We start from the raw sequence: 72,089 nt of genomic DNA on the forward strand, positions 1-72,089 counted from the left end.
TGTGTGTGTGTGTGTGTGTGTGTGTGTGTGTATGTGTGTGTGTGTGTGTGTGTGTGTGTGTGGGGTGGGGGGATAAAAACAACTTTATTAGGAAAGAAAACTAAGAAAAGAAAAAAAAAAGAAAAATAATAAAGAAACACCAAGGGCAGGGTCAGTTTAGAAAGGCTAATGTGAAGAGGTGAGTTTTTAGGGTGGTTTTGAAGGTAGGGAGGGAAGGGGCATCTCTGATGTGCCTGGGGAGAGCGTTCCAGAGAGAGGGGGCAGCCACGGAGAAGGCCCTGTCGCCCCAGGTTTGGCGCCTGGTCTTGGGGACCTCCAGGAGGCCGGCATTACTAGACCTGAGGGAACGGGACGGGACGTGTGGCTGGAGGAGGTCAGAGAGGTAGGGTGGAGCCAGGTTATTGAGTGCCTTGTAGGTGGTGAGGAGTATTTTAAAGGTGATTCTGTATTTGTCAGGCAGCCAGTGGAGGTCATGAAGGACAGGTGTAAAGTGCTCTCTGGAGTGGGTTCCGGTGAGCAGGCGGGCAGCAGAGTTCTGGACATATTGCAGTTTGTTGAGGGTTTTGGAGGTGATGCCGTAGAGGATGCTGTTGCAGTAGTCTAGCCGGGATGAGATGAAGGCGTGGATGAGGGTTTCGGCAGCAGAGGATGTGAGGGAGGGCCGGAGACGGGCAATGTTTCTGAGGTGGAAGAATGCCGTTTTGGTGATGTGGTTTACGTGGGGGAGGAGTGAGAGGGTAGGGTCGAAAATTACACCTAGATTGCGGATGTGGGTGGAGGTAGTGACAAGGGAGCCGTCGATGTTTAATGAAAAGTCCTGAGTGGAGCGAGTGAGGGAGTCGGGGCCAATGATAATTATTTCAGATTTGTTGCAGCTGAGTTTTAGAACGTTTTTTTGCATCCAGGTTTTTATGTCTGTGAGGCAGGTGGTGAGGGTGTAGTGGGTGGCTGTGGTGATGGTCGTGGTGGAAATGTATAGTTGTGTGTCGTCGGCATAGCAGTGAAATTGAAGGCCGTGGTGTCGGAGGATCTGACCGAGGGGTAGGAGGTAGATGGTGAAGAGTAGGGGGCCAAGTACTGAGCCCTGGGGGACGCCGTGGGTGACTGGGGCAGTGGAGGAGGTGCAGTTGTTGGTTGAGATTAATTGCTGACGGTCAGAGAGGTAGGATTTCATCCAGGAGAGGGCAGTGCCTGATAAACCAAGGGAGGAGTGATAGGAGGATGGAGTGGTTGATGGTGTCGAAGGCAGCACTAAGGTCGAGGAGGATGAGGATGGAGAGGGAACCAGAGTCGGCGGAGAGGAGGATGTCGTTGGTGACCTTGAGGAGGGCAGTTTCTGTGCTGTGGAGTGAGCGGAAGCCGGATTGGAACGTTTCGTATAGGTTATTGTGGTGAAGGTGGGATTTGATTTGGGAGGCAACTGCACGTTCGAGAATTTTAGAGAGGAAGGGGAGGTTGGAGATGGGCCTGTAGTTGTTGGGGGAGTTGGGGTTGAGACCGGGTTTCTTGAGAATGGGGGTGATGGCAGCCAGCTTGAGGGCAGGAGGGACAGAGCCAGTGGATAGGGAGGAGTTAATTATAGTGGTGATGAGAGGTGAGAGTGAGGGGATGGGATTGGGTCGAGGATGCAGGTGGAGGCTTTCATACTAGAAGTTATGGAGGATAGGTCAGTTGTGGTGATTTCGGAGAAGAAGTTGAGTGGGTGGTTGGAGAGTAAAGGGGGGCATGAGAGAGGTGAGAGAGGAGGCGGCCAGTTCAGAGTGGATGGTGTTGATTTTTGATTGAAAAAATGATAAACATTCTTCACATTTGCTGGTGGTGAATGAGGTGGTGGTGGTGTCCATGGGTTTGAGGAGTTGGGTTACGGTAGAGAAGAGTATCTTGGGATTGTTGCTGCCGGATTGTATGACGGAGGAGTAGTGGGAAGTGCGTGCATTGTTGAGGGCATCTCTGTATTCCTGTTGGTGTAGTGTGTAGATGTCCAGGTGAACAGTGAGACCGGTTTTCTTTGAGAGCCGTTCAAGCTGCCGGCCCTTAGCTTTAGGGTGACAGAGGTGGTCAGTGTGCCAGGGGGCGGTGTGGGTGTAGGAGACAGTTTTGGTTTTTATGGGGGCGAGTTGATTGAGACAGGAGGAGAGTGCGCTGTTGTAGCTGTTAACCAGTTCAGTGGGGGAGGCGTTCAAAGTGAGGGTGTGATCGGAGGTGGTGTCAGTCAGTAGGGCGGAAGAGAGGGTGGGTGGATTGATTTCATGTTCCGGTATGATATGAAGCGTCGCTGCTTGATAAGGGGGGTGGGGATGTCTATGTCCAGGGTGAGGGCCAGGTGGTCTGAGAGGATGTCTGAGCATGACAGAGGAGAGGAGAGAGGAGTTGGTGGAGGGACAGCGATCCGTGATTTGCGGGAGGTACCCGCGCCGGCTGCGTGTTGTTGCTGCTAGGGCAGGGTGGCTGGAGGCTGGCTAGCTGTTAGCCACCAGCTGCGGAGCGGTGGCTAGTTAGCCGCCAGCTAACCAGGGAGCTGCGCTGATGATGCTGGTTGTCGGCTAGCCCTGAAGCCACCAGCTAACCAGGGAGCTGCGCTGATGTTGCTGGTTGTCGGCTAGCTCTGAAGCCGCCAGCTAACCAGGGAGCTGCGCTGATGTGGCCGGTTGCCGGCTAGCTCTGAAGCCGCCAGCTAACCAGACAGTCGGCGGGTAGCCAGGAGGGCTATCCGCGGTGCAATCTGCATTCCGGGAAACAGCTCGTAGTGGCAGGTTGTTGCTGGGCGATGGTAGCCAGGAGAATCAGTGGAATCAGCAGGTGAGTGAGACATCTGTCATCTGTCACAAAATAATCCAAGCTGATGCCAGGCTTAGATTTAGAAAATCTTTATTGTCCCCGAGGGGCAATTTGGTTTGCAGCAGTAGTCATTAAAAAAACAAGGTTCAACAGTAAAACGAGGTACAACAGTAAAAAACAAGGTGCAACAGTAGAAATGAAGTACAACAGTAAAAACAAGGTACAACAATAAAACAAGGTACAAATACATAAAATACATAAAACATGCAAACCATCATGAAAGCATTGAGCTAAAAACTAAAAACATTTGTAAAACAATAAAAACTAATCATCACACGTCGCTTCCCACTAAAGTGACTGCATAGCAGCTAAGCTTGTTTAAGAAGCTCGTTTATAAAGGCAACAGCTGAGGGAACAAAGGATCTTATGTATCTGTTGTTTTTGGCCTTTCTATTAGTAAGGGCGTACCTGCATCCTGAGGGTAAGAGTCTAAACTCTGAGAAGAGAGGGTGCTGAGGGTTGACCAGAATTGCCTTTGCCTTCTGGATGACTGGCCTGATAGATCTGGTTCAGGAGGTTCAAGGTAGTGCCTATGGTCTTTTGGCACACCTTGATTATACCACCCAATCTATTTTTATTGGCCACACTGAGGTTACCAAACCAGGAAGTGATGGAATAAGTTAAAATAGATTCAATACAAGTTGAATAGAACATCCTCATCAGTGTCCTATCAACCTGAAAGCCCCTCAGTCTCCTCAAGAAAAACAGCCTCTGATTGGCCTTCTTACAAATACGGTCAGTGTTGGCATCTAAGGTCAATTTATTGTCTAAAATTGTGCCTAGATACTTGTAATCATGGACTATCTCAACAGCAGAGCCATTAATGAGAATGGGTGCTTTGGCAGGGGGATCACGGCGAAAGTCAATGTCATCTCCTTCGTTTTATCGCCATTAAGCTCCAGGTACGAATCATCGCACCATTTTACGAAGTTCTCCAGAACAGGACCGTGGTCTAACTCTTTGTCCTGCAGGAGGCTGACTATGACCGAGTCGTCGGCAGGTGACGAAGTGGGTAAAAGTTGACAAGTAGAAAGCTACACACTTAATACACACTTAGTATAAAACAAAACAAAACAAAAAAGATACTAAGTCGCATAAAAACTAAAACTAAGGCTAAGGAAGGAGAAGCGGCGAACAAGCGAGACGCCAGCGTCCTCTCAGTCCTGTCCGTACCTCAATATGTTGTCTTTAAACTTTGTACTCAATTGTCTTTATTTCGGTGTGTGGAAATTTAACAATTAAGACAGGCATGTGGAAGGCCCTTTAAAGTAAGCATAATTTTTACTGGGTAAAAGGTATCTTTAAAAAACATTGTGACCACAGCAAGGTTAATGTCCCAGACCAGCCAGTCCTCAAGCAATGTCAAAATATTTCATGTGATGAAATAAATCAATTTGTTTACGCATTTCTTTGACAGCGTTATTTTTAAAGTGACATAATATGTCGCCACAAGCTTACAATATCTCAAAGAAACGCATAATTGAAAATCAGTGTATTTGTCATTCGATGAAAATATGTACGTTCATGTTTAAAGGGGCTTGATTCATTGAACCCAACCAGGATTGCTCTTGTCTTGACAGTGTTGTATTTCTTTGTCCATTTGTCATGTTGCAAAAAAGCTGGCACAAGTGGCAAAAAAGACTGAGGAAGTTGAGAAATGCTCATCAAACACTTATTTGGAACATCCCACAGGTGAACAGGCTAATCGGGAACAGGTGGGTGCCATGATTGGGTATAAAAGCAGCTTCCATGAAATGCTCTGTCATTCACAAACAAGGATGGGGCAAGGGTCACCACTTTGTAAACAAATGCGTGAGCAAATCGTCGAACAGTTTGAGAACATCATTTCTCGACGAGCTACTGCAAGGAATTTAGAGATTTCACCATCTACGATCCGCAATATCATCAAAAGGTTCAGAGAATCTGGAGAAATCACTGCAAGGCCGAAAACCAACATTGAATGTATGTGACCTTCGATCCCTCAGGTGGTACTGCATCAAAAACCGACATCAGTGTGTAAAGGATATCACCACATGGGCTCAGGAACAATTCAGAAAACCACTGTCAGTAACTGCACTTCGTCGCTACATCTGTAAGTGCAAGTTATGCAAAGCGAAAGCCATTCATCAGCAACACCCAGAAATGCCGCCGGCTTCGCTGGGCCCGAGCTCATCTAAGATGGACTGATGCAAAGTGGAAAAGTGTTTTGCGGTCTGACGAGTCCACATTTCACATTGGTTTTGGAAACTGTGGACGTCGTGTCCTCCGGATCAAAGAGAAAAAGACCCATATGAACTGTTATAGGCATTAAGTTCAAAAGCCAGCATCTGTGATGGTATGGCGGTGTATTAGTGCCCAAGGCATGGGTAACTTACACATCCGTGAAGGCACTTATTTCAGCAAGACAATGCCAAGCCACATTCTGCATGTGTTACAACAGCGTGGCTTCGTAGTAAAAGAGTACGGTTACTGGACTGGCCTGCCTGTAGTCCAGACCTGTCTCCCTTTGAAAATGTGTGGCGCATTATGAAGCGTATAATACGACAACGGAGACCCCGGACTTTTGAACAACTTAAGCTGTACATCAAGCCAGAATGGGAAATAATTCCACCTGAAAAGCTTCAAAAATTGGTTTCCTCAGTTCCCAAACGTTTATTAAGTGTTGTTAAAAGGAAAGGCCATGTAACACAGTGGTAAAAATGCCCCTGCATGTGCCAACTTTTTTGCAATGTGTTGCTGCCATAAAATTCTAAGTTAATGATTATTTGCAATGTAAAATTCAATTTCTCAGTTCGAACATTAAATATCTTCTCTTTGCAGTCTATTCAATTGAATATAAGTTGAAAAGGATTTGCAAATCATTGTATTCTGTTTTTATTTATGATTTACAGAATGTGCCCACTTCACTGGTTTTGGGTTTTGTACTTATAGCTGCCAATAGATACCTGTTGATGTATTAAACCTATTTTAGTTTAGCTAGGGTAATAATTCAGACACACAATATATGGGTTGTATCAGTATTATAAGTTGTTCGAGGACTTTGTGACCACATTAGAAAACAGCCGTGACCTTAGACCTTCTGTCCATGAGAGGGTCTAAGTCGGAAGAGGGACTGCAGCGGAAATGGTCCGGTGTCAAGGAGATTGAGGTTGAGCTACAATGGCTGATGACAGCTCATTCATCACAGCCAAGGTATCCATTCTACCGAAGAGAGCACATTCTACTCCAACTGTGCATCTGGCTCACTTAATTAAAAATGGGAACAGAGTAAACAATCTCAAGGATTTCTCCCCCTCACAGTGTTTTGATGTTAAGCTCTTCATTCCAAAAACATGTTTTGATTATTCATTCTGTTCTGCCGCCTTGTTGTCAGCACTATGTAAAATGTAAAGTGTGATTGTGTATGAATGAGATAATGCCTTTAAGCAGGGGACCTTAACCTTTTTTACTATTCGAAGTGGCCCATTCATATCTTACAGGATTGAAGCTCCTGGTTTAATGGCCAAGACGTTACATTGTAAATCAATTACTGTTTTCTTTATTTGGTTAAGTAGCAGCGTTAATTTTGTTGACTAAAAATTTTTGTCGTAGTTATCGTCATCCATTTTCTAGCGCATTATCCCTTTCGGGTTCGCGGTGGGTGCTGGAGCCTATGTCAGCTACAATCAGGCGGAAGGCAGGATACACCCTGGACAAGTCCCCACCTCATCGCAGGGCAAACAGAGATAGACAGACAACATTCACACTCACATTCACACTCTAGGACCAATTTAGTGTTGCTAATCAACCTATCCCCAGGTGCATGTCTTTGGAGGTGGGAGGAAGCCGGAGTACCCGGAGGGAACCCATGCAGTCACGGGGAGAACATGCAAACTCCACACAGAAAGATCCCGAGCACAGGTTCGAACTCAGGACCTTGGTATTGTGAGGCAGACGCACTATCCCCTCTACCACCGTGCTGCCCACTACAACCTAATTTTCCTTAACTGAAATAGAATGATAGAATAGAACAAATACATGCTGACTAAAACAAGGACAAAGTTTATTGATAATTTAGTCAACAAATAAAAACAAGCCAAAAATGTTGGCAGAGACAAATTCCAACCATATTTAATTTTGTCTTTAGGCAGATGGGAAAGGTTAGGAATCTTTCCATTCACAGTAGCATGTGGGAGAGGGGTGGGTGGTAAATCCCAAAGGGGATCCAATCAGAACTAATGTCTTTGCAAGGCATGGTGTTGGGATTTTTTGCTGGGAAACAAGACTGTATTTGGGGTTTACCAATAATCTGTAGATATGATGACCGCAATAAAACTCCCACCGGTTAGTATTACCCTTTTTAACTCAAATGATCGAAAAACAAAAGATTGATAACTGCACTTTGATAAACTCAAGGACTTGCTAGCATGAAAACATTAACATCTTTTCCCATTAAGAAACAATATAACCCAATCTAAACTCATATAAACACATTACTGTCTGAACAACTAAGATATTGAATTATGCACATTAACCCTACAAGCTGTGCTCTCTTAACACGGAATTATAATGATCGATCTTTTCTCAAAGGAAAAGAGATGAGGTGTTTTATGGTGCAATCAAGGGCCACTGAAGAGGATGGCACAACGCCCTCCATAAGTAATCTATAATTATAATAGATTTTAATTTTTATGCACTTTAATACATTTTCAAGTGCTGCAGTTCAAACCAATATTTAAAACAATAAAAGTTTAGCCATCAAAACAGATACAACTCTAACACTAAAACACTATCAGTGACGCATAAGAAACACAAGACATGTAAAATAGTGTTCTTTTTAACATTGTATCTATTTATTTCAGTTCTGTTTCAAAAAATATCCTGGTCCAAATATTTCAGTGTGTGTATAAATATTTTTGAGCACATTAAACAATACTACAATAATAATAACTGTAATCATTGTGGTCACAATAACCGTGATATGAAATTCTCGTATTGTTACTGCAATTTGTCTTCCAAACTTGGAAAATAGAGAAGCCATATGGACGCACTTCACCTTGGCCGCAATAGACAACAAGACACGTTGTAAACCCTATGGCTCGATTTTCTCCAGTTTAGAATACAACCAACTTGAAACACCGTCTGTAGACTAACCTTCCGGACATCTATGCAACAGTAAGTAGGCCGAAGTCAATAATTCGAAATTCCTCATATTGATTGAATTACGGCCGCTTACTCTACCATTACTTCTGTAGTACACCATAAGCGAGCTTGTCCGCCAATTAAATATGCCAAGATACCTATACAGTGCACTTTATTTGATGTCCTCGGCACACTGTTCAGCTAATGTTTGCACAACTTGACAACCCAAAAGACCAAATTTTTCAAGCTAACACACAGACAAAGACAGATATGTGGGATATACTGTTTACATGTTCTAAATCTATAACACTGGTTGATGTATTTAAACTGGACAGTGGACATGATGCAGTGTAGTTATACACAATATAGAATAAAACTAGTTTGTTTCTTTATATGACCATTTTTGTCATACATTTTCCAACATTTGAAAAAAAAATGCATAATTTCAGCTAAAATAACAACACACAGTAAGGTTAGTGTAAAACTTGTGGACTTATTAACACCTTCATAGAGTGCAGGTTTTGTTGTGAATTTAGTTTTTGTGATGCTCTTCAGGCCAGCGCGGTGATACAGGTGTTCGTGCTTGTGCCTCACAAGCCCGGGGTTCAATCCCCGTGCTCGGGTTCTTTCTGTGTGGAGTTTGCATGCTCTCCCCATAACTGCCTGGGTTCCCTTCTCCCACCTCCAAAGACATGCACCTGTGGATAGGATAATTGGCAACACTAAATTGGCCCTAGAGTGTGAAAATTGGCCCTGTGATGAGGTGGGGGACTTGTCCATCTTCCGCCTGAGTGCAACTGGGATAAGCTCCAGCACCCCCTGCGACCCTAAGAGAGTCAAGCGGTATTAAATGGATGGAAGGCGATGCTCTGCAATAAATAATAAAAATTGTACTCACTCGACTCATTAAATATGGTGGGCCATCGAGCATCTGTTGTCATAGCGTTCTGGGCGACATTTTGTTACGAGGGTTTCATAAAGCACGGCGAGTCTAAATAAAAGAAAGCAAATCTGAGCAAAACGTAAGAGTTAAGCTTTGACCAAAGGCTTCAATCATAAATGAAGCTTTCAGCACATACACTAAAACACACTGTAGCATTAATACATGTAGCATCAGATCAGCCTAGAGCAGGGGCCGGCAACCTTTACCAGTCAAAGAGCCATTTTGACCAGTTTCACAAATTATAGAAAACAATGGGAGCCGCAAAAATTTTTGAAATATTAAATGAAATAACACTGCATACAAAGGTTTTTATTTGCTTTGTACTATGTATAAACCAGGGATCTCAGACACGCTGCCCACATCTTTTAATGGAATTTTTAAGCTGGTGCGGCACGCGGGTTTTAAAGGAATAGCGCTTGTCAGCGTCATGCGTGCCGTGATGATACAGCATATAGCGCCCACTACAACCAGTGTGCCTGATCAGCCACATGTTGAGTGTGCCTTTCGCTTGATCACGTAGGTGACAGCAAGGCATACTTGCTCAACAACCACACAGGTTACACTGACGGTGGCGGTATAAAAAAAACTTTAACACTCTTACTAATAATGCGCCACACTGTGAACCTACACCAAACAAGAATGACAAACACATTTCGGGAGAACATCTGCACCGTAACACAACATAAACACAACAGGACAAATACCCAGAATCCCATGCAGCCTAACTCTTCCGGGATACATTATACACCCCCGCTACCAAACCCCGCCCACCGAAATGTGTTTGTCATTCTTGTTTGGTTTTGGTTCAAAGTGTGGCGCATTATTAGTAAGAGTGTTAAAGTTGTTTTATATGGTCACCATCAGTGTAACCTGTGTGGCTGTTGAACAAGTATGCCTTGCTGTCACGGACGTGTGCAAGCAGAAGATGTATATTATATATCAAATGTTGGGCTGGCACGCTGTTAATACAGATTGCAGAGGGCGCCAAATGTTGTACCATCATGGCACGCCCTTATTATAGCTGTAAGGGTGAAAATCGGTGAATATTAATCCCGGGAGTTTTCTGCGAGAGGCACTGAAATCCGGAAGTCTCACGGGAAAATTGGGGGGTTCAGCAAGTAAGCTGCTGAGCCGCATCAGAGTGATCAAAGAGCCGCATGCGGCTCCGGAGCCGCGGGTTGCCGACCCCTGGCCTAGAGCCTCTGCTAAACTCTCAAATAGGGGAAGAAAAAGTTTTAGGGTCTTTGTCACTGAACTTAGGAACCAGCCGCTAATCACAACCTTTTGTCCTTGCATTCCCAATGTGCGCAAGTCACCCATTGAACCATCCCCAACATTGCCTTGTCTCATTAACTCAAGTTTCTGCCGCTCAAACTCAAGTTTAGCAATTTCAACTCCTGTTTCCTTTTCTCACTTTCCTGCTTCACCTGTACTCACAATTGCTTAGCCTGTACTCAATCAATCAACCAATCAATCAAAGATTACGTATGTAGCTCTTAATCACAGGTGCCTCGAAGGGCTGCACAAACCACATTGACGTCCATGGTCTGAACCCATATGCGGGTATAGAAAAAAACGCAAAATCCAAAATGGGAAAACACAGAAACCCTGGGAAGGGGTCGCAGATGTGGGGACCTCCTTCCTGGGTGACCGGCTATAATGGATGCCAAGTGGGTACAGATATGACACATTATTTGTGATAATGCGAGAGTTCAGTCCAGTGTGGGCAAGCAGGGGGTTACAGGAGGTCTCCATCCAGGTCATAGAGGAGTACTGTTTTTTTTTTAGTTTTATTGCGGGAGTAAACTGGAGCATATTTTATTAATTAATATAATGAGGGAACGCGTCACTTCGCCTGCTGCTTTATGCTTGTCTCAACACCACAAAGCTATAGAAAAAGCCTGAGGTGAAGGTTGCATTTCTCCTTATACTAAAATAACTGAGGGAGACTGAGGGAAGTTCTTTGAAAAGCAAACGAGTTGATACTAATCATCATGATTCAAATATGTGGGGATTCACCGCTTTTTCTCTCTCCAATCCCTTTGCAATTACTTGAATGGAAACCCAGAAAAATAGTATGCCTTTTCTCTCTTCTTAACACGTCACATCTGTAAAGTCTCGTTAGATTGTGTGCATTCATAAATATATATGAAGAGATAATCCCCAAGCGCAGAGAAAAAAGTGCTGACTGGACACTGACACCATTTTGCTGATTGCATACGGTAGTATTGCCTTGCGGTTATGTCAAACAGGCGGGAAGAGGCAGTCAAGGACATGATTTGATTTGGGTCAGTGGAGGTATATCAGCTGGTCGACACATTTTTCTTCACTATAAGCCTGTATTATCACTCGTGCGCATTGAACCGAACACACCCGCTGTGGAAATGAGAGTATACATCCCAGCCGTTATCACCTTGTTATGCATGTGCTTGCATCTACATGTGTAAAGTACTATATACTGTATAATGTTGGGGAAAATGATAATGTGTTTTTGTGACTTCTATCTAACCGTGGATCTGACATTGAGATGCTTATCACAAATATAACAATTTAGTTATTCTGCAGAAGATTCTGTTTATAAAGAGACTCACACTATTTTCATATCAACTATCAATGTCATGTTTTTTTTATAAATTTTTACCACTGCAAATAATTGTTGGTTTTCTGAAAAGCAAAAACTATTTGAACTATTTATATAGTTTTCTGAAGGCGCTAGCCAAGAAATAATAATTTAACCGTTTGTTGGTGAAGTCATTCATCATCTTCTCTGAAACAAGAAGTAGCTTACTAACAAAAACAATATGGTGAAGTATGATATGGTGTGTTGTATTTGTTTCAGACAATCTTAATATGTTACAATAAGGAACACATGGGCTTTCAAAAATAACAAATTAATGTGATGTGCAAGTCATAAACGAAGCGTTTAAAACTCGCAAGTTTTTTACTTAATCGGCACTCATGGGTTGTCGTCGCCATTATCTCGGTCAGTGAGTCGTCCTGCCACGCTAGCCAATTAAGAGAATAAACCATGTAATATGTCATTAATTATGCCCCTGTTAGTCTAACTGTGTTTGTATAAATGTGTTAGCCCCATAGAAACAGCAACAAATATGTTTCTTGCCTCAAATCAACTCTCCTTTTCACTTCCTGTCTGAGCTGAATCACTCGCTGTGTCACAGCTCAGGTGTTTGATGACGACTTACCGAATCACAGATACTGAGTGAACAAACTACGAAATGAACGATGGGTCCCACTGAATCATGATGATTAAACAATGATTCAGTAACACACACTCACTGGTCATTGGGGGCGGGACCATTGACGTCGGCGAGTAAGGAAGGAACCATTGAAAACTGATATCGTGTCTTTGTGAGCCTGTTGTACTCTGTTATAGTTAGTTATTGTATTTAATATTGAAGTATTAAATCTGTAATTGTAACTATTGTTAATTTGTTTTTTAATATTTAGTTTTTATTTTGTAAATAGAATTCACATAGGTGAGCATTTCCTGCGGTGTATGCCACCTTTTCACCTGCAACAGGCACTGTTGGAACACTTCTGCCGTAACATATAGATAGACTTTAAATTATACCACAATGGACCCCCGTGACCCCGAGAGGCACAAGCAGTACAAAATAGATGGCTGGATGGATGGCAATATAGCAATCTCATTCGATTTGCATTAATATTATTAGTAGTGCGCCTTGTGACGGTTGACAGATGACAGTGAGACTTCTGCAGTCACCAATCATGTGCTACATTTTAACCATGTGCTCTGTGCTGAGTCAATCAAGTGAGTCGTGTGTGAGGTACTTCACATACATTTTGTGACGAGTGAATCAAGTGAACTAAGTATATCGGTTCACTTTCGTAAGTGACTCTCAGGTACCCGAGTCAGTAAAAATAATCATTTACCATCACTACCACTCAAGTGGGTCTGACGCCACGAGCCTCTCAAATGGGTCCTCCTCCGACGACGCTTCCTGCCGCGCCTCCACCACTGCAGTCAGCTCCAGCCTCGCCTCAAGCTCTGCAGTCAGCTACTTACAGCTACTTCTTCGACACCTCTTCCTTTCTCGCCACCAGCTTCATCTCCAGTGGGTCTTCCGACGACGCCATCAACGCCGTCTCCAGTGGGTTTTCTGACAACGCCACCAACTTCGTTTCCAGTGGGTCTTCCGACAATACCACCAGCTCGACCTCCGGCCTAGCAGCCTGCCCCAGCTTAGCAGTGTGCTCCAGCCCAGCAGCCTGCTCCTGCTCAACCTTTAGCCCAGCAGCCTACTCCCGCGCGACCTCCAGCAAATCAGCCTGCACCAGCCCAGCAGCCAAATCGAGCTCAGCAGCCTGCTACTGCTCAATCTCTAGCCTAGCAGCTTGCTTGCCCGGCGTGGACGCGACCGTCAGGCGCTCGCAGCCTGCCTCCTCCGTCGGCTACAGATGTGGCCAGTCCATGGATGCCCCTGCGCTATCAGCAGCCACTCCCAGCACTATGGTGTGGACCACAATGGCTGCTGAGGAAATATTTTTGCCAATGTCTACGGTTTCTGGGACTACTTCAGTGTCGTCTGTTTATTATTAAGGAAGGATAAGTGACATTAGTAGCAGTACGGTGTCACAGGGGTTAGTGCGTGTGCCTCACAATACAAAGGTCCTGGGTTCGATCCTGGGCTCGGGATCTTTCTATGTGGAGTTTGCATGTTCTCCCCGTGACTGCGTGGGTTCCCTCTGGGTACTCCGACTTCCTCCCACCTCCATAGACATGCACCTGGGGATAGGTTGATTGGCAACACTAAATTGGCCCTTGTGTGTGAATGTGAGTGTGAATGTTGTCTGTCTGTGTTGGCCCTGCGAAGAGGTGGCGACTTGCCCAGGGTGTACCCCACCTACCACAACCCCAATAGGGACAAGTGGTAAAAAATTGATGGATGGATGGAAGTGACATTTGTTACTAAAGCAGTATAGGCCTATTGTATCTGGTGAATTTCTGTATTTACTTATAAGGACATCTTACATTATTGTTACACTAAGTTAAAGTCTATTAGGGCAAATAACAGGAATACCTACTCAATTGTTATTTGAATGTATATTTGTATAATAATATTGGAGTTCATTTTATGATTATGTGTTGCAATACTCTGTACCGGTACATGTTTTGTATTTGATTTATTACTGGCAGTCATTAAAGAAGTGAGCAGAACAAAGTTGTGTCCGTGTATCTGTATACTCAAACATCTCCCTTCTCAGGGCGATTACAATAGCAAGGGGTATGTGTTTGTGTATAGACATAAACAGTTTTGAAACTACAATTGTATGAATGGAGATCGTTTTAACCTTGTATATGCGTTTTTGAAACTCTCCGTGTTCAAGTGGACATGGCCTTAATGTGCACGAGGATGACCCTCCTGTGCCCAGACCAAAAATATGTGTCAGACAACTATCAATATACTTTAAGGATATCCTTCTTTCATACTGAAACTTCAAATGATTCCTCAATACCTGAAGTCATATGTGATGGATAACATTAAAACAATGCAGAAAATGTGTTTGCATGAAATTACACTAAGTCTTTTTTCTGCATCTTTTAAAGGAATGTGTTACACATTGACATAACTGATAGCCAGATAATCTATATTAAAGCAAGCCCTTCAGCAAAAGATTTCAATGTGTACATGTAAATGTGTGTTTGCATGGATAGGATCCTATTCATATTCATATGCAATGCTATGCCATCTGATCAAAACTTTGGACATTTTCATTAATAAATAATACAATTGTCAATATGGCACGGGCCAAAAAGTTGAGCTCTGTACTTAAAAATGGCCCCAAGGCTGTACTTTGGACACCTAGTTTTCTAACGTTTCTGTTTTCCTATTTCCTATTTCTGTCCTGGTTACTTTTACGTCCATATTTTTGCAACTCCCTCAGCCAATTCTAGAGTAAAAAGGCTTGCTTGTCCTCTCTTTGGAAGGCCCTCTAAACACATACAATACATAAACAACGAGGCAAGGGCATACAATGGGATTAAATGTGATTAAACACGGTACGATTTGCCGCTTAGTTCTCTTCGTGCTCAGCGTGACATGGTGAAACGGTCTTTAAAACCACATTACAGATTTAAATCCTTTTTTGTGGTTTACTCTTAGGCACAATAGCCACAGGCAACTCTATTGTTTTATTATTTTTTATTTAAAAACACAATAACTATTACTCCTTTATGATAGTTTTTTTTTTTAAAACAGCCACTTTGTTTTTTTAAACATTTTTATACAACAGGCCTATCGCCACTCCTTTGTGATTTTTATATAGTCATATTGTCCTATAGGTTCCCTTACAGGGTGTGTCCCAAACAACACAAGTATATGCTAAAGCTAAATATAGACAGCTGGTTTTAGAAGGAGACACACCAACACCTTAATTATGTCTACTGAATGCTCACAATGATATCTTTCATGCATCTAACCATACTTGCCAACCCTCCCGATTTTCCCGGGAGACTCCCGAATTTCAGCACCTGTCCCGAAAACCTCTCGGGACAAATGTTCTCTCTGATTTTCTCCCGATTTCCAGCCGGAGCTGGAGGGGGCGTGGCCTGCGGACGAGGAAGATACAGCAATGACGACGCCGACGATGAGTAAGATGAAGAAATATGCTTGTAAAATTCCAAAACGAATGGAAACAAGGATTTCAGTTCATCCAGGGCAGTTCAAAGGGGAAGGGGTATGTTGCCTGTAAATTTTGTAGAACAGACTTCTCCATTGAACACGGTGGCCGAACGGATATACTCACTCACGGACAGCGAAGCACAAAGCGTCAACAGCGCAGCACCGGTCCCAGCCCAGTATTATGGGCCACGTACCTCGCTAAATGGAGACCCGATGGTGTAACATATGCCAAGACAAAGATGGCTATGCTGATAGCTGGAAGCAACATCCCGTTCTCAATTGCGGATGTCTTCAACAAATCTGTGAAGGATATGTTCCCGGATTCAGAGATCGCTCGCCAGTACGCAAATGACAGAACAAAGGCTACTCAAATAGTGAAAGGTAAGTGTTGTTTTTTGTTTTTTTTTAGTAAGTAAGCAGCAAGCATAGTACAGTTAGTAGAACAACTGTGTTTTCATTACTGTGTATTTAGTATGTATGTAGTATATAAGGCTGTGCTTCTGGCTGCAAAGCATTGCACTTTCAAGTACAACAATGAGTAGATGAGTGTTATGTGTGTGTATATGTGTAAATAAATGAACACTGAAATTCAAGTATTTCTTTTATTTATATATATATATATAATAAACTAAATATATATATAGCCAGAATTCACTGAAAGTCAAGTATTTCTTATATATATATATATATATATATATGTATATATATATATATATGAACTACTTGACTTTTGGTGAATTATAGCTGTAAATATACTCCTCCCCTCTTAACCACGCTCCCGCCCCACCCCTGACCCCCCCCATCTCCCGAATTCGGAGGTCTCAAGGTTGGCAAGTATGCATCTAACTGATATATAGCTTTCACATAGTGACTTGCATGCACACATTGGGCAATAACGCCTTTCTTCACTGTTACAGCGTATAATCCCCTCCCACCAATAAGCACGTTTAAAACTGTATTTTGCAAATGCTAAACCAACCACTGGTCACTTTATTGGTTTTACCTGCAAAAATAAAATATAAACTTAAAAGCATTTTTTTTTAGGTTGAATTGGTAGGGCATTCAGACAATCGATATTTCCGAATTAAATTATGTTGAACAGCATATTTTGTTTGGAAAATGTTTTATGTATTTATTTATCTTCCTGGACCTTTAATTTATTTACTATGGTACAATAAGGGTTTATTTAAGAAGATTAATCCATTTTGTGGAAGCAACATCCATTAACCTTTTTCAACACTTTTTCATCGTCATGATCTTTCTTCATGCGACACAACTTCCTGCATCTCCACCTGAATACTCAAATCAGATACAACATTATTTAACAATAGAAGGAAAGTAATCACCTGCACCCTTACCGTACCTGTCAGGTCTGCCTTCCCTATATTACCTGTGTCCTGGGATATCATTTGCATTTGAATAACAACAACTCCTTCTGTGAGATGTACTGCTGCTAAAAGTTGCTTCAGGTATCGTTAATGTTTGATGTTGATATTGGTAACTCCAATGCACCCTCCTTTTCCACCTTTTCAAAATGGAAACCAGACAAGTACTCAACCATTTGCCAGATCGTTCGAGTGTGTCTGACTATTTTCAACTTAACCCTTGTGTGGTGTCTGGTCTGTGGGACCCGTTTTCATTTTTTATTAAAAGAAAAATTATACAATTAATACATTTTTCAAACTGAGACTCACTGACTTTGGCTCATTTTCTGTGAAGAACATATATCAGAATACATATATACCAGAGGTGTGGACTCGAGTCACATGACTTGGACTCGAGTCAGACTCGAGTCATGAATTTGATGACTTTAGACTCGACTTGACAAAATGTAAAAAGACTTGCAACTCGACTTAGACTTTAACATCAATGACTTGTGACTTCACTTGGACTTGAGCCTTTTGAATTGACATGACTTGACATGACTTGCTACTTTCCTCAAAACCCAAAGATGAAAAAGTTATTCGGGAGCGCTCCGTATTTTTCATTGTGTACTTGTCTATCAGCGTTGCGTGTGTCAGCTGGTGTGGTCTCAGTACAACAGCCAATCAAATTAGATCTACTTTGTTTTCATCACACAGCATTCATCCAATCAAATTGCAGGACAACCAACGAAGAAGACATGTCCAAACCACACGCCAGTGAACAAAAAATGATACCTAAAATAATTTCGTTTGGGTATAAAAATTACGAGGTGGTCAACACAAAACGGTTTGCAGTATGCAACACATGCAGTTCGAAAATGACTGATGGAGAGGCAACAACTTCCAACTTCGTTCGTCATTTGAAGTTGCACAAAGAACGGTAAGTTTTGAATGTAAGATAACGTTTATTGGCTAAGTAACGTGACTTTTATTTGCTGTGTAGTTAAATCAGTGAGGCTGTAAACTCACTGCTAACGTTATAACGTTATTGCAAACACGGGAATCTGTTGCAGTTCACTACCTTATTCATACTTTTTGTTCAGTGATTTTTTTTAAGCAGGGTTACGTTAGTCAATATATCACACGTAACGTTAGACGGCGGTCAGCAGCACCGCGTATTTTAGCCACCTAAAAAAAGACAAAAATAGTAAAATAAAGGTCAGTTAAAATGTATACTATATTATGAATAAGTGTACCGTTTTAGCTAGCTTTCTGACATACTGTTGGTTGTTTACCTCAGTGGTCCCCAACCACCGGGCCGCGGCCCGCTACTGGTCCGTGGATCGATTGGTATCGGGCCGCACAAGAAATATATATATATATATATTTTTTTTTGTTTAATTAAATCAACATAAAAAACACAAGATACACTTACAAGTAGTGCACCAACCCAAAAAAACTCTCCCCCCCCTTTTGTTCTGGGCATTGAACATGAAGACTCTTCCTTCACTGTTACGAGTGGCCATGAGAGTCTTGGCAGTGCCTGCCTCCAGTGCTCCAGTGGAGCGAGTTTTCAGCCATGGTGGCATCATACTACGCCCCCATCGTGCACAAATGACTGACAGACTCTTGGCTAATTTGGTCTTTTGCAAATGCAATGCAGCATAGGGCCCTGACATATAAAAAGTACAACTTTTTTGTTATGTTCACGTATATGTCATGTTTTTTCAATGTTAACACTTTTGTACAAATAAGTACATTTCCACTTTATTTTTCAATGTGTTTGTTCTGTAAAGGAATGAGTTAATGTTTAAAATGACTGGTTAATAGTGCTATTATGAAGTGCAATGTCAGCACAATTTTCTTTCCTGCAATTTAAAATGCACTTGTTTTAATAAATAAATACAGCGTTTGAAAAGCATACACAATCTGTGTTAATATATTAATCTGTGGTTAAAAGGACTTGAAAGGACTCGAAACTCAAAATGCAGGACTTAGGACTTGACTTGAGACTTTCCAGTCTTGACTTTGGACTTGACTCGGGGCTTGCCTGTCTTGACTCGGGACTTGACTCGGACTTGAGGGCAAAGACTTGAGACTTACTTGTGACTTGCAAAACAATGACTTGGTCCCACCTCTGATATATACTGACCACATACCCCCCCTACACATTTCTATTACATATAAGATTTCTGGGTCCGCTGGACCCGGGGCTAATAGAAGTGTGGAAATTGATGTTCTGTGTACCACATGCACCAAGGAATGAGAGTTGTCCTCGACATGTCTCAGGGACTCAGTGGACACAACATCACATGCGACAATTTTTTTACCTCGCACTAACTGGGACAGGAGCTCCTGAAGAGGAAGCTGACCATGGTGGGAACAATAAGGAAAAACAGGTCAGAGCTCCCAACCCAACTGCTGACTTCAAAGAACAGGCCTGTCAAGTCTTCCAAGTTTGTATACACGGCTGACACATCCCTGGTGTCCTATGTGCCAAAGAAAGGTAAGAATGTGGTACTCATGAGTACACTGAATGGGGATGGACAAATCTGTGACCAGGAACATCACAAACCAGAGATCATCATGGATTATAATGCCACAAAAGGAGGGGTAGACAACATGGACAAGCTGGTGACGGCCTACAGCTGCAAACGGAGGACTCTACGCTGGCCACTGGTGATATTCTTTGACATGTTGGACATCTCAGCATACAATGCCTTTGTCATTTGGATGGCACTGAACCCAGAGTGGAAACGAGTGAAGCTCCAGAAAAGACGGCTCTTTCTTGAGGATCTGGGAAAGGCATTGGTGAGACCACAAATCGAGAGAAGAAAACATATCCCCAGAACCCCAGCCTCTGCAGCCAGGGTGAGGAGGATTCAGGAGGAGAATGCTGGTGCCCTGTCCACCCAACCTACAGAACCACAATCTGCAGAGCCTGAAGTAAGTGTGTGATGTTGTTGCAGTACATGTCTGACACTCATGTCTTGTGAGAGAGAGAGAGAGAGAGAGATGTTGGTAAAATTCCTGATCTTTTCATTATTCTAGGTTATGAACACCAGCAACAAGAAGAAGCGGTGCGAAGTGTGCGGACCCAAGATGGACAGGAAAACACAATATACATGCATCAAGTGCAAAAAGTATATCTGCAACACACACACAGTAAAGCTCTGCCCCTCATGTGTTGTATAGGCTAGTGGCTAAAGGCCATGTGTTCAATGGGGCTGATGTGTTGTCTTGACTGATATGTTTACGCTGTTTTCATGTGTTCAGCTTGTGTTGTGCACCTGAATGGGTTACATTTCAAGTTCAAAGAAATAAAAGTCAGTAGTATTGAAAAACCTTGCTTCACTTGTAAATTTGTTTCCACTCATATCTTGATTTTAATTGATTTTCTTTATTATGTTTTGAATAATAGGTTATAAATGTGACCTAACAAAGGTAAAGGGCAAATATTAACCATATATATATATTGTTTATACTGCTTGTAATTGGGATAAGGTAAAGATCTGTTCAGTATTTTAACATAAAAGTGTTTGATTGTAAGGCATTAAAAGCCACAAAATGCAACGGGTCCATCAGACCCACAAACTCTGGCTGAGTAACAACAATATGAACATTACACAAGGGTTAAAGCTGTCGAGTTTAACGATCACTTTGTGCAAAACCAGCACATCCTTTATGTACTGTAGCTCGGGTCAAGGGCATCACATTTTGTAGTTCGTGTCAGTCAATGCTACAAACTAGCACACCGAAGCCTGCTAACGTTAGCAGCCTGAGATACAGAGGTGTGGATTTCTTCTGCTACTGGATGTTTCGGCGAAGAATGCCTCCACCGAGGAAAGGCCAGACATCGGAGGAGTTCAAGGAGATGAAGCTTACACTCCACTCCCAGTGCAGCGATGTGATTGCGGTCAGAGCGCAGCAGGAGCAGCTTCTGGGGCTACTGGAGGAGGTGAAACAGCTACGCCTCCAGAACGTGGAAAATGACTGGCGCATTGTGGACCTAGAGTGGCGAGTGGACGAGCTGGAGCAATACTCCCGCAAGAATGACGTGGTCATCACCGGAATCAAGATCAAGCCTCAGACAGCAGGGAGCCCAGCGACCAGGAGACACAGTCGGTGGAGCAGCAGGTGGCTTCTTATCTCCAGAGCAGGGGGATAGAGATGGACCTGGAGCACATCGAGGCTTGTCACCCACTGCCCACGAAGAACCAGAGACCACCAGCTGTCATCATGAGGTTTACAAATCTCGGAAAAATAAAATGACACTATTGAAACAAGAACGTAAACTGAAAGGTACGCATGTTTTCATGAATGAACACTTGACAAAGAAAAATGCTGACATTGCAAGAATCACACGACAACTTAAAAAGCAAAACAAGATTCAACAAACCTAGGTAACTAACTGTAAGCTCTTCATTAAATTAAATGGGACACCAATGGAAGCAAAAGTCTTGGTGGTGAAGAAAATAAAAGATCTTGAGAAGTATTGACATTGACGCAGTACTTGGTATCAATGTAGCTTTGTGACTTTTACATCATCTCAATGCTATCCACACCAAGAACACAGACCACACCAAGTATTGATGTGGACATGTTACAAAAGATCCTACAACATCAACAAAAATAACTGGAAATGTGTGAGTATCAAGAGCACGCCACAACAGAGACTGATATTGAAATAGATCCTGCTAATGTTTTTTCATCTGCAATTGTGAATGAACAATATGAAAACAGTGTAAAGTCAGAAGATAGTCTGTCAATAATACATTTCACTAGTCGAAGCATGTACACTAACTTTGAGGCTATCAAGGATTACTTGAAAGAATTTGCTCATCCATTTAGCATTATTGCAATTACTGAAACCTGGTTCAACAATGATAAAGGTATTGATTTTTGTCTGAATGGCTATGAATTAAGATATACAAACTAAATAAATTAAATAGGAGTGGGCGGGGGGGTCGCTTCATAAATCTGTTAAATTTAACGTTTAACAAATATGAACATAGCTGTCGATGGATTATTTGAATACTTAACAGTGGACATTCTAAATGATAAGTAGACAAATATCTCCATGAGTTGTGTATACCGGGCACCTGGTTCAAGCATAGAAACTTTCAATGAGTATTTTCCTCTGTAAACGTATATATCTGTGGTGATTTTAACATTGATTAGTTAGATCTCACCAAGCAAAAAAACGTTGATGACTTCATTGACACAATGTACAGCTTGTCTCTGTATCCAACCATAACCAAACCAAGCAGAATAACGACACATAGTGCCACAATCACCGACAACATTTTTACTAACATTATGGGAAATCAAATAACCAGTGTCCTAATTATATGTGATATCACTGACCATTTACCTGTTTTTACTTAGTATGACTGTGATCTCAAGAAAACCAAAGACACTATGGCTAACATCTCTAAACGAATAACAACCCGTGCCCTAAACAATAGCTTAGCGGTTGAGAATTGGACTTCAGTTTACAGAGAACCAAATGTGGACAGTGTTATTGTAATTTTTTAGACATCTTCACTTCCCTACATAATAAACACTGGCCTGTGAAAGAATATTTTATAAAAGGAAAACATAAAAAAAGCCCTTGGATCACAAAAGTGATAATTAATGCCTGTAAAAAGAAAAACAATCTCTACAAACAGTTCATCAAATTAAAAACAAAAGAAGTCGAACAAAGATATAGGAAGTACAAAAAGTAATTAACTGATATTATAAGAACAAGCAAACGGTTATATTATCAAAAAAAAACTATATGAAAGCAAAAACAAAATAAAAGGAACTTTGGATGTTTTGAATAGCCCAATCAAACAAAGATATTCAAAGTCGACATATCTTGATTACTTTATTGATAATAATTATAATATAAGTAATGTAGTGAATACATTCAATAGTTTTTTTATAAATGTTGATGAAATTAAAGTATTTCTTATATATATATATTTATATACATATATATAGTACAGTAAACAGTAATGAAAACACAGTTGTTCTACTAACTGTACTGTACTTGCTGCTTACTTTAAAAAAAAATAACACTTAACTTTCACTATTTGAGTAGCTTTTGTTCTGCCATTTGAGTACTGGCGAGCGATCTCTGATTCCAGGAACATATCCTTCACGGATTTGTTGAAAACATCCGCAAATGAGAACGGAATGATGGGAATGCGGATGTTGTGTGTCAGTGTATTGTAATAATCCCAGGAATGTAGGCTCATACGACTTCTTTGTTTGTCTTAAAAGTTAAAGTTAAAGTACCAATGATTGTCACACACACACTAGGTGTGGCGAGATTATTCTCTGCATTTGACCCATCACCCTTGATCACCCCCTGGGAGGTGAGGGGAGCAGTGGGCAGCAGCGGTGGCCGCGCCCGGGAATCATTTTGGTGATTTAACCCCCAATTCCAACCCTTGATGCTGAGTGCCAAGCAGGGAGGTAATGGGTCCCATTTTTATAGTCTTTGGTATGACTCGGCCGGGGTTTGAACTCACAACCTACCGATCTCAGGGCGGACACTCTAACCACTAGGCCACTGAGTAGCCACTTGTCTTTATTGCACAAGATGTAATTCAACCACACAACCGCTCCAATGTGTGTCTATCCCTTTTCCCGGCAAAACTCGAACACCCACTTCTTATTAACAACGTAACTTCCCTATCTCTCCCGGAAGTCCCGCCCCCCAGCCAAAGTCATTGGCTCACCCCGTAGCTAGCCGCTACAGTATTAACGTGCCGGCTGGAATAAACACACGCAGAGAAATAGCTCCGTGCCTGCCTACTTTATGGGTTATAGTAAACTATGGATAACGGAGACATATATGATAGTCTCCTTTTCAGGTGAGAGACGACGCTAAAGGCAGTGCCTTTAAGGCACGCCACCAATATAGTTGTCCGGCTGGAAATCGGGAGATTTTCGGGAGAATGGTTGTCCCGGGAGATTTCCGGGAGAGGCACTGAAATTCGGGAGTCTCCCGGAAAATTCGGGAGGGTTGGCAAGTATGCCCTTAACTTATATATGTAACCTGTCATTCCAGACTGGCCGCTTTCCAAGTAAAAATTAAAATCGATAAGGTAACTCCGCTCTTCAAAAGTGCCAGCAAACACGCTTTTACCAATTACAGACCAATTTCTCTTTTGCCTCAGTTCTCAAAGATTTTAGAGAAACTATTTAATTCTCAACTTGAAACGTTTCTTGAGAAACATCATATAATCAATGAAGGTCAGAATGGTTTTAGGTCTAGATGAACAACCTCAATGACGATAACTGATACTATTGAAGAAATTACTGTAGCATAAAAAGTATGCAGTTGGTATCTTTATTGATCAAAAAAGTATTTTATACTATTAATCATTCAATTCTACTAGATAAGATGGAAAGATATGGAATTATGGGGCTGGCTGGAGACGGGTAAAAAATATTTACCAGGAAGGGTACAGTTTGTAAAAATTGGTCAATATTTATCAGATACTCTTATCTTAAGGTAGCATCAATTCTATTTTTTATCTAACTATTCTCCCGGATCTAAACACATAAGCTATTTTCACAGCAAGATACTTACTTATTTAATTTGGTACAAAATATGTTTTGGTTGGGGAAAGGTATTGGTAAGAATGGATTAAAAATCAAAACTATTCAATGCATCTTTTTTATTGCCATTACACGTGACACTTCGAACTCTGCATTCTTTGTTCAAAATAACTTGCTTTTCCTTCCAGTTTTCTTCTGCGTGCAACTTTTGTTCTCTTAATGGCCTACAATCTCAAACATCTATTACCATTAATAACTATACCTTCTACATTTAGGTCATATTTACTTTATTTCTAAATGTCTGCTTCCACTTACCAATCTTGGCTTTATCAATTGTGTTTAAAATATGTCTTATCATACTATGACCTTTAACCTCTCCTCAACAACTTCCAGGCTTCTCAGAGAAAAATTACTATGAAAAGATCAAATATTTTGTAATCCTTCACAAAAATGTACTATTTTAAATTTAGACCATGGTCCTATCCAGGTCTTGTTTATCTGTATTTACTTCATGTATTTATCAGCCCTCAGTTCTTTCAGCATTGCCAAACAGAATACTACTAAACTAGAATAAGAGTAAAGATTAAAACGATTGTAAACAGAAAGAAACGTTCAAGCAATCACATTGTAATGTTATCATTATCCATAAATCACTGCAGAATAAAAAAAAAACTTTGACAGACTTTCCACACAATCAAATTTAAAAAATACCAAAATGCTAAAATCTAAAAAAAAAGGTTTCTGCTTACCTTAACTATAAATGGTGTGAAGACGTCCAGCTGCGGCTAGTAGAGATCACGTTGAGGTCACCAAATTGAAGGGAGGAGAACGTTTTCTCCTACGCATGTTTATTTAATCTCTAATAAAGCTCACCAAGTCATTGTCAATTTTCAGATTCACCATTTTAGATTTATTTTACAGTGTGATTGTTTGAAGCATCCAGCCATCCATCCATTTTCTACCGCTTGTCCCTCTAGGGGTCACTGGAGCCTATCTCAGCTGATTTCGGGCAGAAGGCGGACAAAGAAATACAATTCCCTCATGGCGACAAGCAGGAAAAAGGAGACAGACTGCTTCTTTTGGCACCTTGCAAAATGTCTTTCTTCTCCTTCTGAGCAAAGTCTGATATTCTTTTCCAAAGGTGAATTGGGTTGTCTTTGTCCCAACTGAGTCTGGTTTCCAGGGTAACTGCTCATTCACTGCCTTATCTTGATGACTATTGCTGCCCAGTACCTGACACCCGCATGTCAGGACTCTATTGAGTGTCTCTTTATGTGTGTGACTTTAAAACTAACCATTTACAGTATTACCTAATCATATACTAAAATAGTTATATTATAGTTAGGATGCAGAAATATGATGGTAAAAGCAATATACTCATTTTATTAGATGTATGTGTATGCTAGCAATATATGTAGTTAGCATTAAAAATATTAAAATCTCGACCATATATGAATAATCCACTGATGTCACAGAAGTAAAAAACGTCACAAAATTACAAACAGACCATTTGGAGGAAGTAGGAAAGAAGGCAAGATTGTTTTATAAATATCTCTGCAATGCCTACACTGTTTGATTTCAAATTTCCGGGTCCTATACAGATCCCAAATACACTTAAAGGCCTACTGAAACCCACTACTACCGACCACGCAGTCTGATAGTTTATATATCAATGATGAAATCTTAACATTGCAACACATGCCAATACGGCCGGGTTAGCTTACTAAAGTGCAATTTTAAATTTTGCGCGAAATATCCTGCTGAAAATCGGTATGATGACGCCTGTGCGTGACGTCACAGATTGTAGAGGACATTTTGGGACAGCATGGTGGCCAGCTATTAAGTCGTCTGTTTTCATCGCAAAATTCCACAGTATTCTGGACATCTGTGTTGGTGAATCTTTTGCAAGTTGTTCAATGAACAATGGAGACAGCAAAGAAGAAAGCTGTAGGTGGGAAGCGGTGTATTGCGGAAGGTGTTGTGCCGGATAACGCACCCCCGCCGTAGAATGCACCCCTTGACTGTTGTGTCGGATAACACAGCCGGTGTTTCATTGTTTACATTCCCGGAAGATGACAGTCAAGCTTTACCATTGGCCTGTGGAGAACTGGGACAACAGAGACTCTTACCAGGAGGACTTTGAGTTGGGTGCGCAGACGCGGTACCGTGAGTACGCATGCAGCTTTTTTATCAGCGACCAAAAGTTGCAAACTTTATCGTCGATGTTCGCTACTAAATCCTTTCAGCAAAAATATGGCAATATCGCGAAATGATCAAGTATGACACATAGAATGGACCTGCTATCCCCATTTAAATAAGAAAATCGCATTTCAGTAGGCCTTTAAGCAGGTACTATCAGGTAAACAAAGTTGGTTTTGCATAATATGGCCCCTTTAAATATACTTGTTAAATAAAACCTCTCCCTTGTTTTTTAATGAATACTTAGGCCCATTAAGCCATTATATTTTAATGTTGGTCATTATGGTGGTACTTGGAGAGCCTAGACATTTTTGAGGTGGTGCCTGGTGAAAAAAGTTTGAGAACCACTGTGCTAACTCTGAGTTATAAGTGACAAAGCAAATGAGTGTAATATATAATAAGGAATTTATTTTATTTACAAAATAAAGCAAAATCAATAAAAAATGAGCTGCATGTGAAAATAGCCACTTTGGACACCTGATCTATACAGACATGGTCTGTATGAACAGTGTAAGAGCAGACCACCTCCATCTGCAGACTTGTTTGGCGTACAGACATCCCTCCGGAATGACAATGAGGGAGTATCAGAGAACCACAGCTGGATAGAGAGAGAGAGAGTCACGATTTAACAAAATGGCGGACCCAAAAGCCGACAGAAGACAGATCCAAAGTCCAAAGGTTTTAATTTAAACAAACAAGGGATGAGGGAGGGAAGTAATCAGCTGTAGTGGAGGTGTTTGGCAGGCAGGCAGGATTGTAGTACGTAGGCACTGAAGGCAGAGGAAAACAGGGGTAAGTTGAGGAGCAAAAACACCAGGAACATAAAACACAAAAACAGCAGGCCAGCAAGATCATCAAAAATGCTAGACTGCTTGGAAAACTGTCTCAAAGCGTTACCACGTGTAGAACTGTGAAATGATTTGGCAGCGCCGTGTGAGAAAACCACGGCTTTTGTTGAGTGGAGGTGATGAGAAGATGGCAGGCAGGTGAGTGAGATGATCAGCGACAGGTGTGCCAAACTGGGAAGCCAGGAACCAAAACTCCGCCCACACATAACCACACAGTCAACACATAGAAACACAAGACACAGCAGGCACTGTGACATAGAGACCCAAGAGGAAAGGCTTCAACCCCTACAACACAGCACACCTGCTAACACCTGTGCCCCACTTTTACGGGTCCTTTATACTCCAAACTTCAGTCTTTTCATTGAAACTGATTTTTAAAGAAACCTCAGATGCATTAAATGAAGATCCCATTTAATGCAACACAAAAAACAGAGGGCTGAATACAGAAACATGTAAGGATATAGGTGCCACTTTGATATATTTTGTACATTAAATGTTCCAATCCATTGTGGGTCAATGTATGCTAAGTTATCTGAACAAAACATCCACATCTAAGCTTTGTGGTATACGTGACAAAGCAAATTAGTGCATCCCATTAATAATGTTCAGATTTTTACTGTCACCAATATGCCAAAGGCTATTAAAAATAGAGCTGTAGTCCAGAAATGGTCCCCAGGCTACAATGGTGTCATCTTTCCCATCTGTCAATAGTTAAACTCATATGCCTCAGACTTAATCAAAATATCTCATAAATGATGAAACAAAGGACAGAATGAAGGCTTAAATACAGCTGTCAAACACTCTTTGCTGCAATGTATGATATTCATCGCAGGACCCCAAGAGGTACACGCGGTAGAAAATGGATGGATGGGGTTCCAGAGGAAAACTATGGCGTCACATTAGTGCCAAAAATCCGAGCGCATAAAAACTGTTATCGCGCGCTGATTCTCCACTTCGTGCGCGCGCGACACCATTTTGCGCGCGCGTGGTGCCTTTTTGCGCGCGCGCGGTGCCTTTCTGCGCGCTCTCTGTGTACTCCTGGCATCTCTCCTCGCGCTGTCATGTTTCTTTTTGGCACTTTGGGGGCGGGTATGCTTAGACAGCCCCTTCTTTCTGATTGGTCAGGCGAAAAATGCTGAAAAATGCTCAGAGCCAATCAGAAGTATAGCAGGGCGGGTCATCGTCAATATGTATCAAGATTTACGGAGGAAGAAGTGGATAAAAAAATGTCGCGCGCTGATGAAGGTTATTTCATACCACATAAACACAATACAGGGTAATACAAAATGTGACCCAAATAAATAATAAGACAACAAACACCATAATCACATCTTTCAGCCAGAACTGGTCCACCAGCAATAACATCCAACCATAACATTATTTTATATTTTCACTTCTTCTTGAACACTTGTTTTCTAATTTATGGAATTTCTTTTGATTCAGCTATAAAATTAATGAAATAATCTTTGAATTTTGTTTTTAAAATGTTAAAAATAGCTTTTAATAATGTATTTTGAAACAGTTTAAAATAATCAGAGAACTGACTAACACTGACCCTACACAAGTACACAACTATGTTGCACAATTAAGTCATTTTTTTTTTAAAGCGAAAGAGGTAATTTCAACAGGTACAGCATCCTATGTCATATCTACATGTAATAAGATTTGTAACAAGGCAAACCGTTTGTAAATTGGTCGAAAATCGAGCAAGTTATGGTAATTTAATTAGTACATGTACCATTGACATCAATGTAATGATTGAGGCTAGATGTCCGAGGTAAGATGGCTACAACGTTGCTACGCTGGAGAATGATTGGTCATATGAAAAATGCTCACAGCCAATCAGAAAGGAGGGGCTGTCTAAGCATACCCGCCCCCAAAGTGCCAAAAAGAAACATGACAGCGCGAGGAGAGATGCCAGGAGTACACAGAGAGCGCGCAGAAAGGCACCGCGCGCGCGCAAAAAGGCACCGCGCGCGCACAGAAAGGCACCGCACGCGCGCAAAAAGGCACGACGCGCGCGCAAAATGGTGTCGCGCGCGCACGAAGTGGAGAATCAGCGCACGATAACAGTTTTTATGCGCTCGGATTTTTGGCACTAATGTGACGCCATAGAAAACCCTTCAAAGGGAATTGCACTTTTTTTGGAATTTTGCCTGTCGTTCACAATCACTATGAAAGACATGACAACAGATGTATTTTTTTTATGCACTCTAAATATTAAATACATGTAATTAAATGTCCGCTTACAGCGAAGCCAATGAGAGGTCCACTATTTCGCCCATAACATCTATCTAAATGAAACAATTAATCATACATATATTTGTGTTTGCAAAACAACTGTTTCATTATATTTCAGATAATCAACTTCTTTATTGCGCATTTAATTGCTGTAAATAATACAAATCTATTTTTGCAAATCAACTTTTCATTTATATATGAAAGGATGTATTTCATTAAAACTTGTAATTTTTCACTGTTTTGCTTTGGATACAAAAGGATAGGATAGATCAATTACCACCTATTTGAACATTTAGTTGAACACGAGACACCTTCACTGTCAGACCTTACAATTTGCTTGTGAGTTTTATCATACAAATGCAGGATTTTTAATCGTCTAATTACACAAATGCAAAAACTTGAACTGCTGGCTAAAATGTCCATGTGTTGTAGGAGGTGAATTCAGTTAAAACAAATGTGCAATTATCTGCCTAAACACTATAGGTGGTATTTTCCAGACAATCAACTAAGGGTGCAACGCTCTTCTGCCATTTAGCTTGTTAGCTTCCTTTCTTCAATTTGTGACAACTATTGTAACATTAAAAAAAACAAATAGCTCTAATTGAAGAAATAAAACAATAATTTAGGGGATCTAGGGAAACCGGAACACTGTGCTAACATACTCGAAAGGACTCAGAATTAAGCCCAATTAATACTATGGAGCAGTCAGTATTCAGAATGATATTCACCCAGCTAATTCAGGAGCGATTAAACAGCCCTATAATACACTTTTTATTCACATCCAATATTATTTATTTTATTATCAATATTATGACTGGTGTATTTATACTTACACTGTAGTAGTGTAACCGGTGGTCTTTTCCTCTGCGTTGTGTGTCGAATGAACACGACCGACACCATGGGTTGCTGCTCAGCGGCACTTTACTGACAATACAGAGAATACAAACGTTGTCAAAGTTGTTCTGCCATCGTCAAGCTCCTACACAAATATAATACAGAACAAGAAAGTGAACTTAAGTTCTTAACAAGACAATAAATGCACTTTTTCTGTCGTCGCGTGGATACCTACCTCTCACCCACTTCTTCCCTTTCGTGGACGAAAGGGAAGTAGGAAGGCGTGTCCAACGCATATATAGAGACAGGTGTCACAGCAATTATTGCAGTAGAAGGGACAACGAGACAATGGTTCCACATTGACAAAACATCGAACAACCTTCAGGTATTTACATGTAACTTACATATTTTGTGTAATTATAACAATAATAAAACATTATTGTGGCGGTTGCCCTCCAGTGGATTCCTCAAACCACCAAACATTGCCACAAGAGCCCGGATCAGGGTTACATTACTGTTTTATTTTTCCTCACAAGGTGTGAGTGTTCTGCTTTCCAGCAAAATGTTTTTCTCAGTCCGTGTCTCGCACTCCCTCGCTCGCTCTCTCTCCAGCTGCAACTACTTGTCTCATACCGGCTGCTGCTAATAAAGGCGACAGGTGATTAGATAACAAGGTCCACCTGGGCCATCTACGCACCTGTCGCTGTCTTCGAGGCTGGTCCTGGCACACCCCGTTCCGCGGCAGGCCCGCAGGCCACGCCCCCCCTCCACAATTATAAAATACATTATTTACAATACATAATTGACCCTGTTACCGCAGCACTTTCTAATTTGCCCTCCTTTTACTTGCTTATTATTTTCTTTATTTCTGTGGCTTGTTCCCCTATTTTGTTTGTGGCTTTGGAGTGAGACAAGCATTTTGCCTGTGGGTTTTCGAAAGAAAAATTGCTTTGTTTTTGTAGTATGTCTTCCCTTCTATGTACATGTATATCCTGACAGTATCAACATGCATTGAATGCATATTGAAGTATAGCAATTCAACATGTCTAAATATGCAGAGGGGATTCTTAATCCACAGCTCTAATCCATGGCAGAGCACTCAACGATATAGTTAAATAAGTTTCCATCTTTATAATTCTCTGTCTGGAGTTGCATGCACTAAAGTGATTGATTAGGGACCCAGCAAAAGAGCTCACGAGAAGAGAGAGAGTGTAGGGAGAGGAGTGGCTCCCCATCGTCCAAGAGACTATCATGTCCTACTTTGCACTTACAGAGCTACTGTCGTTCTTGCTTGTGTTCTATCTTGTGAATACCAGAAGGCTAAGAATAAAAGACGAAGGTATCTTGTGTCCAAGATTTCATATTCATCTTTCACCCTCAAGCTGAATTGTCTACTGTGTCCCATTCTTTTATTCTGTGTATTTTCTTCCCTATCAGTTGTTAAACGTTCATGTCTAATTAAAGGGTTTGTGCCTCAGGAATCTTCTTTTCAGTGATTACCCCAGTGCTTCTGAGCTATCTAGGTCACAGCAGCAGTGAACCCCGGGGTTAAAAATTGCGCTGCATGCTTTCAGGATGTATGAGCGCCTCTTCTCTGATCATTTTTTAATTCCCTCGATCTTTACGCCTCTCTATCTCTGTTCCACACCACTGTCGCTAGATGCACACTGCATGCCTTCTGTTTAATATAATTTAAAAAGAAAAGCGCCTCAATGTGCGAGGAATGATTACCCAAACATGAAAATTGTGACACTGCTCTGATACATGTATACATACATAAGTACAGTACATACATGCGCACATACAGTACATACTCACTAGCTCGTACAAGCTCCCAGTCAAGTCAGCTCACATTTTAAGGTCTATATTACGAAATATTCTGTGTGTGAGTCCTTAGAATATGCAGTGCACAGTTTTTTTTCTGGGCATGGTGTTGTGCTTGACTCCCCATCCTTCCCTGGGTGCAGGTGTGACAAATGGTCAATTAAAGAGTGCCAGACAATAATCCAGGCGCCATACTCAGTCAGCTGTCAAAGTCACTCTAGGCCAAAATGAAGACGAGTTTGCCTAACTCATACAGCTCAGTCTGCCAAGTGTACGCTGTAGCCATAATAAACAATGCAAATCCCATACATGGCTAAATGTGATTTCCTTAACCCCCTCAGCAGTGCTGGCTACAGTGTCTCTGTCCATTTATTGTGACACATATCCACCAATGCCTGTTTTGTTATATTACCTTTTCCCCACTGAAGCATTTTCAGCCAATCCTCTTTGTTTTCAAATCACTCAGGCCTTGCAAGCACACTGCACTAACGTTTGGATGTATAATTCCTGCATTTCGGAAAACGCTTCCCAATGTGGATAAACCCTTAAACAGCGTTTTAACAGTTAGCGTCCCATAAATAATATCTCTAAAAACTGAAATCTAATTATGATTAAATATCTCAAAAAAGTGTGACATTTGCATATTTTTTGTCTGATAAGATAATTCTTCTCACTAAGCAGGTTTTATGTTAGTGTTTTACTTGTGTTAAGTGTTTTGATCCTAAATTATCTCGGTAACATATTACAGCTTGTTGCTGAGATTTTAGGACACTATATTGAGTAAAACATGCTTGAAACAAGAATATCAACTGTTGCAAACTGCTTTTTTTTAAGTAATAATTTCTTATTTCAAGCATGAAATAAAAAATCATGACTTTGACACAATTGTGTCTCATAATTAAAACAGATGACAGCCAAATGGATTTCGCTATTTTATTTTCAATGAAACAATAGAAAATATGTACTCAGATAGTAGCACAGTTGGCGATGTTTGGCCCGTGCATTTATCACAAAGGCAGTGGCCTGTGTTGTCAGATCCTAAAACAGTGGAAATTGTATTAAGTATCCTGACATATTGTGATCTGACATTCATAGTTACCGTATTTCCCGCACTATACGGAACACTTAAAAACCTCCAATTTTGTCAAAAGCTGACAGTGCGCCTTATAATCCGGTGCGCCTTATATATGGACCAATATTGAGCCTCCAACAGGTAAAAGTTTCAATCAATCAATCAATCGCAACTACGGTAAGCAGCCGCCGACTTCATTTTCCCTCGTAAAATAAGAAGAAGTGCGCGGTGCATGCTGGGATATATGACTGCGCGAAGCGTGCTGTTTCATTTCCATTTGTTTGTTTATGTAAAGACCCCAAAATGGCTCCTATTAAGAAACATGCTTACGACGCAGAGTTTAAACTTAAGACGATCAGTCACGCAGTAGAACACGGGAATAGAACAGCAGCGACACTGACTCGATTAATGACGACTTCGACGAGATGTTGGATGCTGTATCCGCCCAACTGTTTAATTTGGACACTGAAGAAGAAGAATTCGAGGGATTCGTGGATGAAGAATAACTTCATAAAGTGAGCTTTACATGTTTATTTTGTGTGTTGTGTTGTGTAACATTAACGTTTCAGCAACGTTGAGTTATTGATATTGTTATTGCTCTGCACTATTTCGAGTGTTACTATATAACGTTTGATTTACCGTAACAGTATCAGACTGTTTTTTACGTGTTTATTGAATCAGGGATAAGTTCCCCTCCACTATGTGATATAAATGTTGCACTACATGTTATACCTTGCTGTTGTAAAAGATAAACAAAACACCACGTCGCTGACTTTACCTCGGGGAAAATAATAAAACAGCTGTTTATTCATTTTGGGAGTGAACAGAGTTGTCAGAACGCTGGTTTGTAATCTATTAATAAAGTTTGACTGACCTATCTGACTGTTTTGTTGACATTCCCTTTAGCGCAGCTCCATCTAATGGATGCATAACGTAACCCCAGCCTCTACTGTAGCGTCTATTCTATGCGCCTTATAATGCGGTGCGCCTTATATATGAACAAAGTTTTTAAAATATGCCATTCATTGAAGGTGCGCCTTATAATCCGGTGCGCCTTATAGTGCGGAAAATACGGTACATGTCAGGTACAATGTTAATTACAGAAAAAATAAGTCCTCATAAACAGTCATTTGCATGTTACATCATATTTGCTCACTATATCTAGTATGTTTTACCTCTAATACAACATTTAGTCTTATCTATATTAGACTGTTACCAATACATCAATCTCAGTAGATTGTAACCCGCAGTGTTACTTACTGCTTGAACTGTGGCAGCTCTGTCTTGGTTACTATCCATTTGCCCTTCATCTGTTTCAGCTGTACAGAGCTGTTGACTGGTGATGCTGGAATCCTGAGGATGTTGTTCAGGTTGAACGTTGTGCTGTGTCACATATAAAAGAAACAAATTACTTCACATTTGATTTAATTTTGATGATGTATTTCATTCATGTTTGTAATTAAATATTTCCACGCAAACCAGGCAGTGAATTTGCATACACGCCAAGCTGATGTATAATATGAGGATGTTTTCAGTGGTGTGGGATGCCTGGAGGGGGAGTACCACATAGAACTGGACAGAAGTGTACCCCCAGTGAAACTGCCTAAACGCAGAGTGCCAGTACTCTGCTAACACCACTGAAAAAGGAACTAGCAGAACTACAAAAGAAATGAATTATTGCACCAGTAGAATGTAGCACGTGAAGCTGAGCGAAGAATCCAGCTACATTATAACCTTTGCTACCCCATTTGGCCGGTTCCGTTGGCTCAGAATGCCAATGGGAATCAGTACGGCTCCTGAGGTTTTTCAAAGAAAACTCATACAGGCGCTTGAGGGTCTGCATGGTATGTATGTTATTGCTGATGATGTGCTTATTACTGGGGAAGGTGAGACAAAGGAAGAAGCAGAAATAAATCATGATGCAAACTTGAGGTGTTTCCTGGCTAGATGCAGGGAGAAAAACAATAGACTAAATGCAAACAAGTTTAAACTGAGGCAACAGTCTGTGCCCTACATTGGTCATCTGCTGACTGCAGATGGTCTTCAGATTGACTTTGATGAAGTGCAAGCAATTAGCGAGCTGCCCTGTCCAACTGATGTTAAAGGGTTACAGAGGCTTGTAGGTATGGTAAAGTACTTTTCCAAATTTTTTGATCATCTATCTGATGACTGTGAGGTTTTGAGACAACTTACACAGAGAGACAATATGTGGGGATGGACATATGTGCAAGAGACAGCGTTCCAGAGACTTAAAGACAAAATAACTAAGGCATCGGTGTTAAAGTATTATGACCAGGATATGGAACTGACACTACAGTGTGATGCGTCAGACACTGACCTAGGAGCTGCTTTAACTCAGGAAGGCAATCCTGTAGCGTTCGGTAGTAGAGCTCTCACTCCTACCGAAAGAGGTTACGTGCAGATAGAGAAGGAATGTTTGGCTATTGTTTTTGGTATGGAAAAATTCCATCAGTATACCTATGGCAGGAAAGTGACAGTGCAGAGTGATCACAAGCCACTAGAGAATATTCTCAAGAAGCCACTCCTTAGTGCACTTAAGAGATTGCAGCGGATGCTACTTAGGCTGCAAAAGAATGACATAAATGTTGTGTATTTGCCTGGGCAAGAAATGCTATTAGCGGATACTTCGAGCAGGGCATATTTGCCAGACAGCATGAAAGGAGATGTTGAGACTGAGGTCGAGACTGTGAACATGGTGGAATACTTGCCTATATTGGTTGAGAGACTAACTGCCATTAGAGATGCCAATAGGGAGGATGCTAAACTGCAGAAAGTGGTAGGCTTCATTCTATCAGGTTGGCCAAGGACTAAACAGGAGCTGCAACATGACATTCGGCACTATTTTTCATTTCAGGATGAACTTAGTGTACAGGATGGTATTGTATTTAGGGGCAAAAGGGCAGTTATACCTGATAAACTGAGAACTGATCTTACACGCCACATTCATTCATCACATTTAGGAGTTGAAGGATGTCTCAGGAGAGCACAGGAATGTGCATATTGGCATGGTATGAATGACCAGGTAAATGCGACATTTGTAGATCAGTAGACCCCAAGCAGCCAAGAGAGAGACTTAAACCCCATGATATGGTGTTTAGACCATGGGCCAAAGTTGGAACGGATTTGTTCAAATGTAAAGAAAGAGATTATTTGATTACAGTAGATTATTATTCCAATTTCTGGGAGGTAGATTACCTGCCAGACACAAACAGCAGCACTGTAATTCATAAACTGAAGGCTCACTTTGCAAGACATGGCATACGGTGGTTGTGTCAGACAATGGGCCACAATATTCGTCCGAAGAATTCCAGAGATTCAGCCTAAGTTGGGAGTTTGTGCACAGAACTTCATCACCAGGATACCCACAGAACAACGGGATGGCCGAGTCCGCCGTAAAGACAGCCAACCGACTTATACTAAAAGCTAAAGCTGCCGGGCAAGATCCGTACTTGGCTATGCTGGATCATCGAAACACACCCAGTCAAGGCCTGGAGACAATCCCTGCATAGAGACTGTTTAGTAGGAGGACTCGGACCCTACTGCCAATAAAAGATACCCTCATTACACCAAGGGTCATGGACTGTGAGCAGGAACTTGGATTGTCTCAAGAGTGGAGACAGTGTGAGAGTTCAGCCCTTTGAGCCGTGTAAAGTCTGGAAAGTCGCAAAGGTGGTGAAGGAGGTGCACCCCAGGTCTTATGAGGTGAAGTTGGAGTCAGGTGCTGTTCTGCGGAGGAACCGTCGACACCTCAGGCGCAGCCATGAAGCACCTGCCCCGCCTCTGCAATCAGGAACGTTCAGTAGCATGACTACGATGGATATTCAGCAACGTAGAGATGACCAGTCGGTTGCTGTGACCAGAGCAGGTCGTAGAGTTATTCGTCCACATTTTCTGAAAGACTATACACAGTGACTTTTGAAGCTTGAAAACAGTTGTAACAACTACATGTTATTTTGGTTGTGTTAGAAAACAAAAAGGGAAGATACAAATATCTTGCTATTTGATGTGAAATTTCTCGGTTAAGACGAAAAGAAAACCATACTGTAAAAGTAAAGGATGACAGGTGATACTGTTATTTTTTGTTTTCATCCTGGGTTGGTTTGTAAGTAAGATGATACTTTCATTTTCTTCTGTAACTGTTGTATAGTATGTCTACAATCTAAGTTTTATTGTATTTTGCAATACTATGTTTTTTTCTATATAATTAGGCAGGATAGGGCTAGGGTAAAGTGATCTGTTTTGGGGGAAAAAAAGAGAAAGGATGTTATAATATGATTGTTACGTTGATACTCCAGCATATTAATACATGTTGTGGGGGGGGGGGGGGGGGGGCGTTTAGAGTGAGACACACAGTACAGGAAGTAAGTGGGCTAGTGTGAGTGAGTCACCTTGGATTGTAACTGCACTGAAGTTGACAATAAAGTAGAAGTGAGCAACTATACTGTTCTAACCGTCCACTCTTTATGACGGACTAGAGTGAAACACCCTGCACCTGTTCCCTCTTCAAAGCCAGGAGACAGCGCCAGCAGAACTGTACATCTTCAAAGTCAACAATATGTTGTATACACAAACACAGAGCTGGAGCAGTCCAGAACCACCTTTTTTGAAAAACAGCGTGCTGCACAAGGAGACTTTACACTCTCCAAAGAACTTTGCTGTCGCTGGAAAGGAATACAGTAACAGGCATGATTGCCATCAAGAGACCAGCAGGGGATGACTTCAGATATCCATGCGGCCGTGAACTAACTGTGATGGTTCAGCGTCTCTTTGAGTACTACCCAATGCTGCGGGACAGATCTGCAGTCAGTGGAGCTGAGTGGGTAGGAGGATATGTTTTATTTAGGATCAGAGCTTTTATGGCTTAATTTAATTTTGATCCATGCGATATTTTTCGCTCCATGTTTTTGTCAGTAATCTGAAGAAGGAGCTTTCGAAAAGGGTCCAAAATGTGACAACCCCCAAAAAGAAGCAGGGAGCAACTCCTTTAAGAAAGAGACGACTGGCCATCAGCTTTGAGAACAGCAGACAGGAATCAACCACTGATGACAGTGAGTCCAATGCTTTGACTTTGATCTTGGAAAGATCATGACAATCTGGAGGCAGTTCCCCAGAGACTGAACAAGTGCATGGTCAGAGCACACACGGAGATTATGTTTTTGTATTAAAACTACTAAAAGTATCAACAGGGGGAATGCCTTTATAATTGTTTTAATTATTATTATTTAGTAAATGCGACAGTAACATCAACACTCTAAAACTACAAGATTTATAATAAGAATGCTAGTTTAGACATTTGTCCATAGATCATAAAACATTAACTGACAATATTAGGATTTACTATTTTAAAATGGGCTAATATCTGTGACCCAATAATTAACACAAGAACTGCTAGCATTGTAGTTTACCTGTAATCTGTATGAGTTAGAATCATCAAGATTATTAGTAACAGCTTTAGATCAGTCTGGTGGGGAGTAAGCTAAAGATTTTTTTTTTCATTATCAATAAACATCTACTCCATGTGGAGTTGAGTTGTGAGAAAGTGTAGTGAGTGTTGCGTATATACTATTATATTTCATTTTTGAAGGCATTTATATTTATACGTGGTTTAGTTTTAGATTTAAAAAATGAAGTGATTGCTAATACAACCATTCATCTAAATGTAAAGAGCTTAGAATTTATGTATGTTTATTCGAACTGTAATGGTAGAAACTGAAACAGTGATTGTAATTTCATTTCAACAATAGGGCCTGAAAGTACTGACAGCCTACAGAACCAGGCCAGACACTACAAAGTTCTACAGGAGCTATACAAATCCAGGCCCAGACCTAACAAGAAGGATGTAACCCAGCTGCTGAACCTTGAATACCAAGCAAGACGGGTTGAGTCTGTGTGATGTAATAGGCTTGTAAGCCTTACAGGTACCCGTAGACGACCTGGATGATGGCTGTTGTAAAAACGAGACTCGACTAGGTGGTTGCATCACATGGCTGTATGTCTGGACGGTGAATAAAGACTTCTACAAGATACCCGGTTGTCAGGCCTCACAAATATAACATGGTGTCAGAAGTGAAAGCAGAAGAAGAGTAAAGTTATGGAGCAGTTTCAACCTCCACCGGGTCTAAGTCTACAAAGCAATCTTGCCGAAAATTGGAAGAGCAGGATTCAGCGTTTTGACCTCTTCTGTACTGCCAGCGGCATCGTGGAAAATCAGAGAAGGTGCAGTATGCAATGTTTCTTCATGTCGCGGGAGGGGAAGCAATTAAAGTATGTAACACTTTCATCTCTGGAGAGGACAAGAAGGACAAAATAAATGTGCTACAGGACTACTCTGAGCCCAGAAAAAACCTACCTTATATACGGCATACACTCTCCACAAGAGCCCAAAAGAAGTCGGAGTCTATTGATTCGTATGTAATGGATTTAAGAAACAATGCCAAGGACTGTGAGTTTGGACAACTGCATGACTCCTTGGCATGTGACAGAATTGTGTGTGGCGACCAAGTGGGAAGCAGACTGTTAAAAGAGGCAGATATCTCGATAAAGCCATTGATAATTGCCGTGCAAGTGAGCTAACAATCAGCAAAGTGAAAGCACTGACGAAAGAAGTTGAAATGAACAGAATAAGAATCATCAGACAAAAAGAAAAACACAGAGCAAAGTGAGTCAAGTGGCAACAGGTGTAGATTTAAACATGGAACAAAAAGATGTCCTGTAATAGCCCAAACATGTAAGACAACAAGAAAAATCACTTTGCTAGTAGATCAGGCCATATATGCGTAATTATAAGGCACAATCAAATACAAACAATTTGATCTTAAATTCTGACAGTTTTGCTTTACTTGGGTGTTGTCGACCGAAAACATCAGCTTTCATTTATTCATTAATAAAACAAAAACCCAAAGTGATTCAAATTGGAAGCCGAACCCCTGGGCTATAAAACAATGTGGCCCAAAAATGTATAGTAAGCCAGAAAACGAGAATATCTGCCAACAAACTAATGAGCAAGTGTTGGAGGAAGTAGACACTTTGAAGCATAAAATAATAGAGTCTGGATATTCTTAAATCAGAAAAGCACAGAAAAGAAAGTTCTTCTTGATGGATGTAAGGGGGTGGAGGGTGAAAGGCAGATGGGGTGAGATGGCTGAGATGAATGAGGCACAGATGCTTGGATAAATTATTCACTTCCTTCCTCAATAGTGTCATGTCAGCTGCCTTTCAGTGAGCCTGTCAGGTGTCCACAAAGGACGGCTGGCAAAAGTGTCACTTTTACTTTGATCTGATGAGACACTTCTAGGTCACCGGGAGTTGAGTTAAATAACCCATATGTTAAAAAATAAACTCTTGACTTGGTGAATGAAGTATTTCAGTTGAAAATATTTTTGAATGGAAAACAGATTTAGGAAAAAAAGTTGACTTAATATGCTTATATGTGTTTCATTGTATCCATTAAACCATATCTAATTGTAATTACAATCCACAAAGTATGTGAAAATACCATCTAAACATCACAAAATGCCACAAATTCAGTGACCCATTTTAAATATTCCGCTCGGAATATAGATTCCACGTCGAATGGTCATGGTCTAAACTCTGACCATATTATCAAATCAGTAGTACTGGTAATATGCAAAAGTTGGTAGGAAATGTGCTGTTTATTATTCACAATCCTTATGTAAGACAAGAACACATATGATTGGCTTTTTTATGCATTCAAAATTATAAATAAAGTTAAAGTTAAAGTACCAATGATTGTCACACACACACTAGGTGTGGTGAAATTTGTCCTCTGCATTTGACCCATCCCCTTGTCCACCCCCTGGGAGGTGAGGGGAGCAATGGGCAGCAGCGGTGCCGCGCCCGGGAATAATTTTTTGGTGATTTAACCCCCAATTCCAACCCTTGATGCTGAGTGCCAAGCAGGGAGGTAATGGGTCCCATTTTTATAGTCTTTGGTATGACTCGGCCGGGGTTTGAACTCACAACCTACCGATCTCAGGGCGTACACTCTAACCACTAGGCCACTGAGTAGATTATAAATAAATAACTAACAATTGAGTCAACAGATCGGATGGTCCTCTATTGCTCCCATTATACTCTCTAAAAACATCCAGAACCTGCCAACAACACTGTTCCATCCATCCATCCATGTTCTACCGCTTGTCCCTTCTGGGGTCGCAGGGGGTGCTGGAGCCTATCTCAGCTACATTCGGGCGAAAGGCGAGGTGAAGAGCAGAGGACTGAGCACACAGGGTTGTGGGGCCCCTGTACTCAGGGTGCTGGTGCTGGAGGTATTGTTACCAACATGTGGGTGAGGGCTGGGTGGAAGGCAGAGCAAATTGCATCCTCTGTTGATCGTTTGGCCCTTTATACAAACTGGAAGGGGTCCAAGGCGAGGGGGAGGATGGATTTAATGTGTGACATGACTGGCCGTTCAGAGCTCTTCATAATGATGGGTATCAGTGCTACAGGGCGGTAGTCATTATAGCAGGATGGCGATAATGTCTTTGGCACAGGTATGATGGTGGCGGCTTTGAAGCACGATGGGACAATGGCTTGCTTCAAGGATATACAGTCGTGGTCAAAAGTTGACATACACTTGTAAAGAACATAATGTCATGGCTGTCTTGAGTTTCCAATCATTTCTACAACTCTTATTTTTTTGTGATAGAGTGATTGGAGCACATACTTCTTCGTCACAAAAAACATTCATGAAGTTTGGTTATTTCAGGAATTTATTATGGGTCTACTGAAAATGTGACCAAATCTGCTGGGTCAAACATACAGCAATGCTAATATTTGGTTACATGTCCCCTGGCAAGTTTCACTGCAATAAGGCACTGTTGGTAGCCATCCACAAACTTCTGATTGCATTTTTGACCACTCCTCTTGACAAAATTGGTTCAGTTAAGCTAAATTTGTTGTTTTTCTTACATGGACTTGTTCCTTCAGCATTGTCCACACGTTTAAGTCAGGACTTTGGGAAGGCCATTCTAAAACCTTAATTCTAGCCTGATTTAGCCATTCCTTTACCACTTTTGATATGTGTTTGGGTACATTGTCCTGTTGGAACACCCAAATGCGCCCAAGACCCAACCTCTGGGCTGATGATTTTAGGTTGTTCTAAAGAATTTGGAGGTAATCCTCCTTATTCATTGTCCCATTTACTCTCTGTAAAGCACCAGCTTCATTGGCAGCAAAACAGGCCCAGAGCATAATACTACCACCACCATGCTTGATGGTAGGAATGGTGTTCCGGGGATTAAAGGCCTCGCCTTTTCTCCTCCAAACATATTGCTGGGTATTGTGGCCAAACAGCTAAATTTTTGTTTCATCTGACCACAAAACTTTCCTCCAGAAGGTGTAATCTTTGTCCATGTGCTCAGCAGCAAACTTTAGACGAGCCTTAAGGTGTCGCTTCTGGAGCAAGGGCTTCCTTCTTGCATGATAGCCTCTCAGTCTATGGCGATGCAAAACACACTTGACTGTGGACACTAACACCTGTGTTCCAGCAGCTTCCAATTCATTGCAGATTTGCTTTTTGGTGGTTCTCGGTTGACTCTTGATCATCCTGACCAATTTTCTCTCAGCAGCAGGTGATAGCTTGCGTTTTCTTCCTGATCGTGGCAGTGACAAAACTGTGCCATGCACTTTATACTTACGGACAATTGTCTGCACAGTTTCTCTTGGGACCTTAAGCTGCTTTGAAATGACTCCAAGTGACTTTCCTGACTTGTTCAAGTCAATGGTTCGTTTTTTCAGATCTGTGCTGAGTTCCTTTGACTTTCCCATTGTCGCGTTTGTAACCGAGTCCAATGACTGCATCACATGAGCCCTATTTAAATGGGCTCAGAGAAGTTAACAGGTGTTGTCAATCATAATCACTTACATAAAGTTACGAGGCTATGCCATGAAGCTAATTTGATTTGATTGTAACTTTTCTACATCACCATTATTGATAATGTATGTTGCTGTATGTATACTTTACACCCAGCAGATTTGGTCACATTTTCAGTAGACCCATAATAAATTCATAAAAGAACCAAACTTCATGAATGTTTTTTGTGACCAAGTATGTGCTCCAATCACTCTACCACAAAAAATAAGAGTTGTAGAAATAATTGGAAACTCAAGACAGCCATGATATTATGTCCTTCACAAGTGTATGTAAACTTTTGACCACGACTGTATATTATAAGATTGAGTTTACCTCGAAGACAGAAGAAAAACACAGTAGTTTTATATGTGACTATTGTACCAAGGATTCAACCTCAAACAGAAAAAACACTGCAATAGTGCTGCATGAGACTATTGTATCGGGGAGTAAACCTCAAAGAGAGAATAAATCTGTAGTGTGGATTTAAAGACCCTTGTGCCGTGTCACGCTAAGCACAAAGAGAGAAAAATGGCAAATGGTACCGTATTTAATCAAATGTAATCCAATTGTATGTTCTTGTCTTGTTGTTTGTTATTTGTATTGTTTGTGTATTGTTTGTGTTTAGGGGACCTTCCAATGGGAGGACAAGCTTTTTTTCTCCAAAATTGGCTGAGGGAGCTGCAAGTAAACAGGACACACTCATGTAGGAAAACAGGAATAGAAAGAAGAAACAAAACAAAAGTAGGGGTCCAAATTATGGCCTAGGGGCCATTATTTGTGCAGCACTAAACATTTTGGCCCATGGCACATTGCATATTTATTAATTGATAATGAAAATGTCAATGTTTTGATCTGATAGCATAGGATTGGGTATGAACATGAAACACTCATACACATGTACACATTCAAATATTTAGAACCTTTTGGATAAGGTCTTGTTTCAAAATAGATTATCTTGCTGTTAGTTATGTTAATATGTAATACTTTTCTTTTAAAATATGAGTGTAAGTTTATGCATACACATTTTATGGACTTTGTTTTATATTACACATCACACATTAGTAGTTATTCAGGAATCATTTAAAGTTTGTCTATTAATATTTGTCCCACACGTGTTTTTGGTCTGCGCATAGGAGAGTCATCCTGGTGCACATTAAAGTTATTCTGTGCCAATTTTTTACATCAAAGATTCCATTCCTCCTATGTATTTCACTAAAGAGACACTAATGGATAGAAACATGTTGTTATGATCCGCTGCCCGGATCATAGTTTGTTTATGTTTTCAGTCACGTGTGTTTTCAGCACCTTGATTTTGTTTGTTTCTGTTGCCATGACTGCAGATTGCGCTCAGCTGCCTCTGGTTAGTGTTCGAGACGCTCACCTGTCCACTAATCAGAGGGCTATTTAGTCTTTGCCCTGGCCTCACTCGGCCGGGCTTCCTAATTTGCTGTATGCAACAATTGACGACTGTTTTGTATTCTTGCTAGCTTACACGCTAGGCTCTTTGCTTGCTAGCTCCCACGCTAGTTCCTTAGTTTTTTTCTTTAAGTGCTATGAGCACGATTTGGTTTGTTCTCGTATGATTTATGTCTTTAATAAATAATTTTCCTACCTGCACGCTGTGTCCGAAGCCGTCTGCATTCCTGGGAGAACAACACCCGCATCATCATGCGCCCCGGTCATCACACATTTGTTTTTTGTTTTTGTTTTGGAGCTAGTTTGTGGTTCATTAAAAATGCATACAGTAGAACCTTGGTTCTTGAACAAGGTTCACCGACCGAAACGTTCGTCAAGTGAAACATATTTCCCCAAAAGAAACAACCTGAACATGAATATTTGGCTCGACCTCGACAAAAGTCCCTGTTTTATATTCTAAAAAATACACACTTTGAAGAACTATAATGTGTATATATTCTGTTTATGTTTCAAAATAACATACACAAGTGAGTAATGGCTCAACAATCTTTTTTTTTTATACAAACATCACAACAACAGCGAGCTTAACTGTCCATGCATCTACACACACACACACACACACACACACACACACACACACACACACACACACACACACACACACACACACACACACACACACACACTGGTTATCATTTGGAATGGGGACCAAGTTTTTCATCATCACTTGTGGAGACAAGGGAAAAAATATATTAGTTTTAACTAAGGATGGATACCATACAGAATTATAGTACTATTAATGCCAGGATAACGCATGTTTCACTTTTCAAGAAAACTCATTTAAACTTTCATTTTTACTTTTTATTTTGAACATCATTGAATATAAATAACATTTTAAAAAAAAAGTTCTACTTCACCAGTCTTGCTGATTATCTCGTAATCTACTATTTTAGCTGCAATCTCGTTTTGTAGGCTGTAATGCGGTTGTACACAAAGAACTTCAATGCTTGCCATTCCCGGTTTTGGAGAGCTTCCGGTTCGTCCCTCAAACATTTTAAACAGTCACTCTTTCCTGGTACAATACCAGAAGGAATGAATCGCTTCATGTGCTTCTCGGCAGCCTTCACCTCTTTCTGTGTCCAGGGTCACCTTTTCTGGGCAGCTTTACCTGCAAGTGACCAAACAAAATATTTCCAGTTCAATTTATCATCAATCATTATACCGAGAAATTTGGTATCATTTACTCTTTCAATTTCTTAAGCTTATAATTGATGACAGCATACCATTGGAAGAATGTCTCACTGCACGATGTCGTGATGATGTATCCATGTCTTTTAAAGGGGGTGTCAGTCTCTTGGGTGGCGGGATGTGTTCATCATCAGGGTTGGTAATGCCACCTCTGTTGTGGTTTCAATGTAATAAACATTCAGTGTCATGTTTACCATAGGGCACCTTTAATAAACCAGAAAAATGAGTATTAACTTACCATTGTCAGGACATGGATAGTGTCCTTCTTCTCTGGTGATATCTTCCTCTTCAGTTTGCACAACACATTCTGTGGTACACATAACATGTTAAGCTTATAATTGAGTTCAAACCAAATAAACAACAAAGATGACAACTTACCATTTGGACCAATTGTGATTTCATCCAAGTTCTTTCCATGGAACTCAGATAATCGACCTTGCTCGAGTGCCATCAAAACTTTGCTGATTTTTGCCAGCTGCAATGTATTTTCCGGAAGTCTATAGAACTCACGATGGATTCTAATATCATGGCCAAGAAAGTTGGCCAGCTAGTCCATCTCTGTCTGTCATGTTTAGCACAGTTGAAAAGGTGGCAGCATGTTTTTGTAGTTTCGTGGATGTAAGGGAAACAGGACACTTTGCATGACATGCTTTTGCATAGTCTCGTATGCAGTCAGAACCACGGAAATGTGTCATCGCTGTGGGTCTTGCAAACAGGCAAGTGTTGTCTTTGAGAACCCCACAAGTTTCCCTGTACTTGATGAGAAGTTCTAATGCACACACCATTTTTGGAGTCAAGAGAATAGGAACAGGTCTGCCTCGTTTTCCCCTAATGACAATACTTGAAAAATGTCTGCAGAGTTTTTTCCCACTTCAGATAGAGCCCATTCAACATCCTCGGGAGGATCAGTTGTGTCTCTTGACAAAAAAGCCAACAGGGGCATGGCTGCTACCTCTCCTTCTCTTCGTCTGTTAAAAAGGATGATCTGTGTCAAACATACTTTTGTCAGGTCTGACCAGGCCTTTGTGGAAGAATTTTCAGATAGCGCACTGCTGCACTCATCATGCATTTGACTGAGAAACTGATGCATTTTTTTTAACATCCTCAGTGAAGAGCATAAGTTGTGGTACATTCCACTTTTCTTCGGCTATATTCCCCAGGGCTGTTGCAGAGATCAACTCGTTCCACTTCTCACGATGGACATCTTGGAAAAGTGTGGCATTCCTGACCAAATCTTCATTGTTGTTTATCAAACTGCTTTCAAAAGTTTGCTGACTTTAACCAGGGAATTCCCAAGTTTAGTTGCCAGTGATGGAATGCAGAATTTGTTAATGTCACTATCAAAGCCACAAGTACATTTGACAGCTTTGACCATCTCCAAGTAGTTCTTAGGATACACAAAATCCTCAATTTTTTTCAAGGTAGTTAGTTACTCTCCTGGCATTATGAATCAGTCTTCCTAATTCCCGCATCTTCTCTTTGACACATTGTTGATTTTTTGCTGACATACCATTTTTGTTCAACAGGTGCTGCCCAACATCTGTGATGACATGGTCATTTTTTATTATTTCTGTGATTGTATCAGGAATCATGACACTTATTACTCCCCACAGTTGTTTGGATACACTTGAAGGCACAGGCCCAGTATATATGCAGGGAGACTGGACACGGTTCTTTCCTGGTTTTCGGGTGACTGATGAAGGTTTGAGTGGGCAACTTCGCATGTGTCTCCACAGTACCTTTCTGGTAAACAGTCCTTGGCAATGTGCACAGTGCATGAAATAATTTCCTTTAGCTTCTTTAGGTGGTCTTTTGAATGGCACTAGTTCACCCTTCCCTAACTCCATAATAGCAGCATTGTGAGTGTAGTTCCCTTGGCGTAAGGCTTACTGCAATACAAGCAATAATGTCTTTTGTTGTAAACTCTTTTTCCATGTTTTGTAATGGGAGGGCGAACAACTACATTGTGAATCGTTTCCTGACTTGAGCAGTATTCCTCTGTTCCAGTGACATCAGGTGTTATTCTGTTTATGTCCAAGTCCATATGGTCTACTGTACATATGTCTTTCATGTAAAATGTGTGAAACAAAATCAATGTGAGGTTTTTAAAATGTCCTTAATCTCCAATGTCCATCATAACTATACATATAACTTCTTAAAAGTCCTTATAGACAACCAATTAGCATTAAATTAGAGCTACTTTGACTATAAACCAGTCCAAATGCCAAAACATCAAAAACACAAAGTGATTCACAAGCTTTTTTTTTAGCAAGACTCATATTCTTAATTAAATGCACCTGTTGGAAAAGGTGCGCTTCGCTGCTAATATTTTGGCTTAGCTTGTTCATAAACACATTAATCTTCTACAAATGATAGTCAATAATCTCCATTTATAAGAAATATGTTCTTACCTTTTAGGTTAAACGACTTGCTTCCGTGTCTCGACGTCTGAAACGTAGAACTCCTTCCTGTACTGCGCTCACGTTGCCTCTGTGTGGCGCGCCAGGTGTTAATTGTTAAAGTAATCAATGAAGGACCAAAAAATCACTTAGGCATCTTCAGAATGCATCTGACTATTATTTAAAAAGGTTTACCTTTAGGGGACCTGTTGTTGTTTTGTCCCCATAACGTCAAAGGTCCCCTAAAGTGACTTTGTAAACAGAGCGACGTCCCCAATAAGTAAGCATTGCCAGAACACACACACACACACACACACACACACACACACACACACACACACACACACACACACACACACACACACACACACACACAAGTCCCTTTGGTGCACTTCAAAATGTTACCAAACATGTTGCTGTAATAAAAAACTAAAGAGGAAAATAATTTTACCTTGTGACTTTGAATATTTGTGACATTTGTTGAACAGTCTGGGAGAGGTAAACAAGCATAGCGTGTGATGCAGTCCTACATCGGCTGGTGTTTTGCTTCTGCATTCTCCTTTGCTGTAGTAAAGGTCCCCTCTGGCAAATTTTTCCAAAAAAAGGATGAGCTTATCATAGTTAAAAAGATTGGCAGAAATCCCACTTCACATATAAAGAGGGTACACAATAGAGCCCTGACATGAGGCTGTGAGGTATTTGCGAGCGGCAATAATCATCAAGACAAGCCAGCAAAGGAGCAGTTAACATGAAAATCGAAGTCAGATGGACATGGACAACCCAATCCCCCTTTGGAACAGTTTATCAGACTTTGTGCAGAAGCAGAAGACAGACATTTTGCAAGATGCCAGGGGTGGCAGGATGTCTCCCTTTCCCACCTTGTGGCCATGAGGGAACTGTATTTATTTGCTTCAAACAATCACACATTAAAATAAATTTAAGGTGGTGAATATGAAAATTGACAACGACTTGGTGACCTTTTAGAGATTATACGAACACGCGTGGAAGAAAAAGTTATCCTCCCTTCAGGGACCACAAGAAAAAGTAGGATACATTATTATTTTCAAGTTAACTTAACTTAACGTGTACTTAACTTAACTCAACTAATCCAGTGCTTCTCAAATATTTTGTTACGCCGCCCCTTGAAAGAAGAAAATATTTTGCGGCCCTCCCACTTTTCACCGTGACTATAAATAGTATAATTTGTCGTTAAAATTGTTAGAACTGTACCTCTGCACAACAATGTGAGCTTATTAACATTAAATGAAACAACACACCGGTCTTTCCTCGTCTCCCAACGTGGTTACAGTGAAGCCAAGTGCAACATAGGCTTCATTATATTCTGGTACAACAAAAAAAGCATGTTCCCCACTATCTGAGAAGAACTGATCTGATCGTTGCATACACACAGTAACGCTGACATGTAACATGCAGTGATATACATGTTACTAAAAGCAGCTTTTTTTCTACAGCTCTGTTGATCCGAAAGTGGATTGGTGTACCTAATGTTGTGACTCATGAATCTCTATACTGTATATGGAGTTTATTTTTGACCCTGTCTGAAAAAAGATTGCAGTGATGATCGTTTTGAAGATATAGGTTTAAAAGTCCAAATTTTCCAAAAAAATGTGTGCATTCTGATACTTTTGGAGAGGATAGAGCACTGGTTCTTAACCTGGGTTCGATCGAACCCTAGGGGTTCGGTGAGTCGGCCTCAGGGGTTCGATGGAGCCTCCGCCGTGGAGGTCAAGACACACCCGACTCATCGTGTAAATATAAACCTCTCTATCGGCGTATCATGGATACCCCCAAACAATGTTTCCTCTAATTTTCCATATGCTTGAGCAAACGCAAAAACTCCTTGAGCATTCAGTGGAGGACATGTGAGCGACGTCAGACGTGCACATGCACTGTGGTCACACCAGCAGCACACCAGTCCCAAACCTGACTAAATAACAAGTTAAATGTTTTATTATTATAATCATACGACAGCAGTCATTTCCATGAGATTATTTTTTAATATAAATGTTTAGGCCCACTTACAAAGACAATAACACAAAATATTGTTTTTCATGAGCTGTGTACTAGGTGGGGGTCCTGCTTTGGAAATAATGTGTACCCCTTTCAGATATCGCATTTAGGTCCCATGTCCCACTAAAACATTCACATGTTGCACAATGAGATGTAAACATGGGATCATGTGTCCATTCCTGTAACTTTCTGTTTGGAAAATATATCTTTATTAGTATTTATTTAATATAATAACATCATTTCATGATTAATATTTACAAATTAAGATTAAATTAAGAAAATGTTTTTTATTTTTTACTAAAGAAGGGTTCGGTGAATGCGCATATGAAACTGGTGGGGTTCGGTACCTCCAACAAGGTTAAGAACCACTGGGATAGAGCGTTGATGGTTTTAATTGCAATCTAATGGGAATGCATTCATGAATGACTTGCAGACATATGCAGAAAGTGATTTATAAATTAGTAATGGATAGGTGGAGCAAAAATGTACACCAATGCGTATCCAATACATTTTGTAAGATCACAATTATTAAAGGTCTCCTTTAATGTTTCAGTCACAATGATGAATATAGGCTTGGAGATAAAAATCAATTGGTCCTCTCTTTTTTTCATTCTATTTGAGACCAATGTTATTATAACAATTGAACTAAAGAAGATATTTAACAACCGAAGATCACGCTTTTCATCATTTATATGTTCAGATCATAGCACACTGAATTTTTTTTTCAACCCATACACATAATCAACTGACAAAAGGCACACTTTGGGTTAACAGTTTCATAAAAAAAAACTAAATATTCGAAAAGTTGGGCAGGCAAAAACAAAGTACCACTTAACAAGGTCTAAACTGCAGTTTTCATCACTTTGTGGGGACACAGGTGAGACTTACCACGGTGTTGCAGGCAAGAGAAATTATAGAAACTGTAAAATGTAACATGTGGAAAACATGTAGCGTTATAAAGGGAAGCAGGATATTGAAGGCATAGAAATGGTTAATTGGAATTTTCAAGGAACAAGAAAATGACATCAATAATTAGTCCTGATATTTATCTTTCACAGTAGACTGAACGATCCCGGTCAGGATTCATTATGGGACAGCTGCATGGGAGCAGGTGGAAATCACACACCGGAAAAGGCAAACAGGACAACAAAGGAGAAAGGAAAGAGAGGACACAGAAGAAAAGGAGAATCAACTTTTAATTAAAAAGAGTTGAAATGAAATAAGAGAAAAGTGTTTTAAACATAAATATGTAAGTATGAACTTGTAATTTAAGTAAACATTTTTTTTGCTGTCTTATTTATATATTTTCTTTTAACTTTTATAACACAAAGGGATGTGAAGGAATTGAATATTAACTTACACACACACCTGATGAAATTAGTATATTGATCTTATCATATTTTTGCTTGCTAACTGTCACATTATCATAGTATATGATTAGGTATTACCGTAAATGGTTTAGGTTTAAAGTGACACGTATAAAGGGACACACAATAAAGCCCTGACATGAGGGTGTGAGGTGGTTGCGAGCGTCAATAGTCTTTACGATAAGGCGGCGGAGGGGCAGTTACCATGGAAACCGGAGTCAGATGTGACAAAAACAACTCAACCCCCCTTGAGAAAAGAATATCAGACTTTGTGGAGAAGAAGAAGACAGAGAAACCGGATATCTCCCTTTCATTACTTGTAGTCATGAGGGAATTTAATTTATTTGCTTCAAACAATCACACTGTAAAACAAATCTAAGATGGTGAATCTGGAAATTGACGACTTGGTGAGCTTTATTAGAGATTAATAAACACGCGTAGGAGGAAAAAGTTCTCCTCCCTTCAATTTGGTGACCTCAACGTGATCTCTAAAGTGCTGCAGGTGGACGACTTCACACCATTTATAGTTAGGGTAAGCAGATTTTTATTTTTTTTTAATTCTGCAGATTGGCATTTTTTAACTTTGATGGTGTGAGAAGTCTTTCTAAGGTTTTTTTTTTCTTTTGTATCGATTCAAGGATATTGATAACATTGCAGTGTGGTTGTTTGAACCTTTCTCTCATTGTACAATCTTGTTTATCTTTTCTCTATTCTACTTTAGTTGCATTTTGTGTTTGGCAATGCTGAAAGAACTGAGGGCAGATATGAAATATAAAAAGTTAAACAAGACCTTGATAGAACCATGTTTGTTGAAAACAGTTTCAATTTGGTTAAGGTTTACAATATTTCACTGAGGGGCCTGGAAGTTGTTGAGAAGAGTTTAAGGGTAATTGCATGATAAGACATATATTTTAAACACATTTGATGAAGCCAAGGTTGGTAAGTGGAAGCAGACATTTAGAAATAAAGTAAATATGACCTAATTGCAGAAGGTAGAGAATAATAATGGTACTACATGTTTGAGATTGTAGGCCATTCAGGAACAAAAAGGTGCACGCAGGGAAAATCAAGTTAGTTAGACATGGATGTGTGTGGGAAGTGTGGCATGTGAAGGCAATAAAAAAGAGGCATTGAATAATTTGCCAACACCTTTTTCTCACCAAATCGTACTTATATCAAATGACACAAGTAAGCATCTTGCTGGCAAAATAGCTGATGTGTTTAAATTGGGGGGAAAAAAGTTACATACAATTAGAGTTGATGCTGCTCTGCTCGAAGATAAGACAACAAGCACGCTCACCGGGGGGACGAGGGGAACCTATCTCAGCTGCATTCGAGCGGAAGGCGGGTACACCCTGTACAAGTCGCCACCTCATCGCAGGGCCAACACAGATAGACAGACAACATTCACACTCACATTCACACACTAGGGACAATTTAGTGTTGCCAATCAACCTATCCCCGGGTGCATGTCTTTGGAGGTGGGAGGAAGCCGGAGTACCCGGAGAAAACCCACGCAGTCACGGGAGACGTCATGATCCGTGGCCCGGATCATGTTTTGTTTAGGTTTTGTTCTGTTAGTTTTGGACTCCCTCAGTTCCTGTTTTGTGCACCCCTGGGTTTGTTTTTGGTTACCATGGGTGCTGATTAGTTTCAGCTGCCTCTGATTAGTGTCCGGGATGCTCACCTGCTGCCGGGCACTAATCAGAGAGTTATTTATTCACGTTGCTCGCCACACACGGTCTGGCTTCGTTGTTTGCTATATGCAACAGTTACGTTTGGGTTTATTCTTGTTTCCCGACTCCTGATTCCTGTTCTGAGTTTGTTCCTTAGCTTCTCGTGCGATCGACATGCTTTCCTTTGGTTTGTTCCCTGTCGTTTTGTATTTTGGAGGATTTATGACAATAAATCATATCACTACCTGCACGCTTCGTCCAAAGTGGTCCGTCTGCATCCTGGCAGAACGACCCCCGCAGTAACATGCGACCCCCACGTGACAGAACGAAGCCAGCCTACCGTTCTCTCGCAACGGGCTTCGAGGAGGTGGATGAAGGTACGTGGAGGGTGTTAAGAGCGATGAAAGCCGAGACGCTCCGAGGAGAGGAGTAATATGATGTGGGACCCTGGAGGTTCGCTGGTCTCCATCGACTCCTTCGGGCCCGAGGACATCACCACACCACCGTGTCGGACGCGTTCACGAAGACGGAAGCCGTCAAAGAAGGCCAATAGCAGCCCCTATATTTGCCCCTCCTCTTGTTTCAAGGAAATGTTGCTGTAAAAACACAATTATGCAAAGGATATGAATGTGACGCACTTATAAAATTTCCATCCATCCATCCATTTTCTACCACTTATTCCCTTCGGAGTCACGGGGGGCGCTGGAGCCTATCTCAGCTACAATTGGGCGGAAGGCGGGGTACACCCTGGACAAGTCGCCACCTCATCACTTATAAAATGTAATTTGTAAAATAAACCAGTTCAGTTATGAGATTGTAATTTATGCTGGATTATGGCCATTTAATTACCATTGCATTACTCTCCTCCGGTTGAGCTAGACTCCTGTCTAGCTCCTCCACTTCAACTAGAGTTCTGCATGGTGAAGTAATCTTCCTGCTGAGGAGGTTAAGGTGACCGGCGATCTTCCTGCAATTAAGGATTTCATCATCCTCCTCATCACACAGGATGTGCAAGCTTCCAAAACTAAGGGGACATTTGTGATGATTCATTCTAGTTTTTATACATTATGTATCGGTAAACTAGTTGAGTGTAAGGTACTTATGTCTCTCAAACCTGTCAGGTCGCGAGCTTAAAGTAGGTAAAGTATGGTTTTAATATTCCGGGTCAAGAAATTGTTTTGGAACAAATTAAGATACAAAACCACTGTACCTTCAATGTGGTGCAAGGATCTATACAGTTGTAACCTTTGGGATCCCAGGCTGATTGAACCAGAATTTGAGAAGCCCTGCTGTGGGTTTGAGTGGCGTTGATTTGATTGTTGCACGGTTTATTTATGACAGGCTTAACACGTGGTATTTGCAAAAGATCATTTAAAAAAAAACTTACATGGAGGCAGACAAATTTCCTGACCTGAAAAAAGGCAAACAAACACATATCAGTTGGTTATTAATCATGAATCAAGGTAAGAAATATGACTTGATTGACAGGTTTCTTAAATATATGCATAACTGTGTACTTTGCTCTGTCAGGGGCAGGCAGATTTTTTGACATTGGCATAGATTCATCTGTAAACAAAGACCTTACAATAGGTTTAAAAGATAATATAATTTTGTACATGTAGCCTGTGACGAGAGAGGTCTTACAGTCACTGGAGGAGCCAGAATCCAAACTCTTTGGGCATTTACGTTGCCTTGATTTAAGGTTGGTCGCGTCATCCTTTGTCTTAAAGCATGAGGACTCCATCTGACGCTGACATTATTTCCCTGCTTTGCTGTATGAATCTATGTAAAAATAGAAAATGTTTTTTCATCTAGTAGCAGAACAAATCATTATATCCAAGCAGCAAAACTTTAAGAATATATTGTACGAAGCACTCAACTAGTCCGATTTGTCAAATAGTTTGGCTCTAAATGAGCCTCCTATAGCCCATGGAAACCGTGTTCGGTTTTTGAAAAGTCGGACGAACACACCGAGATTATGCGATTGGAAACCAGATCTCTCGAGGGGGGGGTGTGCGGCCATTGAGGAAACTTCGTATTGCGCGTGCGCCAGTCTCAATGCGCCAGTAATGAAGAGGAGACTATTTGCTTCACAAATCAAAAGTACAGAATATTTTGAAGTGCATTGATGGTAGAAAAAAAGTAGCCAAGAAAATGTAAAATGCCGGCCTAATTCGGACTGACGAACGAAATACAAATTATATGAAAGATATTTAGGCAGGTATATTAAAGGTGGATAATAAAGCATACACAAACCTTTCAAACCATTTCAATTTTGTTTCAATCAGAGTTAATTTGGAGCAACCCAAAGCTATTGAAACTTTGCTGAACAACCAATTAATGTCAGCCTAATCTTCTCCAGTTTGAGAAATTTAAGACATTTTTTAATCCAGCGGGTGTGGCAAGGAGGCGCTGTTGCTTTCCGATTTAACACAATTAGTCTTGTAGCCAACAAAGTAGTGAATGCTACCAAATTATTTGGGGATTTTTTCAGGGTATGTGCAACAGTCTATTTAAACAATTTGGTCCAATCCTTTCGCCAGTGACCACAGACAAAGTGTTAAAATTTTTCGTCTAATAGCTGTTCAGGGATGGGCAGAACCAAAACATATGTATTAAATTAGCTTGAGCCTGTTGACACCGATCATGTAACACAGATATTCCATCATACATATTCGCTTATCTTTGTATAATAGGTGTGATGTGATGTGATGGCTTGCATTAAGTAAGGCTGTGTCTGGCACAAATGGAAGACTTGTAAACTCTAAGATCTCTGTCCAGCTACCCTAAAACAGACTCATTCCCAAATCCCCCTCCCAAAGTGACTTAATTGAAGTCAGAGACTCAGGGTATAAAAGAAAAATTTGGTTGAAAATATGCTTAATTGATCCTTTTGAAGTTGGAAGCGGTGTTAAAAACAGTTCTAAAACTGTGTCAGTCGGTAAATACAGAAACCTCTGGAAAGTATTACAAACCAAACTGCGGCTCTGTGGATATCTAAAAAAGTGTTGCTAGGGAGTGAACATTTCTTACAAAGTTGCTGAAAAGAGGAAAAAATGTTCACAATGTATAAATCTTTAATGTTGTTGATCCCCAGTCTAGACCATCTTAAAAGGCACTATTGACAAGCAAGGGAGGAAACGCATGATCAGAAGTGATGGGTGCAAGACTACAAATAGTCTCCAAACCAAAATAGCGCTTAAACTGAAGCCAAATCCTGAATGAGGTTTTTATGATTGGATTATTCATAAGGGCGAAAGTAGATGAATGAATGGGAGAGTGAACCAGAGCCCTAAGAATTATTGGTTTGGTTGAGTTTGCCTCCATAGTCAGCCATAACGGAGGAGGATCCAATGTTTCATATTGCAGCCAATATTTAGGAATTCTAATGTTGGTGGCCCAGTAGTAAAACCTTAAGTTTGGTAGTGCTAATCCTCCCAACGATTTGGGTCTCTGGAAATATTGTTTACGTAACCTGTGACTCTTTTTTTTCCAAATTATGTCTAAAAAATTTACAAAAGAAGGACTGCTGGAGAAAAATTGGTATACACTGGAACAAATAGGAAAGTCACAGAAGTACATTCATTTTAACAGAATTGACGAGAGCCACTGTAGATAAATCAAGAAAGGACCAGCAATCAAAATCTCACTGGATTCTGGAAAACAATAGAACAAAGTTGTCTTTATGAAGCTATCCAAGCGTATGTGACCTCGACGCCAAAGTATGTGAAATTTTGCGAGGCAATATCAAAGGGAAAATTGTGCAGAAGATATTTCTTACCAGCGGAAATTATAGGAAATATTTCACTTTTACCCAGGTTCAATTTGTAACCAGACGCATGTCCAAAAGCTTGGAGAGTAGTTAAGGCAAACGGGATTGAGATTTTGATGTCCAAGAAATATAGAAGGAGGTCATCTGCATAGAGAGAGACTTTCACCTGCACATTGTGTCGACATATGCTTGTAATAAGCTCTATTATCATGGCAAGAGCAAAAAGCAATGAGCTCAGGGGGCATCCCTGCCGTGTAGAACAGTCAAGGCGAAAGTATTGGGATTGAATACTATTTGTCCTGACCGAGGCCTTACGAGAAGAACATAGGAGCTTAAGCCACAAAACAAAACTGTTACCATAGCCGAATCTTTCTAGGACATAAAATAGATAATTCCACTCCATTCCATCAAATGCCTTATCAGCATCCTCAGATATCACTGCTTCTTCAGTGTGTAAAGCAGTCACATACATACATATCGTCACACAATATATTAAAAAGGCGCCAAAGATTAGAAAAAGAGTGCCTATTCCGTTGGTTCGCATTCATAATAGAATGGAGAATAGCATCTAGACGTCGAGCCAGCAGTCCACATTTAACAGGCAAATAGAACAATACAAAGTGCACGATGAAGGATGAAGGGCTTTTTTTTTAAGAGGAGAGAAATTTAAGTTTGGTTGAGCGTTTGAGGGAGACGGCCAGATTTAAACGATTCATTGTACATGTCCATATTGTTGATGTAGATGCCCATATTGGTTGTACCGATTCATTGTACATGTCCAACAATAAGGGGGCTAGCTTATGCCAAAAAGTGTTTAAAAATTTGTGAGGACAGGTATCTGGTCCCGGGGGATATCCGTTTTGTAGTGGTAACACTGCAACATTCAATCCTCCAACAGTAATTGGTCTCTTTAACTCTACCACAGCAGACTGATCAACAGAGGGGATGTCCTAATTGGCAAAAAATGTTTATCAAACTCAGGAGTAGAACATTGAGCAGATTAGTAGAAGGACACGTAGAAATTATTAAATACATTATTGAACGTAAGATCCTCCATAACTATACTTGAACTGGTTTGAATCTGCGAATATAATGGGATGCGGATATCTGGTGTAGTTGATGAGCTAATAGTTTACTAGCTTTGTTGCCATGTTCATAGAACTGGGCTTTTGACCGAAACATTTGTTCAGTAGCACGGTCTGTCGCAAGGATATCAAGTTCTGCCTGTAAAGAGAGCCTGTCCTTATAAATGTCTGGGTTTTTGAGAGGTAGAGTACAAGTTGTCTAATAAAGATATGGTTGGTGTGAAACTAGTCAATTAATTCTTCCTGAGTTTTTTTCTCATAACTTGTATAGGATATTATCTGCCCCCCAATGTATGCCCCGATGTATTGGAGCATTATCTGAGATAACGATTGCATCATATTTGCATAAATATATAGATGAAATTCAATTGTTATCAACTACAAAGTAATCAATGCGGGTAAAAGTGTGATGGATGTTAGAGAAGAAGAAGTGTTGCCTTTTTGAGGGATTAAAAATGCGCCAGACATCTGAAACAGAAAATTATTCCATAAAAAACTGAATTACCTTAATGGACCTTAACAATTGTTGGGTGATGAGTGATCACGATGGGGATCAAGCCAACAGTTAAAGTCTCTTCCTAGTATTAACTAGTACATTGACAATTCAGGGAGATTCAGAAAAAGAAGTTTGAAAATGGTGTCATTGTAATAGTTGGTAGTGATGGGATCGGCAGTTCCTTTGACTGTACTGAATCACTAGAATCAGTTCCTTAAATTGAGTCGTTCAAAAAATTAGTTCACCGAATCCCCCCCCCCCCCCAAAAAAAAAAAAGGAGGGGGGGGGGGCGTAGTACAGTACAGTGCAGACATTCGCAGGAGAATCAGCAAATAGGGTGAACGTGAGTCCCTACACAGCTCTGTGCATGCAGTACACCAGGCAGTGAGTGACTGACACAGCGCCACAGTCAGCACAGTTCAGTACGTGAACCTGAATCACTTCTGCAGCAGCAGTTCTGTGTGCAGGTCGGCGAATCATGAGTCAGTCAGTAACAGCTTCCCCAGCGGCAGATCTCGGTGTGTGTCAGTTAGCGAACGACACAAGCCCTCAGCACCCAATGAACGACGCGCACAGTGACTGAACGAGAGCCTCAATGTGACGTCCTCCTCCGCGACGCAGTCAGTTCTCTGTGTCAGTAGGTTCGCGAGTCCTGATTCTGTCGTTCACTGAGTGATTCATGTCGTTAATCCGCGGTGAACGAATCGTTTGCTCAGTCCCTCCCCGCCCCCATGATGAGTAGCTGGCTGCGTCGTTCGCCGACGTCGAGGGTTCAGTGAGTCACAGAATGCGCGAGTTCTACTCATACCGGCATGGTCGGGGCGGAGCTCAACTGGACTGAGAAAGGATCGAATCAGTTCATGAAGTGATTCGGTTCAGTTCGTTCACTCAAAAGATTTGTTCGAACGAACGAATGACACAACATTAATAGTTGGGAGTATAAACATTTACGAGGGTTACTGGGGTGTTGCAAATCTGGCCAGTGATTACAACGTATCTCCCATTGTGATCAGAATTACTATTCGTGTGTATGAAAGTATGTAAATAAATAAATAATAAATGGGTTGTACTTGTATAGCGCTTTTCTACCTTCAAGGTACTCAAAGCGCTTTGACAGTATTTCCACATTCACCCATTCACACACGCATTCACACACTGATGGCGGGAGCTGCCATGCAAGGCACTAACCAGCAGCCATCAGGAGCAAGGGTGAAGTGTCTTGCCCAAGGACACAACGGACGTGACTAGGATGGTAGAAGGTGGGGATTGAACCCCAGTAACCAGCAACCCTCCGATTGCTGGCACGGCCACTCAACCAACTTCGCCAAAATAGCAGCTATTTCCCTGTGTTTTTGAAGTTATTTCTGCATATATTCACAGAGGTTGCACTGTATTACTGTTTAATTTTCTAAATGTCACATTCAGTGATACATTCAAAAGCCACCCAGCAGTGTCAGACATTTTTTACCGAGCTGCCACCATTTGCTTTGGCTGACTTGACTTGCTCACAGATGGATTGTAAACTATTGTTTGTCTCCTTGACAAGGGAACAGGAAATCCTCCTTGATTGATTGCAGCAAGAACTCGCTGGCTTGAACGGGCTGTCACCCACAAATAAACTCTTCTTTCAAGTCTGGAATGAGAAATGTACCAGACAAATATCACTTGATTGACTTGTCCAGGGTGTACCCCGCCTTCCGCCCGAATGCAGCTGAGATAGGCTCCAGCACCCCCCGCGACCCCAAAAAGGGACAAGCGGTAGAAAATGGATGGATGGATGACCTGATATGTTGGTGCCTTTTAAAAAAAAAAAATGTCTAAACAAATACACAGCACAAAAATAGAAAACTACAAGAGTGGCGTCAAATCAGAAAAACTGAATAAAATCAGCTCCAGGTGTTTTCATAAAAATGAATAATAGAAGTTCAATAAAATAAAAGCAACTTTTGAAAAAGTGATGAAACAGGAAATGGAAACAATCCAGTAAAATAGCATTGGGGAAGTAATGCTGGAGCTTCTGATGACAATGGCTCCGACATTCAGCTCAAATGAGATTTACTGAATAATCTCTTTATTCATAATCTGCCATCATCATCTGCTATAGTGACAGTGAAGAGATGACAGTCAAGTAATCCAATTTGTCCAAAAAAAACAAAGAGAACTTCTCTTTGTGCGGAGTAATCATGTAAAATAGTGGAGGGGGAAGCAGCAGTGCAACAGTTTTACCATGTTTGGGAAATATTAAGGTGCAACAAATAGAAGAGTCTTGCAATAAATGCCCACCTCTTTAATTCTTGATTTTTTGAGTTGCTGATTTGGTCCAATTGCTGGGTTGCAATCACGTGACATCAAGGCACATCAGAGTTTCAGGCGATGGTCTAAAGTTCCATGAAAGGCTACCGTATTTTCCGGACTATAAGGCGCATTTAAAATCCTTTTTTTCTGAAAACTCGACAGTGCGCCCTGATGCGCCTAATGTACGGAATAATTCTGGTCTTGTTTACCGACCTCGAAGCAAATTTGTTTGGTACATGGTGTAATGATAAGTGGGACCAGTAGATGGCAGTCACACATAAGAGAAACCTGTAGACTGCAATATGATGGCAATATGACTCAAGTTAACAACACCAACATTTTATATGTTCCATTGAAAAAATAGAACATTAAACACAGTGCTCAAAAATCTATCAAAATGTTTTAGTACGACTTTGGTAAGCTATGAAGCCGCAGTCGCAGTAATGGTTGCCCTCAGAGGGCCGATTTTAACAATGAGTAATATATGAATATACATGATACACATAATACATTAACATTAAATTTTCCCATAAGCTGCAAAAAAAATTACAATTTTACTTTAAAAACTGGCAGCTCAGTCACCAGAATTTTACAGTAAAACAGTGTTTTTTTACAGCATATAAAAAATAATAATAAATGGAATGGAGTGGAAAACAATACCATTGTTTTTAGTGGTAAAATTCAAGCAACACAGCTGCCAGTTTTGTTTTGTTTTTACTGTAAAATCTTGTTGTTTTAATGTTTTTTTGATTTGTTTTTTATTGTTTTAGTGTCTTACTGTATATGCAAAAAACAGTACCAAAGTTGATTTTACGGTAAAAAACGTTTTGTTTTACCGTAAAATCTATTGTCAATTTGACATTCTACAATTTGATTGATAATTTGTTTTGAAATCATAAGTCAAGCAGATATTTAAGTACAGTATTTATCTTTATTTTAACAAAAAATATTTTTGGAATACATGATAGTATAATATTTTGATTTTGATAATATTGAATTTGAAAACATATGCAGTCCATGATTTTTAATGTCAAAAGGGAAATAACAAATATATTTAGTAAGAAAATATTAAGCATTTTGATGACGCATATTATTTCCAGGCTTTCGCGGGCCACATAAAATAAGGTGGCATTGAGTTTGATGCCTGTGGCTTAGAGAAAAACCAAAGCAGCGGCGTTGCGTACTATTGCTTGACGTTTCAGAGCGGGCTGGAGGCAGGTCCAACAGACAGATGCTAAAGGCCTACTGAAATGCGATTTTCTTATTTAAACGGGGATAGCAGGTCCATTCTACGTGTCATACTTGATCATTTCGCGATATTGCCATTTTTTTGCTGAAAGGATTTAGTAGAGAACATCGACGATAAAGTTCGCAACTTTTGGTCGCTGATAAAAAAGCCTTGCCTGTACCGGAAGTAGCAGACGATATGCGCGTGACGTCACAGGTTGTGGAGCTCCTCACATTTGCACATTGTTTACAATCATGGCCACCAGCAGCGAGAGCGATTCGGGCCGAGAAAGCGACGATTTCCCCATTAATTTGAGCGAGGATGAAAGATTTGTGGATGAGGAAAGTGAGAGTGAAGGACTAGAGGGCAGTGGGAGCGATTCAGATAGGGAAGATGCTGTGAGAGGCAGGTGGGACCTGATATTCAGCTGGGAATGACTAAAACAGTAAATAAACACAAGACATATATATACTCTATTAGCCACAACACAACCAGGCTTATATTTAATATGCCACAAATGAATCCCGCATAACAAACACCTCCCCCCTCCCGTCCATATAACCCGCCAATACAACTCAAACACCTGCACAACACACTCAATCCCACAGGCCAAAGTACCGTTCACCTCCCCAAAGTTCATACAGCACATATATTTCCCCAAAGTCCCCAAAGTTACGTACGTGACATGCACATAGTGGCACGCGCGTACGGGCAAGCGATAAAATGTTTGCAAGCGGCAGCTGCATGCGTACTCACGGTACTGCGTCTGCGCATCCAACTCAAAGTCCTCCTGGTAAGAGTCTCTGTTGTCCCAGTTCTCCACAGGCCAATGGTAAAGCTTGACTGTCATCTTTCGGGAATGTAAACAATGAAACACCGGCTGTGTTATCCGACACAACAGTCAGGGGGTGCATTCTACGGCGGGGGTGCGTTATCCGGCACAACACCTGCCGCAATACACCGCTTCCCACCTACAGCTTTCTTCTTTGCTGTGTCCATTGTTCATTGAACAAATTGCAAAAGATTAACGAACACAGATGTCCAGAATACTGTGGAATTTTGCGATGAAAACAGACGACTTAATAGCTGGCCACCATGCTGTCCCAAAATGTCCTCTACAATCCGTGACGTCATGCGCAGGCGTCATTATACGAGACGTTTTCAGCAGGATATTTCGCGCAAAATTTAAAATTGCACTTTAGTAAGCTAACCCGGCCGTATTGACATGTGTTGCAATGTTAAGATTTCATCATTGATATATAATCTATCAGACTGCGTGGTCGGTAGTAGTGGGGTTCAGTAGGCCTTTAAAGCCATTGAAACGCTAGACTGTGACTCCTATCTTGGCTTGACAACAGTTCCCTGAAAAACAGAATTACCCCGTATTAAGAAACAAAAGTACGTGTTCCGTCTTAAAGGGGACCTGTACTTATTTTACTTTGCCCTTCGTTACCAGTACTTTTGAAAGACAATACAAATATTGTTCACAAATCTGTCTAAATCTGTATTAGTGAGCAGTTCTTCTTTGCCAAGATAATCCATCCCACCTCACAGGTGTGGCATATAAAGGTGCTGATTAAACAGCATGATTATTGCACAGGTGTGCCTTAGGCTGCTCGCAATAAAAGGCCTCTTTGAAATGTGCAGTTTTGCTTAATTGTGGGTCTGGGTTTGTCAGAAAAGCAGTCAGTATCTGGTGTGACCACCATTTGCCCTCACACAGTGCAACACATCTTCTTTGCAAATAATTGATCAGGTTGTTGATTTTGGCCTGTGGAATATTGGTCCACTCCTCTACAATGTCTTTGCAAAGTGGCAGGAACTGGAACACGCTGTCGTATATACCAGTCCACAGCAAACCAAAACATGCTCAATGGGTGACATGTCCTGTGAGTATGCTGGCCATGCAGGAACTGGGATGTTTTCAGCTTCCAGGAATTGTGTACAGATCCTTGCAACATGGGGCTGTGCATTGTAATGCTGCAAAATGAGGTGATAGTCTCCTGTGAATGACACAACAATGGGCCTCAGGATCTCATCACAGTATCTCTGTACATTCAAAATTCCATCAATAAAACGCACTTGCATTCATTGTCCATAACATAACATAATGCCATAACCCCACGCCCACAATGGGCCACTCAATTCACAACGTTGACATCAGCAAACCGCTCTCCCACACGACGCCACACACCCTGTCTGCCATCTGCCCTGAACAGTGAAAACCAGGATTCATTTGGGAAGAGAACACCTCTCCAATGTGCCAAACGCCATCAAATGCATTTTCCCACTAAGGTCAGTTGCAGATGAGCTTCCCTGAGACGGTTTCTCACAGTTTGTGCAGAAATTCTTTGGTTATGCTAACCAAATGTTGCAGCAGCTGTCCGGGTGGCTGGTGTCAGACGATCATGGAGGTGCCAACTGCATGCTGCTTCAAAACTTACGACATCTGCACATTTCAGAGGGGCCTTTTATTGTGGGCAGCCTAAAGCAAACTTGTGCAATAATCACGCTGTTTGCAACCTTGACATGCCACACCTGTGAGGTGAGATGGATTATTTTGTCCAAAATGAAATGCTCACTGATGCGATTTGGACAGATTTGTGAACAATATTTAAGAGGAAAAGTTTTTTTGTGTATATAGTAAAAGTTTTAGATTCTTCTGTTAGAATAATTATGTATATATTATCATCATAACTTTATGCTTAAGGGCCATACTATAAAGTATTGTCAATTTGTGCAGAGCTAGCAATCCAAAAGATTGCTAGCCTCGTTATCAGTGTTGTGTGCAGACTCGGCCTGCTGGCAGCCAAGGCCGAATATTTGGTTCCAAGACCAGACAAAGCAGAGAAGAGACTGGGCGATATCACCAAGTGTCAACATATTTGCATTTTTGTATTATCATCGAGATTACCCCCTTCCCTCAGTCACCGTGATGTAATAGGGCCATTTTCCTAATAAATGGAGGAGGCGCACGGGCTTTTCTTTAGAACGTAGTTTGGATCTGTAACTAGAGTACAGCCCAAAACACGTGTCTCCTCATGAGCTAAATTGAACTCCGTCTCTGATTCATTCCTTGCTTCTTGTCTGATTAGTAGATGTCAACAGTGTTTGCACCTGACATCTCTTTGGTCCTTCGAGCCGTCTCCCAATACGTCTGACGATTCCAGCCTGGTGAGTAAAACCAGAAGACCATGGCACCCACATCTCCCATTGAGGAGCTGCTTTTTCTGCACCCTGGCTGGATCTGACGACTGACGGGGAACCGAGGACAAGAGGAAGGAACGCAGATTTCAGTGAGTACGTTTTGAATTACAAAGGAAAAATAGCGTGTGACTGAGGGTTACGACGCATAGAAGAAGAAAAAAAAAGCGTGTAACTAAGGGTTACGACGCATACAAAAAGCGTGTGACTAAGGGTTACGACGCAAAAACAAACCCTGTAAATCCTAGGCTCTAACAGGTAAAAAGGCCTACAAATCAGAAGGACGTCGGAGTCCGCAAAGAATGAAACTTCCGTAAGATTCAACATTGAAAATAAACCAAATTAAGGACATCGGAGTCCACGTAAAAACCGACAATTCTAAAACAGAAGAGGCCATATAAGGACGTCGGAGTCCACAAGTACTGAAACTTCCGTAAAACAAGTGTGAAAGGTATGAACGTGAGAGTGTGTGGGAGTTATCGCCACTAGGCGATCACTCCATACTAAAGTTGTGAGAAGTAATAGTGGGTTATTGTGGAGGCATCAGGCAAGACATCTCCACTGGGGGAAAAACCTCCAGTAGAAGTGACATGTACCACAATAATAAATTGAACCACTATCTTACAACAAAGACAAAAGTAATCCTTATAAGTTCGGCTCTGTAAAGTACGACGGATTACTCCAAATTCTCAAAATGGAAAGAGGGACCCAAAGAAACGCAGATCTGATATGGTCTATTACAATCTATTATAACCAAAATAGAAGAAAACAACAACGGCAGCGGTTACACCCTACTGCATGTTGGCGTTGTGGCAGAGAAGGACATTTAGCACGAGACTGTCCTGAGAAAAAACAAAACGTAGATCAGCGTTAAACAAATTCTAATCAGAGGACATACTAAGTTATGAGAACTTAAGTAAACAGACAGCAAGTAAACCAGAAATAATAATTGAAATAAATAACAAAGAAAGCAAATTTCTATGTGACACTGAAGCATGTAGAATTACATGTAGAGAATAAAACTAAATGGAAATAAATGTCTGCAAGATAAGAAGTCTGTCCAGTGTTTACAAGGACGAGACGTCATGAACTGTGCTCGGATTAGTAATAGATAGATAGCACTCTATTGATTCCTTCAGGAGAGTTCCCTCAGGAAAATTAAAATCCCAGCAGCAGGGTACAAAATTGAGATTGAGTTTAAAAAGTAAAAGTAAATAATGGGGGTATAAATGGAAACAAAATAGAAAAATATTATAATAGAATAAAAATAAAAAGCAACAATGAGAATGAAAATATAACAGTAAAATAAGAATATCACAAGAGAAACTAGGCATTAATGACCATGTTATGAAAAAGTATTGCACTGTTATTGTTTTGCATCCCCTGTCATCCTAGCTCCCCCAGAGAGGAGTTGTACAGTCTAATGGCGTGTGAGACAAAGGATTTTTTTTTTTTTTTTAGTCTAAATCATATCTAAAGTTTAAAATTCTAAAATTCAGGTTATGAAGGAGGAATGATTGTTAAGAGATAAATAAAGATGCATGACATTAAAAGGTTTTGGATTGCTGCTGACCATGTTGTATTTTATAAGACTGATTTATTTTGGATTGTTGTGTTTGTATTGTGAAAAGAGAGAGAGGGAGAAAGAGAGAGAGAGAGAGCAGGTGAAGGAAGATTGAGGGTGAAGAGAATGGATTGAGAAAATATGGAAAAAGAATGTTTATAACCTTACGTTATGTGAATGGTTTCTAGGAGAGGAGAACAGAAAATAGAAACATTGTGTGAAGTGTAAGGAAGAGATGGATACAGGATGTTGTTTGTAAAGGAAAACGAAAGTAAATTTTGGTTTGCATTTACTTATAAAGGGAAAAGATACACCTATACAAGACTACCTCAAGGGTATGCGGAAAGTCAGACAATCTTTTCACAAGCAATGCATGCAAGCATGTCCAAATTCAAACCTTCAGGAGGAAAACAAAAGTCCTGATATACGTAGATGACATATTAGCATCACTGGATAGAGAAACCAGTAGAAAAGATACATTAGCGTTATTAAATCATCTACACAGTGAAGGACACGAAGTAAGCAAAACAAAAGTCCAATTATGCAAAACAGAAGTAAAATATCTAGGACATTCTCTAAACAAAGATGGACGCACTATTGTGGGAAGCAGAAAAACAGCAGTGCTGCAAGCACCAAAACTACAAACAAAGAAGCAAATTGTCATTTCTAGGATTAACTAATTACTGTAGAAGTTGAATACCAAATTACACAGAAATAGTAGCTCCTTTAAGTAAATTAATGTATGAAAAAAAAAATCTAAAAATGTCAACACCAATAGAGTGGAATTTAGAAGCTAAAGCAGCATTCTGTGAAATAAAAATAGAATAGGATATGTGCGGTTGTTACAGCAACTGAAGTTTTGAAAGCTATCAAATGAGCATCAAATGACTCAATGCAAGCGGCGCAACTAGTAACACTAAAGCAAGTAAATTAATAAGATCAAAATGTTACAATACACACAGATAGTCAATATGCATTCTCAACAGTGCACACATTTGCACAACACTGGCAAAATAGAGGAATGATAACGTCAACGGGAAACCTTGTAACACATGGAGAACTATTAAAAGTAATATTAAAAGCGGTACAGTTAGCAGCTAAAATAGCAATGTGAAAATGTGTGGCACACACCAACGGAACGGACGCAATATCTGTCACACGTGGGTTATGCAGCTTGCTGCGGTTCCTTCTTTCAATGCAAAAAGACGGCTCTGGACGAAGGTGTAAAGGTAGGATGGGATTTATTAACATAAATCATCCAACTACCAAAAACACAAACAACATAAAAAGAAAGGCGTGCCTAAAACACGTCAAGCTAAGACTAAAACAGAAGCTATGGCATGGAACAAGAAACTTAATTGGTACAGGCGTGACACAAACAGTGTGACATAAATAATGAAGCCAGGCCCACTGACTGGCAGAGGTAACTTAAATAATGCCTGTGATTGGTGCTCGGGAAGCAGGTGAGCGGGCGAGCACTAATCAGAGACAGGTGAACAAAATAAGTCGCCATGGTGACAAAAACAAACAAGGAAGCCTAAACGGGAACTAAAGAAGTCCAAAACTAACAGAACATAACTAAACAAAACATGATCCGGACCACGGATCATGACAATATCACGTTTGCGGACAAAACAGCAAAACAAACAGCAGAAGAAGAAATACAAGGTTTTAAACTACAAACTAGTGAAATTAATAATGATATACTAAAAGACATGCAACAACAAAGTACTCCAAAAGAAAAAGATAAATGGAAAAATAAACCAAAAAAAAAAAGAAAGAACAAAAACAAAAAACGGAGCAGCAGTATTGAGCCATGGTTGTACTCATGTCTCAACAGGAGGGATGGTGACCCTAATACAGAAGTACTATACTACCTACAGCTTTTATTCTTATTCAAAAAATAAATAAAAATAAAAATTTGTAGGTCATGCATGACCTGTGCGAGGCCAATTCCCCAAAACCAAAACACCCGTTCCAGCATCTATGCATGGATTTTATTGAACAAAATAGGAGTGAAGAAAAACAGTGTTGTCTGGTCATAGTAGATGCATTTTCAAAGTGGGTAGAAATATTTTTTAAAGGAAAAGCAGATGTGCTAACAGTAGTAAAAGCATTATGCAAAGATATAATACCAAGATAGGGTATAACTAAATCTATACATGACAATGGACCTCAATTTGTAAATCAATTAATCAAGAATAAGAAGCTATTTAACCAACAGGAAGCAATATGTGAAGATGGGTGAAAATATGTCAACACGGCTAGATATATCTTGTGGTGTACCCCAGGGATCAATACTGGGACCAAGATTGTTTAATATTTATATAAACGACATTTGTAAAGCTACAAAGGACTTAAAGTTAGTTTTATTTGCGGACGACACAACTGCTTTCTGTTCAGGAGAGAACACACAGAAGATAATACAAATAACAGAATAAATGAACAAATTTAAAAAAATGGTTTGACTCTTTGAATCTCAGTAAAACTAAAATAATGCTATTTGGTAACAGTAGAAAAGAGCATCAAACACGAATACAAATAGACGGAGTAGATATTGAAAGGGTAAAAGAAACAAGATTTTGGGGAGTATTAATAGATGATCAAATGAACTGGAAATCTTATATACAAAACATACAACATAAGGTGGCAAAAAAAACCAAAAACATTTCAATAACGAATAAAGCAAAATACATCCTGGGCCAAAACTCACTTCATATTCTCTACTGCTCGCTCGTGTTAAACTTAAAAGGATTCCCACCACGGGAACAGACTGGCCAAATTACTGGTGGTACCTCACAGGACATCCAATACGGGGGAAGTGGACACTCTGGTCACTACATATATTATACTGTAGTATAGATTATATGTATTATTCTACTTATTTTGTGTCTGGTTTTGTATTTGTTTTGTATCATCCCGTGAGGTGTATATTATTTTTTGTTATATTTGGATGCATTTGTTTGGTTTGTAAGCTTGTGAATCTGGGCTATCCATTAAGTAAGACTACTTATTATGTTAAAGGGGGCAGGAAATATAAGATTCTCTTTATCCTGTTCCTTCTCAAGCATAGGTGTGTAAATATGTGTTCAGTTGCCAAAGTTTAATTGTCTATTGATAATGAATGAATGAATTACTGGCCCCGGGAGATAGTGAAGAAGCTAAATTCTTTAAAAGTCGAATAACTCTGAAACATTAAGGCCCAAATCTAGTGTTAACCATATCACTCAATGATGGACAAAATAGACCACCCAATTCCACACTGTTCAACACGTCCAGATGGGGTTTCCAATTATGGGCATGGTCAAGTGGACTAGACCCATATTTCCTGGTGATTGTTTGCATAAATCAAACCATGCGCAACACCGAATAACCCAGAGTGTTCTAAACGCGCTGGAAGTCACAGTTGTAAGCGTACCATTTGATTATGTGGATAAATGTTCAAAGTAACAACTGGTGTGTAATAATTGGTTCCTCCTTTGGCTGTTAATTGGTTACTCATGGAAAAAAGGTTTAATTGAAGTAATCAGCGAAACAACTCCTGAATGGAATTGCACTACATGGGACAAAATCTAGCCTGTAACCAAAGAAACAAAGCAGAAACCAATATTTGATAAACATGTGACAAAAGCTAATTACACCTGCATTAACATACTAGGCTCTGGACAACAGTTAGGAAACTTATCGTCAGACAACTGCTTACACATAGTAAATGTATCAATATTTGTACAAAAATTGTTAACACGTCTGAACAGTTTGATATCCGAACATTGGAAAATAACTACACGTGATGTAAACTGGCAAAGTGTTGGAGATCCAACTTATATCGATACAATAGGTGTCCCCAGAGGTGTACCTGACGAGTACAAATTGGTAAATCAAGTTGCAGCTGGATTCGAATCATCCGTCTGCTGGTGGTGTACGATTAACAAGAATGTTGACAGAATAAACTATGTCCACTACAACGTACAGAGATTAGGAAATTGGACAAAGGCCGGACTTGAAGTCGTCACTGATCAACTCGCCGCAACCTCCCTTAAGGCCTTTCAAAACCGTATGGCGCCAGACATGTTGTTAGCGGAAAAAGGAGATGTGTGCGCAATATTGGGTGAACAGTGTTGTACTTCATACCAAAATACACTGATGCAGAAGATAGCCTGACCAGAGCACTGGAAGGCCTTCGCAACCTCAACGGTAAAATGGAAGAGCACTCACCTATGTGGGATGGATGGTTGAATGTGTTCGGCAAATACAAGTCCTTGGTATCATCAATTCTAGTATCTATGGCTGTGTTTTCAGCAAAACTGACGTTGTGTGAATGTAGTTGTATTCCCTGTCTGGGTTCTCTGCTTAACCGTCTGATTACCACAGCGATTAGCCCAGCAGATGATAGAACTGTTCAGATGCACCTTCTGGCGGACGACAAGAAAGATGAATCTGATGACGAGGATACCTACCTGGACGGTGTTCCTGATCTGTTTCCAGACCCTGGTGACTATATATATATAAAAATATGATGATGTTGAACTCTGAGTGTAAACATAACTTGGCCCTAAAGAAATTAACTATTAACTGAAAATCGCAAGAAGAAGTTATTGGGGATAAGAAGATTCTGGGGAAGTTATGTGATAAACAGGAGGGAAATGTTAGAATAATTATGTATATATTATCATCATAACTTTATGCTTAAGGGCCATACTATAAAGTATTGTCAATTTGTGCAGAGCTAGCAATCCAAAAGATTGCTAGCCTCGTTATCAGTGTTGTGTGCAGACTCGGCCTGCTGGCAGCCAAGGCCGAATATTTGGTTCCAAGACCAGACAAAGCAGAGAAGAGACTGGGCGATATCACCAAGTGTCAACATATTTGCATTTTTGTATTATCATCGAGATTACCCCCTTCCCTCA

This window comes from Nerophis lumbriciformis, linkage group LG11, assembly GCF_033978685.3.
Source record: "Nerophis lumbriciformis linkage group LG11, RoL_Nlum_v2.1, whole genome shotgun sequence".
NCBI classification, from domain to species: domain Eukaryota; kingdom Metazoa; phylum Chordata; class Actinopteri; order Syngnathiformes; family Syngnathidae; genus Nerophis; species Nerophis lumbriciformis.